Source organism: Diadema antillarum, unplaced genomic scaffold (assembly GCF_040938485.1).
Source record: "Diadema antillarum isolate AM-2024a unplaced genomic scaffold, OU_Dant_1.0 scf00000197, whole genome shotgun sequence".
Taxonomy (NCBI): Eukaryota; Metazoa; Echinodermata; class Echinoidea; order Diadematoida; family Diadematidae; genus Diadema; species Diadema antillarum.
In genome coordinates, this window is record NW_027271086.1 from 3,354,898 (window position 1) to 3,426,986 (window position 72,089).

General features: G+C 38.1%; 1 protein-coding gene across 1 annotated transcript; it reads right to left on the reverse strand.

The window, feature by feature from the left end:
* Positions 1-447: 447 nt before the first annotated feature.
* On the reverse strand, positions 448-29,375 carry LOC139723705 (high affinity choline transporter 1-like). Its single transcript, XM_071634927.1, has 8 exons — positions 29,210-29,375; positions 16,981-17,094; positions 15,992-16,147; positions 14,328-14,476; positions 13,277-13,402; positions 12,246-12,399; positions 2,158-2,375; positions 448-984 (listed from the first exon to the last, which is right to left on the reverse strand). The coding sequence occupies exons 1-8, from the start codon at positions 29,373-29,375 to the stop codon at positions 448-450; spliced, it is 1,620 nt and encodes a 539-aa protein (XP_071491028.1).
* Positions 29,376-72,089: the final 42,714 nt, after the last annotated feature.

A 72,089-nucleotide genomic window follows, 5' to 3' on the forward strand; every position in this document is an offset into this window, starting at 1 on the left:
TCAAGTGGCTTCTTCCGCGTTTACGTACTATATTTCATGTCGATGGATTGACACCAGCATCATAATTATCCGATGTCCATGATGTCTGTCTAGCGGAAATTTCGTCTGGTACAAAATTCTTAAAGAGCAGTATACATTGCACTCGTCTAATCTAGTTTTCAGGACTACACGAGATCCTAGCACTAAAAGGATCAAAGAAAAGATGTTCTTTCACATGAAACTCACACAGAAACTTCGACAACGTTGCCATCAGCGCTATTAAAGAAAGTATTTTTCTTTTCAACAAAGAAGACCGGCGTTTTCCTTTCTTTGAGTCTTGTTTTTATGAAAGACTTTAACACGCCGATCAACGTAACGATGCAACTTAAACCTACAGGCTTAACTTCCGCCAAATATATTCGTAGCATTGTACTATTTCATTAGGATCCTTCTGAGAACAGAACAGAATCACAGGGTCGTTTCCTTGTACGTGATAATCTCCGTCTTGAATCCATTGAGTGGTTCAAAGTGAGCGGTATGACTCTTCACATCCAATCCCCGCCGCCGCTTGCCGTCAACGAAGCATTTGAAGACGTCCCACTTTTTGTCGAGGTAACCCCTGGTGAAGACGGCGTCTGTGATGTACGAGACGGCGACGAGAACCAAGAAGGTCAAGATGGACGCTAATGTGCGGAACGGAAAGAGCTGTCCGTCGACAGGGTGGTAGTATGGATAGAGGACACAGGGAGGGATATGTAGCGCTGGCTCTCCGCCCGTGAGTCGCAGCAGGAGACCGGTGACGAAGGCAACCGCAGAGCCGTACGTGTTGGCCTTGTCCACGTGGATGACGGCGACGAATTGCGGGAAGAGGATGACGAAGACGAAATCCGAACAGAGCACGAAGAGGATGTAGATTGACTCGACGGTGAGGGCCATGACGGTTGCTATGGTGGCAACGACCACGATGGACGCGCGCAGCACCCATCCCATCTCCCTCTCGGAGGCCTATTGTGTGTTTGGGGGTGGGGAGGGAGAAATAAGGGTCAGGCACACTAATAAAAATAATAGCTATAATAATAATGATGATGATGATGATGATAATAATAATGGTAATAATAATAATGATATAATAATAATAATAATAATAATAAATAATAACAATAATGATAATAATAATTATAATTATAATAATAATAACAACAATAGTATGGTCTTATTTATCCATTGTAGGCTGTTCAGTGATGACACAGTTCTATCAGAGGGCTTTACTTTTATTATTACCCAAGCGTTGCCGGGTACCCATTTGCACGCCCGGGTCGGGAGGGACATGGTGGGTAGAAACATCTTGTTCAAGAACGTAAGCACTGGACTAGATTCGAACTCGGGTCCTCCGCTTATAGGAGTCAGGAGTCTTATCCACTGTGCATGCCACCATGCCGTCAGTTGGAGGGGATGAAGAATACTCCACTGCAGATACGTTTACATCAACGTATACATTTACAATCACTCATATGTTTCATACTTTTTGTATTTTGTCAATACAGAGCAGGCCAAAGTTCGAAATGTGGGGGAGAAAAAAAAAACCCCACTGAACTGGAAGATATTCAGGCCGATTTAAGTCAGTGTACAATTTATTGCAATTCAAGTGGGTCCACTATTACCAATAGATTGGCTTGTCTTATGCGAAAGGCGGCAATCGTGCTGTGGAATCCTGGATTAGAAAGCAGCTGGTTTGAAATTGGCTCGACAACTTTTAAGTTTCCCTACAAACAGTAAGTAAAAAGCATCAGTTTGAAATCACAAGCTGTGCATCACGCTAATAAAAAGCAGATGTTCGTTATTCCGAAGGTTCGTTATTCCTGAATATACAAATTCCCTATACTTAAAGGTTCGTTGATCCGAGCATTTGTGGCGTTATTCCGAAGGTTCTTTATTCCGAAGGTTCATTATTCCGTAGATTCCTTAATCCAAAAATGAAAAAAGGTTTGTTGTTCCGAAGGTTCTTAATTCGAAAATGAAATAAGGTTTGTCAGTCTGAAAATGAAATAAGTTTCGTACAAACCTTATTCCATTTTCGGATTGACGAACCTTCGGAATAACGAACCTTCGGAATAACGAACTGTAACCGAAAGGCATGAGTTTGCTCAGCTCAGTCTGCTCAGACAAGAGTTCGATCACCTGTGGGCGGATGATGTTCTTGTAGATGTTTCGAACGAACATGGAGCTTGAGGCCAGCACGGAGGAGTCCGTGGACGACATGACGGCGGCTGAGATGGCGCCAAGGCCAAGGAAAGCGATGAAGGGCGGGGTCAGGTACTGGACCACGGCTGGAAGGATAATTCCTGGTGTCTTGTACGGATCCGTCTTGTTCAGGTTCATAGACGTCATATTCCAATCTGGCAACCAGGCAACGGATTCATATCAATGTCAACTCAGTTGTGCTTTATTTCCATTCAAGAAAAGTCAATGCAGAACAAAGTAGATATATCAGATTGTTCATTAACAATATGTAAGAAATACAAATTATAAAAGCCATTTTTTGTACTCTGTTCCTGTATGTTCCTGAATCATGCCATGTGACTGTTAAGATGCACGGACTTGAACAATCTTCAGGTGAACCATGTGCCCGTGTGGATATGATATAGATAAAAATGAAAAGAAATGAAATAAATGAAATGAAACGAAACTTTGAAACACAATATATGAATGCATGAATAGAAACAATGCATACTAGTACTTTGCAATAGTGACAAGAAGTAATCGTAGCGATGGAAAAGAGTGATCTACTGAAAAGCAGCTCTGGTAAAACGTGGGTCAATCGAAAACAGTATGCCAGTATCAAATACATTACATCCAAATTGTCAATTTACAATTAGAACATTTTTTAATTGGTAAACATGTTCCAGGTAATATCAAAAGGAAATGTTTTGCTCAGTACTTTTTTTCAAGGAAAGAGGACATACAAAGCTAAGATAAGATAAATGTTACGGCACAGGCACTATTCGTTGAACCGTGTATACCAGAGTTCAAAGGTCAGCTATGTCTAGAAGACGTAGTTTATTTGGGTGCACGTCACGAGACCGACACCCACGAGTCATAGAGCCCACGAGTCATACAGCTCACAAGTCATACAACCCATGAGTTATACAGCTCACGAGTCATACAACCCACGAGTTCGACACTAAGCTGACAAAGCCCACGAGACCGACACATTAAGCCCCGTGTTGTATCTGTCGAATTCGTGAGCTGTTTTGACCTGGTGTCGAACTCATGGGCTTTATTTGCCTAGTGTCGAACTCATGGGCTGTATGACTCGTGGACCTGTTTTCATAGTCGAACTCGTGGGATGTATGACTCGTGGGTATCGATCTAGTGGGATGACCCCGTTTATTCTTGTAAAATGTTTACTACAACACGAAGTTACTCATCAGCTTTAATTTGACACCTTGATTACGTCAACATTGTTATGGATCAGAGAGTGTAACCCCTTCGAAGGTGAAGGGCACAAAACCTACCTTTTCAAAGTTTTGGTTTGTAAAGTACGAAACAACCTTTCTGTAAGTTTTTTTTTTATTTCATCGTTTGTTTTTCCCACCAAGTTTTAATGAAATGCTATTCCCTCTGTTAACTCTTTTTTTTTGCAAGTAAATGTAATGTTACGTAACCAGTGTCTAGTTGCTATCTCTGTTGAGCACATCCTTTCCTACATTCATTTCATTGAATAAAAATGAAAGAGATGAATGGCACTTAGTAGGCGTTTTCACATCAGCCCGATAAAAATCCAAGCTCGAGATATTTTTCGCGATTGCAAATTAGAGCGCTATTTCATTTCTTATTCACATCAGCCCGAAGAGAATTAGCCCGCATTTTTTCGAGCTAATTCGACAGCTGAGTATGTGCAAACAGCATCAGTAATGTGTGTGTGCCCTCTCAAATACTTCTCATGATTTGTGTGCAGTTTGCCTCGATCGATCGGGTCACACACGCTAGGCATGATGGGATGGATCGCGCTAATTTCTCGAGTCGTTTTCACATTATCAAATAGCGCGCTACTATCCCGCTATTTCAGAAATTTCCCGAGTTGGACTCGAGAAATTTTCTCGATCAGAGCGATACAATTAGCGCGCTAATTTGTGTTCACATTATCAAATAGCGCGCTATTTCATGATTGGGTTAATTTCCCAAGTCAGAAAATAGCGCGCTATTTCGAAACATCGGGCTGATATGAAAACGCCTACTGCAACATTTTCATCCAGCAGGGTAATTGACCTGCTGCAATATCAGGTATGCATAACCCACGCATTTTTCTTGCAATGTCAGGTATCCATAAGCCTCGCATTCTTCTTGCAATGTCACGTATGCATTAAACCACCGCATTCTTCTGAATAATTGACATTGTTTCATCTAACCGGGTAAATTTCCATCTGCAATGTCAGGAGACCACTGGCCGTACATTGTGATGTAACAGCCTATTGCTCTGACACCAAGGTCAGGTAAGTATGCCCTACACATCACTTCGTTGTAAGTATTCAATTGAGAAAAGTGCAGTTTTAAATATGATAGGAGACAGCAAATTATATCTGATCATGGCGCAATTTACTGTTGAGCAAGGGACACTTGTGGTGACAACATTTCACCGTACCGGTAGCATATGGATACAAGGGAAACATTTCGTTTGCGATTCCCATACAGAGATCCTCCATCCAGAAAGACTTATCTGGGCGAATGTGTGCAAATACCAATAAATTAATGATGCACATCAAGCCTTAACAGAACCAAGGGCAATTCTGGCAGGCCGAGGAGTGGGAGATGCCCCGAAAACATTGAGGCTGTCAGGAGACAACTGGAGGCTCATCCTAGAACCACAACTGCACGCCGTAATGTTTTAGGGATAGGGCCAAAAACTTTCCATCGTATTGCACGATTGGATCTTAACATGTTTCCGTACAGAGTGCATGAGCGTCATCAACTGCTGGAGAGGGATTTCCAGAGGAGGCTAAACTTTTCGAGGTGGCTCCTGGGCAGGATTGAGGGTCATGCCAATTTTCTAGAAAACCATGTTGTTGGCGACGAAGCCGCATTTAGCATGGACGGAAAGTAAACATCCACAATGTCGTGGAGTACGCGGCTGCAGGACATCCACCAGACATAAACATGAACAGACAAAAATGGAGTGTGTGGGCTTGCCTGAGTTGAAGTGGCTAAGTAACTCGGTCATTCTTCTTCAACAGAAACATGTATGGTGACATGGACTTAGACTTGATCAGCAAATGATATCTGATCATGGCGAGCGAAGGGCATTTGTGGTGACAATATTTCATCGTACCGGTAGCACAATGTATAAGGGAAGCATTCTGTTTGCGGTTCCCAGACAGAGATCCTCCATCCAGAAAGAAATGCCAACGATACAGATCAAGCCTTAACAGAAACAAGGGTTATTCTGGAAAGCGGAGGAGTGGGAGATGCCCTGAAAACATTGAGGCTGTCAGGAGAGAACTGGAGGCTCATCCTAGAACCACAACTGCACGCCGTAATGGGTTAGGGATAAGGCCAACAACTTTCCGTCGTATTGCACGATTGGATCTTAACATATTTCCGTACAAAGTGCATGAGCGTCATCAACTGCTGGAGAGGGATTTCCAGAGGAGGCTAAACTTTTCGAGGTGGCTCTGGGCAGGATTGAGGGTCATGCCAATTTTCTAGAAAACCATGTTGTTGGCGACGAAGCCGCATGTAGCATGGACGGGAGAGTAAACATCCACAATGTCGTGGATTACGCGGCTGCGGGACATCCACCAGACATAAACATGAGCAGACAAAAATGGAGTGTGTGGGCTTGCCTGAGTTGAAGTGGCTTAGTAACTCGGTCATTCTTCTTTAACAGAACATGAATGGTGACATGGACTTAGACTTGATCAATGAGGACATTGTCTCACAGCTGGAAGAAAACTTTGAAAGACAGGATCGAGGATGGTCAGCCATCCTACGCGAACGCTGGGAGAAACAGCGCTGCCTCCCCACCTTCCAACATAGTGAAGTTCACTTCCTACAAGGCCAAGTTTGAGATGATGAGGAACCGTAGGAAGCTGTAAGGTTCCGGCATAGTGATTGTGAAAGATCTGACAAAGAAGAACGCTGAACTGCTTTCCCAGACATCCCGTCAAAGTGTAACAACGTCATGGACATCAGATGGACGTGTCTTTGCAATGGCAAAACAAGACAACGGTCGTATGGTAAAGAAACCAATCAGAACACAGAGAGTACTCTGACTGGATTGAATGTATATTTATCGAAATGGATATTAAGCCAGTAAATACTATATTAGCTACTATTTATGGACCTCCAAATGCCCTCTTGCTTCAATTTCTATTTTCATTGAATGCAATATTAGATAATATCATTAAGGAAATACGTTATCGTATATTTCAGGGGATTTCAACCTTAATTTATTAGATATTGATTCTTGCCCACAAATTAATGAATTTCTTGATATGTTTATGACCAAAGCTTCTTATCCAATTATTCATGTCCCTACACGTGTTACAAATCACTCAGCTACCCTAATCGACAATATATTCGCAAATGATATGAATCATTTAGTACCTGATGTTATCTTGGCAGATGTATCAGTTTCCAGTTTATTTGTTGTTGTTTTCTTGTTTAAAAAGTCGTTATAAAATGAGTGTAGTTAATGATTTTGAAGGTTCTGATAAACGATTGATAAATGAGAAAAATGTACAATATTTTTCTTGTGAATTAATGAGAGTTAATAGGCGTGTGGATAATTGTGATGCTAATATTGCATACGAAATTTTTTATTTTCAGTTCATGCCCTTATGTATGATAAATGTTTTACTGAAATAAAGTGCAGAGGCAAATGATGATTTACGAAAATTGTGTAATAAGAAATATGTTTTATGTCCAAAACATACGTTAAAAAATCCAACAATTTTCTGTAGCCATAATGTTGTTAAAGTGTGTTTACATTGACTTTTAGTTGCATGCCATTTCAGTACTCGTGGTGACTTTAAGATAAAAACTGCTAATCATGTTCCATTTCTATTCTATTTTAAGCTACAAATAATATTTCAGGTAATCCTCAGATCTATTGACCTTGACATTGTTCTGAAAATAGCTGTAAATTCCTTGAAATTAGCATATTCCCAACACACAAGATTTAACCATATTTCAAAATTGATTTTTCTCTCAGACAGAATGCCTGATCATATTCATATTTACAGTACTTGTAGTCTGTGACAAGTATTTAGAAGATCTGGGATTGATTGATGTGTCTAACATGACAATGGCCTTGAAAATACAGCTGAAAAACATAAGATCAATAATTGTTCAAATTTCCAATATATAGGGTGCTTGCACCAACTTTGAATTGTGTGTCATTATAACATTAATGATGAGTTATAGCTGATAATTTTAAATCATTTTCCACTTTTTTCCATTTTGAGCAACAAATAGTATCAAAAGTCATCCATATCATTTGACCTTGACATTATTCTAAAGATAGCCATACAGTAAATGCCTGAAAATGAGCATATTCAAGACACTAATTGAGCTTTACAGCACATTTCAAAATTGATTTTCTCACAGACAGAATGCCTAGTGTGTGTGAAATTTAGAACCAGAAAATCTAAGTCAGTGACATTAATAGGATGGAAGTAGTCTTGAAATTTGTTAGCATTTTGATCATTGTAGGTTTCTGCCTAAAATGTTAATGGTGATAATAATGTGCATCCATTGTAGAGAAAAGGTAACATAGGCCATTTCGAAATAAAGACATTAATGAAATTAAGCTTGTCAAGAATGAGGTTTTTTTAAGAATAGGCTTCTGGAGATTAATTTTTGATATAAAAAAAATGGAAACTTATAGATAAGGCCTTGGGTTAAACAAATGTACAACCTAGTATTCTTTTTTTTTTGTAGATAATAGAAAATTTTAAAAGGTAAAGAAATCGGTCAAATTTTTAATGATCATTTTTTAGTGTAGGTTTGCATATAAATGTAGAGTTCAGTTCAAGTTTGTAACAATGATGATTATACTCAGTTTGCTAATTATTTTGAAGGTTTTGATAAACTATTGATAAATGAGAGAAATGTACAATGTTTTCTTTGTGAATTAATGAGAGTTAATAGGCGTGTGGATAATTGTGATGCTAATATTGCATACGAAAATTTTTATTTTCAATTCATGCCCTTATGTATGATAAATGTTTTACTAAAATTAAGTACAGAGGCAAATGTCGCAAAAATAAGCCATGGTCTAATAATGATTTACGAAAATTGTGTGAATAATCATGTTCTATGTACAAAATACATTTTTTTTAAAAAAATAAAGACAATAATGAACTTAGTTTTTTTTAAGAATAGGCTATGGGAGATTAATTTTGATATAGAAATGGAAACTTATAGATAAGGCTTTGGGTAAAACAAATGGACAACCTAGTATTTTTGGTAGATAATAGAAAACTTTAAAAGGTGAAGAAATTGCTCAAATTTTTAATGATCATTTTGTTAGTGTAGGTATGCATATAAATGAAGAATTCAGTTCAAGTTTGTAACAATGATAATTATACTCAGTTTGTGAATAAAGATAGAAATAAAGTTTTTTTTAAGCCCATTTACCCCAGGAAAAATTGTAAGAATGGTATGTAATTGTGATAATGGTTCAATTTCTGGTTATGATGAAATTGTTGTAACTGTACTAAAAAAAGAAAGAAATGTAATTCGTGTGATACGTTATCCTTTAAGTGATATTCTTAATTGTGCAATATCCAGTGGTATCTTTCCAAATAAACTTAAGATTGCTAAAGTTATACCAGATTTTAAAGGTGGATCAATTAATGATGTTATTTATTATAGACCAATATCTTCTGTGTTACATGTTTGTTTTTTGATTCCTGAGAAATGTATGTATGATAGATTATTGATATTTTTAGACAAATATGATGTACAGTAATAACAGCATGTAAATACGGATTTCGTTCTGGACACTCATCTTCCCATGCTTTGATTAAGCTTGTTTTTAAAGTACCTAATGCACTAAATTCTCATCAGGCAGTTATTGGTTTGTTATTAGATTTGAGAGAGGCTTTTGTTTCATCAAATCATTCCATTTTATTAGATAAGTGTTATACATAATTATATATATATATATATATATATATATATACACACACACACATACATAATATATATATATATATATATATATATATATATATATGGTATCCGAGGTAATTTGTTAAAATCGTATTTTGATTATTTGGATAATCGTATACAGTTTGTATTAGTTAATAGTTGGAAATCTGAGCCTGGGATGTGGAGAGTCTCGGGGTTTAATTCTTGGTGCACTTTTCTTTTTATTTGTATTAACGATATTTGCAATGTCACAGATAAAATACAGTTCATTTTGTACACTTGTGATATGAGTATGTTTATGTCTGAAGATAATATTGATATTTTACTGCTACGTTTTGAATGTGAAGAAAACTCAGTGTATGATTTTTACCAATAAGAAAATCATTATATAGAGAATTCAGCAGAAAATATGAATAACAATTTCTTTTTTTTAATAATGTACAATTGTATCCGTTGTGTTTTTCTTAATAATGTGCCTTAGGTTAGTTTGGTATTTCTTCTTATGTATTCGTTCGACTTAAATCTGACTTTATTATATACCCTTTTGTTTTGGTGGCAACTTTATTATCAAACTTACTTTTTCTTGCTGTCTTCACATTTTATTACATTTTTGTTGTCAATTTGAATTATATTATCTGTACCTTTGTCAGAATGTTTTTTATCCGTTGGAATGCAATAAATACGAATTGAATTGAGTTGCGGCACCATTGGTGGATACAGGATGGTGCTCAAGCTCGAGCTGTCAGTGAGAGGCTGGTAGAGATATTTGGCCAACGCATAATAGCCCTCAATCATGAGTTGGAATGGCCTCCAAGATCTTCTGACTTGACACCCTGTGACCTTTTCCTCTGGGGATACCTAAAGAGCAGGGTATACGCATCCCCACCACGTGATCTGGGTGACTAGGCGCGTAAACTGTATTCGACATTATGAGATCAATGTTCTTCCTCATGATCCCGCAATGGTTAGAAGAGCAGTTGCAAGACATGCAGCGTCGTTCACAGCTTTGTGTCGACAAGGGAGGTGGACACGTTGAAGGTGTTGGTGCATAAAATGTATGGGCTGAATGATGCACTCACCAGAGACTGTAAATTACATTCACTTGCAAAACGTTAACAGAGGGGATACCATTTCATTAAAACTAGGTGTGAAAAACAAACAAACGATGAAACCAAAAACTTACAGAAAAGTTCACACATTACAAACTAAAACTTGGAAAATGTAGGTTTTGTACCCTTCACCTTCGAAGGACCCTAAACCTGTGATCCGTGACAATGGTTACGCAAGCAAGGTGTCAAATTAAGCTGATGAGCCACTTTGTTTTTATTAAACATTTCACAAGAATGAACTTCTTGTTCTTGACATAGCTGACCTTTGAACTTCGGTTACTTTTTTCAGGAACACACTGTATAATACGGTTACAAAAACAACGACATACAAACACAGAATCAGCAAAGCATCAAAGTTATCTTGTTTGGACTTGTTTTTCGTTTGTTTCGTGTTCAGGTGGGCTGTTTTGTTTTTGTATTTGCGATGTGATGCGATACCAGTTTACTCCGGGTGACACTGTTATAATTATGAAAAATGAGTATGGATTAACAAAAGATTAGCAGACAACTAGATAAAAAAAAAAGATGGAGAATTTAACAATTTAAAAGAACATGGGAAACATGTATTCCGTTTCACAGGCGTAACGAAAAGAATGTTGAATGATTGATGATTGATCACAGTTGTAGACGTATAGGCAAATAGTGCATTTCATAATGTGTGGCTTTTATAATTGCTGTAAACGAATCACATTTTTGTACAGTTCTGCTTGTTTGCTCTGTTTGGAGATGTATACTCCAGTAAGCAACTTCCGTCGGTGTTGTTCGACTTGAAAACAAGTCAATGAAGTCCACTCCTCTTTCGCGATACTATATTGATTCTGTTATTAAAAAATTAAGCTAAATAGTGAAAATATTGAAAGGAATCACTTCGCAATCAAACTATGTTGTCACAATCTAATCCCCACTAAGACACAGTCAATAAAGAGGCGAATACACGGAGAATTGAAAGCGGGACTTGATGTGACAGCAAGTTTGAATTTAAGGTTCAAGCTGCAGTCCTACTTTACTTTTATGTGGAACATAAACATGTAATAGCTAGAAGTTATTGCAACATTTCCGCGTTTTACGTGTCACATAGCAATACCATGTTCGTCATAGTGCACTTAACTACCAATACAGTCAAGTTAAAGTTCATCTTTTTCCTGTTGTATAGGCCTTCTTTGCGTGACAGAACCTTGCGTACTTCCGTACCCTTTCCTAAAATTTTCACTGAAAGGCAATGCAAAGAGTTTATGATTGTAAACTTGATAGCTCATGGAACAAAAGAACAATCATATCTGGATAGCAGTGTTCTCAGTAACTTGGTCCGGGGGAAACCCCCTCATTCCTAGCTATAGCTACCTATTATTGAGATCAGGAGAGGTTGGTTGCTGGTGAGTTTTCTCTACATTTTACCCTGCTAGAATGCAATGTAGGAGAGTTTGATGTGTCCATCATACTCGCCCCATAGGGCAGCAAGCAAACCCCTTCCCCATTAGGGTATCTTACGTCATTTCACGGGTCTGTCTTTTTCAATAACACAATGATTTTATTCAAACAGTTTGATATAGCTTCTGCCCTTGCTTATTTTCTATTTTTCTCTTTTAAATGCATGATTAATACTTATTGACGACTGGCGATTATTGTCATTGCAAGACTTGATGCGATATTGAAAACAAAGTCTGAATCGTATTGAAATTTATCATTAATGACATCCTTCACATGTTGACTTTTGTTGATGTGAATAGGTCTACAAATCACAACTTCTGCAATGAAAATAAATTGTTTAATAACTTTGTTTGATTTTCAATCATTTGTCTTTTATTGTTTCTGCACCCACTCTGCCCTGAAATAACAACTCCGCCTTGAAATAACAACAGCAACAAAAAGGGGTAACAAAAAAACCTTAACCCCAAGAACCCAAGAGTAATATAAACCACCTACCCCCCCCCCCCCCCCCCCATCCGCCACTGGTGAGGATGAGTATATAGGTCCAACGATTAACGATGATGTTTTCTAACTTACCAGTGCTAGCGCCCACGGCCCCCATCACATAGGCGGGAATGCTCATTAGGAAGCAGCCGAAAGCGGCAACCAGGGAGAGGTTGCGGGCGTGGTCGGGCGTTTTGGCCGAAAGGGCTCGTTGGTAGTAGGCCTGCCATGGTACTCCTCCGAAGATCTTGTGGAATCGAACATTATGACAGCGAATTTTTAAAACTTGCAACGTTGATTGCATATAGGCCAACATTATAACATGACATATCCTGGAAGCAAGATTGTGCATTACTGTTACTCTTTTTCTTGTTCTTCTTTTTATTTCAGTAGAACATCATGATGGTATAGAGGAGTATAGGAATGAAGGTTTCATAAAAGATTCTTTCGAGGGAAACCTGGATTTGTGTCATCGAGACTTATCAAAACCGAATCTGCGCACAACATATCTATGATATGTGAATTGCTAGCTCAAATTAGGATGGGATCATGACGGTGACTTTTGATATTATTCTTATTACTTTGCCTAATTTCTGGTTAGTACCACTTTGATCTATCTATCCCAGGTTTGCACATCTATATATCCATTGCTTTTGGTATACAAAATGTCACCATCCTAGTTGGTCAAGTTTTGAATGCAATGGTAGTATTGAGCATTTTTGCTTTAACTTTTGTTTTGTTCCATGTTGGTGATACGCAAAGAAGGCGTCGTGATTTATTAATAATATATGGAGCGACGAAGTCGCTCGATGCAGGTTATTCGTTTGTTATATCTTTTCAAGTTTTTCCAGAACAAAATACAGGGATAAAAACAAACGAGAAATCAAATTGTTGAAATTTAAGAAGGTGTTCAATGAATACTTCATAGTCTCTATTTCTGAATTTATATTCTGTATCGACTTATGTGTAGAGGATGCCCCTTATGTTGTCGTTGTTTTATAGCTGTGATGTCATTTAGCTGAATGTAGTTATTCTTTATAATATGTTGGTCTTCTTTTCGCTCTTTCTGATATGTTTTGCAAACCCAAGTGTGCGAGTGCGACCATATTATTATTTTGGCTTACCATGAGAAAAGCACTGTCGAGCCACTGACCGACCAGTCGGGTTTCCCACGTTCCGACCCATTGGCTAGCGGTCGAAGACAGCGGCGCCACCGCGTCATTGGTCAACGAGAAAGGGACACAAATCCACTGCGTGTCAGGAAGAATGTTATACGAGTTCATTCTGTGGAGGCTTACTGGCTTAAATAATCATTATAACCCAACAAAAGTGCACTTCATGCAGAGCACGCATTGCCATGCGTCATCAGTATAGCATAACGCGAAAATGTTTTGTGTGGATGTTGTGGCTGGTGAATAGGCATTAGCGTGAAGGAAAACAAGTGGGCGCGAGGGAGGGGGTCGGTGGACAAGACTACGTAAACCTCAAGTCTCTCTGTATGTGATGATTTGAGTAGTTCTTATCATACATTATGTCCCCCCTCCCCCCCCCCCCCGAAAAAAAAATGCAAACGAATATTCGCATTGATAACTTCCAATATGATTAAACTGCCTGAATGCTATTTCAGGGTCTTAAAATGTAACATCTTAGCTTTATTTTGCAGAAAACCCCATTCAATTTGGTTAAGCGGTTACAGAGAAATGTGGATCGCTGTAAAGCATGCCATGGGTCTGATACTTCCAAGTTTAGCACTTGGATGCTCTTTGAAATGCATATTAATATGTGAACACAATGGACAGAACTTGGAGGGAAGGGATTCCTGACATGCTCTACACACACGCACACACACACAAAATCCTAATTTCTCTCTGACCACTGAAGCAAGTCAAATGGGGTTTCTGTAAGATGTGGGTAATAAATCATTTGTTTCATACCCTGAAATTGTATTTGGATTGATGCACTATTTCAAAAGTTATCGTTGCGGATGGTCCCATTGTATTTTTTCAAGGACATAAGGTACAGTCGTGGAACGTTAAAATGTTTCAGCAATTCAAATAAAGTCATGCGATGAATTACAAATGGACGTGGATACACGTACAGTATACGTGCTGATCAGTGTCTTGCTGATGGGTACTTTATTTATGCTATCAATGATTATTGAATCCGTTAACTCACCAGACCAACAAATATACACACAAGTTGTACTATATCCGTGTATGCAACAGAGTATAGGCCTCCAAAGAAAGTGTAGAATGCAGCGATACAAGCAGATAAGATCACAGACATATTTTGATCCAGATCCAAGATCACGCTGATTGTCGATCCTGCGGGGGAAAATGTATCCTTTTCCAGAAAACTACTTAATCCAGTCTTCAATATCTTTCTTCTTGAGTTGTTTCTTGATTTTCCTGTTTCAGTATTTGAGTGCTGGCTTCATATTCGGTCATTATTTTCACTATGAGGAGTAAGTTTGTTCATCACAAATCCAGTTATTCCAGCTTAGAATAGATAGCACCCTGGAATCCTTGCTAGCAAAATTGCCTTGAAGGATCTTTTTCACTTGAAATGCAAGAAGTGGTTAAACGTATTTAATAGAGACCTGGGCTGATGAATCAATTACTAGTACTCCAATCCGCAGACTGTTGAGATCCAAGGTAACTTCATGAATGTCGATTTGAATAATTACAGGTGTATCTACGTTAGATCTAGAAGTATCACATGATCTCTCATCTGTTTTAATACGTCATCGGTTACAATGAGGTGCGTTTGAACGCAGTCAAAAGTTTATCACGATGCATATATGTTTCGAGGAAACTCGTATAACCGAGTTATATATTTCTTTATATACATTTGATTTGTTATCAATTTAGTATGAACGGTGCTGCTGCGCAATAAATATACATTCTTTAACTCATTCCCGTACAGCTCAAGGTAGCACGATTTAGATTACAACGACAAATCTTCCATGACAGAAGCATAATAATTCTCCAAGAAGTTCCAAATACTTGTATGAACTGATATCAGTGAAAGGGGGGGGGGGGGTAACCTGAGATGTCATCCTTGGCGAAGACAGTATTTTCTGGCAAATGATATATATCATTGATACACAAAAATAAAAATAAAAGATGAAAGAACCGCCGGGCAACGACTTCCACAAGTTTCGTCCTTCCCACGCTATAAAACAGTTTAATGAAACCAGTAGCTCTTGGACAAAGAGTTCTACAGGTGGCTGACTTTTAAAAAGGACAAGTTCAGTTTCATACACTTTATTGAGACAATGAAGCAATAGTTATAGAAATCATCAGTGAAAGTTTGAGGAAAATCGGACAATCCCTTCAGTTAAAAATTTTCGAAGTTTCCGTGATGCTACCTCTACTACAGTTGGTGACGTCACATGTATAGAACGATACGAATAAAATATATAGGAAAAACTTAACATATTTTTACTTTTCTTGCATAACTAAAGAACACTTGACTTGCCCCTTTCAGAAGGCAGGGGGAATTATGCCCTTAACACTGTCGGTGAATGCCTACTTTGTTTTTTTTTTAAATGAAGTTTTGTGAAATTCTCTTTATATTGTTCTAATATTGTTCTACGCATGTGACATCATAAACTTTGGCAGTCTTCCCAACTGTGACTGCGCGGAAATCTAAAAATGCATAACTTCTGAACAGATTGCCCGATTCAAATTCATGAAATTCTTGCGTCGAGATGCTTTCAAAGATTGCCCGATTTTCCTCAAATCTTCACCGATGTGTTCTATCAACATTGCTGCACTCTCTCAGTTCACATGTATATGAAGGTGAACTTGCCTGTGAACTTGTCTTTTAAAACTTACCAAGGGCTGCTAAGATAGCTGCACACCAAAGAAGCTCCCCCGTGAGGGCCGAGAGGAACAACACTCCCCCCATTCGATCCCCGAATTTAAACTGGAATGGGTCCAGCATTGTTACGTAATTCTTTTCTCGCATCTGCTTGGCAAAGAACAATCCATCTGTAGGCGGAAAGATGCTACATTGTTTAATGACAGGAATGCATAATTGTTTGAGTATGTGTGTGTACAAAGTGTATGTGAGCGCTTTAATGCATACTAGCATGTATCATCATAAGTACATTATGCACAGTGGTCTATTAAAGTGAATGTCAGACGTATTATGCACATTGAATATTATGCAATGTATGTTAGAAATGTGACAAGGTGTGAGTGAATGATCTCGTTAAAAAAAGTATTTTTGATAAAGAAGCTGCACTGAGTTTTAATGAAAAACTAGATAGGAAAGGATAGGATGTGATTTTCAAGCTGACAACTGCGTTTGTACATTGTACAATACAATACATATATGTTTTCTTCATTTTGTTACGCATTATCACATGTATTTTGTTACGTTTGTGCAATTATTACAAATATGTTCTACTTATACGTTGTATATAATTTTCTCTGTTTATTTGTTTGAAATTAATATAACATTGAATTTGAATTTGAATTGCATTTTTGCAAAAAACAAAAACAAATAAAAGTGGCAGAAATACATGAAGATTTTAATCGCAAAACGGTTTAAGAGACATTTCTTAACATTTTTAAATAAGTCCATCATCAGATAGAGCAAAATATAACCTTTCCGACAATGCCTCACTTGTTACATAAAAGGTAAGTTCTTGAAGTTATGACTTAAAATTTCCTATATTTTCTTAACATTTTCGGGTTTTTTTAGCAGTTCTAATTTTAAATATCTGAAATTATCACGAATCAATCTAACTCCTTTTGCGATCAAACCCCTCAAATTGAATTTGAAATTGGAACTGGCTTCATGCAGATCTCGAACTTACTGATCATGAAGCTGATGCTGTACCCCCATGGCGCCTGGGCCCAGACGAGGCCCCATCCCGGAGTGAACACTACTTCCGCGGTTCCGTTGATATAACCTCCACCAACCCATGTGGCTGTTCAGGGGAGAAGAGGGAATACGGGAATGGCGAACACCACCATGTTGAGAATGCATCTCATTATGAAGGGGTCAAATATTTGAAAAAGAAATTAAAAGAAATTAACGTGGGAAATTAATGATTGGAAATAGATTATATGAATATATTCTTCATTTTGTTATTCCACATTCCCATCCAGGAGGACAAACTTAATTTTCTTGTAGATAACGTTTGCAGATGGACACTTTTTTCAAAAATCGAAATCATGCAATGTAGCTTATCGCATTAGCTAATGAGAGTACATATTTTCATTCTTTATTTTTCAAATAATTGCAATATCACGATAAAGGACGATGGACCGTTTACGTCACGTTGTTAAAGAATTTCGACATGCTTGACATGTTTGCTTCTCTCACGACAACCTCATTTTGAATTCTCTGTCTTACGCTTTCTGGTTTCCTACAGCCCGTTTTCATTGAAAAACAAACAAACAAACAGACACACAAACAAACTTGCAAGATGTATATTGGAGGTAAAATATACCTGAAATAACTTTGTTTATAAGAATTACAATATAGCGACAATCAAAACCATTCTGGCGAAACGTGTAAACTCATACTTCACGTAGCTACGTACTTTCCGTGAGTGCGTGTATGTGCCTACATTTGTACAGCAAATAAACTGTTTCCTGGGTGATTTTATTATAAACCCACTGAAGGTGACTATGAATAATTACCAAAGTTTCATGCTTTACATCAAGCTTAACATTTTCCATCCACTCTTTCCTAGTCATTTGTCTTGACATTTGTCTATCTATGCGTGCCCTTGTGTGTGTGTGTGTGTGTGTGTGTGTGTGTGTGTGTATTTTGTGCATATTTGTCTTTTTCGCCATTTACTCGTGTATATAAAGCATGGCATATCAAACAATAAATAAGTAGACATACATTACACGTTTGATGGCATTAATGATGACAATGACAATGACAATCATAATGAATATTTCCAACCATTACAATTATCCCAGAACATTTAGGATATGGTCTACTTACCAACAAACTCTACCACGTGATTGAAAAAAAACGCATAAAAATTGAACAAAATGAAAAAAAAAAACAAAATTTAACAGAAATCTAACAAGATTAAGACCAACACAGAATGGGCTAAACGTCTTCATGTGGGTGGGAGTCACGACAATAGCAGATGATCAACATTTTAATCCTTTTGTCAAATTCTATGATAATTTCATGAATTAGGCGAAGTTGATGAATCAAAAATACAAGCTCTTCCGCTGGGTTAGACGCATCAATCCGTTAGATGAGTCAAGGTGAACTAAAATCAAACTCAACACTATTTTTGCTTCTTTTCTCGCAAAATTTATTTTTCTTGCTTGTGTTATTTGTATACTATAATTAGAAATGATGTATGTTTGTATGCCAATAGTTGAAATCAATAAATCATATGAATAAATAAAAATGTCCTGAATGGCGAGCACTCACAATGATGTGCCGTATCGGTCCTACCAGAGGGTGATTGAGTTCTAGACATAGCAAAACAAAGCAGTCGAAGTAAGTTGTAGAAATCTACTTAGACCACGTGACCCCTTCCCTACACCTTTGCAAAGAATTATAAAATCGAGTTATCAGATTGCGAGTTCGGTCACAAACAAAAAGGAAATTATATAAGCAATAGTATACATAGCACCAAAAAAAAAAGGGGGGAACACGATTAATTGTGTTGTAAGGTTCAAGTACGTTTTAGAATTTATTAGCCTTGTCGCTGAAGCTTTCGTTAGTTATGTCCGGTTGGTTTTGAACCAGAATTTGATTAATGGCAATGTTATAACGATTATCATGAGGGAAAAAAATACGTTTCGTCTTTCGTGACAATCATACTTGTTTGTTTGTTTGTTTGTTTTTCTCAATTAATTTGTTTATTGCTGACAGACAACTACGATTAATATCTAAGCAGTCGTAGCTGGAATCAGTTTCAAAATTACCAGTTTATTATTCCACACTGCCAGTACAATCCGGCATTTTTTAATTAGGTGACTTTTCGCTTGACATTGTTATCGCGAGATATTGATGTTCTACGACGTGTACACCTGATCTCTGTACCTCAAAAAAAAAAAATACATTGTACTTCGGACCAAGCGTTCCAGAACTTTGGCTTTTAGACACCCGAGAGAGCACTTGCCGCGGAGATATCAAAATCAACTGCAGACAGGCCTTCATTGTTATTATCCCCTATTCTGGTGTTTTATGCGCCTCTTCGTTCTTTTGAAGTTCAGTTGTCTCTTGATCATATTCGCGATAACAAGGTACCGCACCGGTCATTCACAGACCGTACTACCAATACTAATCCACCGTTATCTTTATTGAACAGCTATAACTGTGAATGGGATACATGCCACGACTTTTTCCTTCTTTTTTTTTTTCTTTTTTTTTTAGCACACGCATGTCTCTTGTACGTTATTCCGAGTTGAGATCAAAGAGAGCCATAGGCGAATGTATGAGAGGGAAAAAAGCAGAAGAGAGCTATGTATATTTATTTTGAACATTATGGATGGCATTCCAGTATTGTTGTCTTAAGCATTAAATTTTATTGTTGATCTGAACTGGAAAGGGCAAAGATTCACCAAGATCATACAATCAAAATGTACATATCGACCTACTTCTAATCAGCGAGGTAGTCCTCAAATTAAAACTTTAATTCTCACATTTGAGCAAGAACGTATAATCGTAATGACCTGAGTGCAACATCTAAGAGACGAAGACATTTCTAAATATCAAGTAAGAGGAAATACAGTCGACTGTTGTTCTGTCATTAGGCAACATGTCGTCTTATGTACATGACATTGAAATAAACGTGGCAGTTCTTGCGAATAACATTTATCTGCACATGTTCTGGAAAAAAAAGCCCCTTCTTAACAGGCCACAAAACGCATGCAGGGTACCCTCGGGGTAGCCTCCGTCGAAGATTGTTCTCCATAGAAGATTGTGTCTGTTAAGACGAAACACAGTGGACAGCCTCGAGAGAGCCTCCAGAGAAATCTTACCCTGCGATCGACCAGGGTAATGGCGGGGGAACCTCCGGCGATTCGCCGGAGGCTGTCACGTGTTTGTTAAGACGCCTGTTAGGTGTTAAGGTGTCTGTTAAGACGCTTGCGGGATGAATCTTCCCCGTAATCGCCATGCGATCCAGTCAGGTGACCAGCGCTGCGCCACACAAATCCTATGAACTCTCCCTATATATTAAGCCCCAGTCACAAAATAAGCACGGGTCCTCAAGGATCTACATGACGATCCTCAGATCAGGCTAGTTTTTGCCCCGGATGGAGCGTCAACGAGAGTTTATGATTGTACACACAGTATCAACACGGCAGCCACACGGATGAGGCCGTACCAGCACGGCATCCACACGGCATCCACAAGGCGCTTACACGGACCTCCACGGACCATGCCGTACCTACCCGGCAACTACGCGGTCCATGCCGGCAAAGCAAGGCGTCTACACGGCCATCAAGGCGTCTACATGGACCAACATGGCAGCTACACGGACCAACAAGGCAGCGACACGTACCACGCCGGCAGACGAAAATTTTGATGTGAAAAAAAATACGTCACGGATAGCCAATGATACTCACGGCGCCAGGTAGCCACACGGACCTTCATGGCATCTAAACGGCAGCCACATGGACCATCCCGGATTGCTTTGCCAACACGGCAGTCCCCGGATGACTCCGTATGTTTTGAACTCCAAAAGCTGCCATGTAGGCCTCCCGGACGTCCCCGGACCTACACGGACCTCCAAGGATGCCCAAGGCGTCAACACGGATCTCTCCCCGGATCACCCCGGATCTGATCCGGGTGATCCGGGGAGAGATCCGTCTTGACGCCTTGAACATCCTTGGACATCCGGGAGGCCAACACGGCAACTTTTGGAGGTCAAAAACATCCGGCATCATGCCGTGATGGCAGAGCAATCCCGGATGGTCCGTGTGGCCGCTGCGTAGCTGCCGTATTGGTCCGTGTAAGCGCCGTGTAGATGCCGTGCTGTTCCGGCCTTATCCGTGTAGCTGCCGTTATGATACCGAGTGTACAGTCATCTACGCTCGTTGACGCTCCATTCAGGGCGGAACTATCCCGGAACTCCCCGGATCATCGTGTAGATCCTTGAGGACCCGTGTTAATATGTGACTGGAGCTTTTAAGCCCGACCAGACGCCGTGCTTCTCACGGCGACTTCTGCGCAGCGTGTACAGGGCTGTGTAGAGTTTGTATTAACAGTCGTCACACTCATCGAGCTTTGGGTTGAACGGTATCACAATAGGCGTGCTCTGATTGTAAAATATGTGGCTGATTTCATGACTTATACGTCCTTTATTTCTTCTTCAACGATCCTTAAGAAAAGAGAAATAAAATAATTTTAAGGGAAAACTGCAGCCCTAACTCAAACGCCTTTAAAGGTAATTGGGCCCACATGCCTATATCATTACACACGTGCACATTCAACGCAATCACATGCTACTGCTATGACAATGATGTGAAATGCTTCCATTTTCAGCGTATCTGTAAATGTGATTGGCCAAGGAGAGGAATGTAAGCACGGGTGAAGAACGCCCTGAGACGGGGCTCATGCATTTATTGCGTCTCAGGGCAATTACCCCCCCCCCCCCCGGACAATTACTCCCCCCACCCCCACCAGCCGCCTTAATACCGCTTAGGGAAAGGTTAGAGTAAAGATTAGGGGTAGGGGTAGGTTTAGGATTAAGTTTGGGTTACGGTTGGGATTAGGTTCAGGATTAGGATTACGGTTAGGGTCAGGGGAACTAAGTCTGGGGTAATTGCCCAAGGGGTAATTGCCCTATACCCACTGAAGTCGTTCGAAGACACTAACTCTTGTTTGTTTGTCTGTTTGTTTGTTTGTTTGTGTTTTTTTTTCTGTAAGGAATTGGGGCAAAACGTCCAATTCATAAGGAGGCCTGGTTTGGGCCGGGAAGTCCCTGTTGGATTTGTGGTTTCTATACGCTGTGTTCTTCTCACACGTCATGTTTTGAGTCCCAAAAATGTCCGACCGTCCAAAGTTAAGTTATGTTATCCTGACAGGCTGAAGAAAAACAAAATTACACCCATTGCCACTTGCATTACCATAACCTTCAGAGTGAGGGGACCGACTTTCTGGGAGCATGGACTTGGGGATGATGGGGGGGGGACATCTTGCTGCCATATTTTCTGATGCCACTTCCGGCGTTAATCGATTGGAATTTGGAATTTTGGACTTTTTTTTTTTTTTTGCATTTTGGGGTGACACTTCTGTAGTGACATGGCCAGAAAAGCAGCAACCCCCTACCCCTCCCCCCTAAAAAAAAAAAAAAAAGTGGGAGGGAGGGGCCGGCACCCCGGATGCTTCGGCCCTATGATGTTTCCTTTGCTGACTTGCTGCCTACTCTTATGTGGCTTCTCTAAGTTTTATGATAATGATAAAATAAAGCTAATGTTTTATGCATTTACAATACCACTGTAAACTGACCATTAAATACCTGTACAAAAAAATCATATCGGGATAGTTTTCATATATTGAGATGAATGTTTCACCTAATTTGTATTTTGCCATTTATGGATTTATATATTAGCATTTTCCTCATATTGTATGTGTTCGAATTCTTTCAAGATAAATATAAAGAACGTTCTTTTTAGTAGACACAAAAGAAAAAAAAATCACCCGAGTCTGATCATCAAAGCTATCGTTTTATCTATTTACATTATGAAACTGGACATACCTTGCTGACGCGTTAAAGGCATGATTTACCATTTGCAGATGAAACAAAAGTTCTAGAAAATTCTAGAATGTGAGTTTGGGATAGAAACAACCAATATAAAAAAATTTGAACCAGTATAATCGATGTTAAGTATTGTTAAATATACAAAATGTGAATAGTTATAAAATAGAAATGTTTCCAGACTAAACCGACTACAGTTATGGTTTAATGAGAAAAATAGTGATATCTCCTTATATTTTAGCCTTTATTGCAAAAGTTTTATATGGTAAGATGTTTTGTGATATCACTGACCTACACATGATATGCATCAAAAGTGATATCTTGAACATTTTTTTTAATCACTGCTCCCAAAGACAAACAGGACCTTTAATGGTTACAAAAGGACCGGAACACCAAATTTTCAATTTTCTTTTAACATCTCAGCGGCTCCGACCAACCATTACTTCTTGTCTAGCCATCGACCATGAATGTAATTTTTTCACCATGTTACTTGTTTCATTTGTCTCCCTTTTCATCTTTCTCTTTTCTGCCTAACAGCAAAATAGTGATTTGTCTGAGGTGTGTGCTTAAAGCTTGCTATAGGTTTCTATTCTTCATTGATAAGTGTAATTGAGCTATTCTATTGAGGTTTTTTTTTTTTTTTGATCCCGCTTTAACGTTCAATAAAAGTAGCAAATGAAATCAATTCATCTGGACTTACTGTCGTAATTCTGAGAACGGTTTAACGTCCGATCCTGGACGATTAATCAGTTCGTCTGATTTGATGGTGGGAAGGCGTCGCGTCGTTGTCAATCGGCGCAGATGCACTACCAATGTTCGGAGAGAAAGTCTCCAGATGACAGAGATGTAGGCCCTACACCCGGGAGAGGTTGAAGTCACAACTTCAATGACAAAGATGTGCGCATGTTAGACAAGGAGCCTCGGTGGTTCGAGAGGGGGGTCCGGGAAGCCGTCTACGTCAACTCCGAAAACCTCTCCCTTGATAGGGGTGGGGGACTGCGACACAACCTCTCCCGGGTGTACAGCTCTGTCATCCGGAGAATTCCTCTACGACTGATTCCGAACAATAAAGTCGGTAGTGCATCTGCGCCGATTGGCAACGACGTCTTCCCGCCATCAAATCAGACGAGCTGATGAAGTGTCCAGGGTCAGACGTGAAACCGTTCTCGGAATTAAAACAGTAAGTCCAGATGAGTTGATTTAATTTTGTACCTTTATCATTGTGGGTATTTTTAGGGGGGGGGGATCGAATGCACCATACAGGCATTGCATCCCCCTTTTTCCCCCACCATTTTCGTGTACTCAAAATACTGTGGAAACTTATAGATTTGTAGTTATAAGAATGCACCTATTTTCTGTAAGAATTCGTGTTCATATGTTTCTGTCGGAGATGGAAAAATGAGTGAACGAATGTGATTTTCCGGAGAAATAAGAAGTCAAAGTTACTATTGAAAATATGTTCCGCATTCCACGGAGGGAGAGTTGGCACTGAATGTTAGGCAAGGGCGCCGGAAAGGGGGGGGGGGGGGGGGGGGCCACAGGGGTGGCACTTGACCCCCCCCCCCCCCAGCCCCCTGTAACAAATAATTAACCAAATATTTACAGACCAAAATGAACAATAAAGGCACTTTTCTTGTCCAAAATTTGTCAATTTCATAAATGAAAATGCAAAATTTTCGCCCCTATAATTCATTATCAATATACATTATGATAAATTATAATATCTATACATTAATCTATACACTAATATTTACTAAAAATGTTTTACTAAAATTTAGTGTATAGATGGCAGCCTCGCGTCCTCGAGTGTGCCCCCTGAAACATACCTTTAGTAAACCTTACATTTTCCTTTTCTTCTATGCTTTTTGGCAATATAAGAATTATTTCTATTACTCGAACAATACGATCACGTTTAAGCTTTTAATGAATACATTTCAGACGAATGGCAAAGTGAAAGTGGCTCGCTCGCTCTGCCCGCACATAGTAAAATGAACACTTTTCATGAGTTATGATGATAGTCCTTCGCAGTGATGTTTGTTTTACTACGTTTAATTCCCTAGAAATTTGAATTAAAATGTTCTGTACACGCAACTTTTACACTCTGTTTTTACAAAAAGTCCTTACCGTGATACCCCGTCCAACACCCTCGCCGAGGATCTCACACCGTCACATGATGTACCCCCTTATGTTATAATCGTAGTCCGTCACACTATTTTTTCGCCATGTTTAATTCCCTAGAAATTTGCTATTAAATGCTCTATAAACGCGACTTTTGTACTCTGTTTTTACAAAAAGTCCCTACCGTGGGAGTGGGGTATCCCCCTCCCATACCATCCCCCTGCTCGGTCGCTTCGCTCCCTCGCCGAGGATCTCACACCGTCACATAGATGTACCCCAGTATGTTATACAGTATGTTATAATCATAGTCCTTCGCACTGTTTTTTTTTTCACTATGTTTAATTTCCTAGAAATGTGCCTTTAAATGCTCTATAAGCGCGACTTTTGCACTCTGTTTTTTGATAAAAGTCCCTACCGTGGGTGGGGGGTATCCCCCCCCCCCCTTAAACCCTCCCCCTGCTCGGTCGCTTCGCTCCCTCGCCGAGGATCTCACACCGTCACATAGATGTACTCCAGTATGTTATAATCATAGTCCTTCGCACTATTTTTTTCCCACTATGTGTAATTTCCTTGAAGTTTGCCCTTAAATGCTCTATAAATGTACTTTTGTACTCTGTTTTTACAAATAGTCCCTACCGTGGGAGGGGGATATCCCCCTCTCATGTACCGCCCCCCTGCTCGGTCGCTTCGCTCCCTCGCCGAGGATCTCATACCGTCACATAGAAATGTACCCCTGTATGTTATAATCATAGTCCTTCGCACCAATTTTTTTTCACTATGTTTAATTTCCTAGAAATTTGCTTTTAAATGCTCTATAAGCGCGACTTTTGTACTCTGTTTTTATAAAAAGTCCCTACCATGGGAGGGAGGTATCCCCCTCCCATACCCTCCACCTGCTCGGTCGCTTCGCTCCCTCGCCGAGGATCTCACACCGTCACATAGATGTACCCCCGTATGTTATGATCATAGTCCTTCGCACTAAATTTTTTCCACTATGTGTAATTTCCTAGAAATTTGCCCTTAAATGCTCTATAAATGCGCTTTGTGTACTCTGTTTTTACAAAAAGTCCCTACCGCCGTACCCCCGCTCGGTCGCTTCGCTCTCTTGCTGAGGATTTCACACCGTCACATAATGTGCCCCCGTCGAGATTTTGCCCCCCCCCCTCAAAAAACAAACAAACAAACAAACAACAACAACACAACAACAACAACAACAAAAACAAAAGCGTTCCGGCGCGCTTTATGTTAGGGGTCATATTTACCACTCTCTTGACAAAGATTTGATTAAGGACAATCTGCATGGTAATTAGTCACCTGCATGCAGGGTTCGGCCTCAAATGTTTGTTGTTGCTGTATAACAAATGACGCTGAGTAGATCCCTACGAAATCACAAGCGGCAACAAAGCAAGCGCTCCAAACTACACAGCAGCCCGGCAGGTCGGGGACGTGAACCATTGTGCCATCTTATTCCTAGAAATTTAAATACATCAATTCATTCGACAGGGCTATTTTGATTTATGCCATCATTATGGTAAAGGTATATCTCGTTCCAAATTATGGACAGGAAACCATAAAATAGTTACAACTGGCTTCAAGCAGCCAAAGGACTATTGCAGTGCAATGCACAAACCTTAAAGGACAATAATTATCATTCTTGATGAGTTATAAGTTGTCAGAAAAATAACATTTGATAAGCCCAACAGTGTAAATTAATTGATTAGCGTCGAATGAAAAGAAGGGAAATTGTGAGCTTCGCTGATTTTCACAAGTCTATATAATTGGTAATATCATCACTTGACAACTTGCCATATTATTGTTACTTCGTAAAACCTTGCCATTTCCATGGGGGGGGGGGGGGTGTTTGTTCAACATCAATAACCCCCCCCCCCCCTCCCAATCTGTAAATCTAACACCTCTGCCTGATCATTAATTTAAAGTTATTCAGCCAGGTTCACACTCTGCTATAGGGCAGAAAGTGAATTGTGCATGGTCAATGGATAACTGGTGGAAAGCAAATGGAAACATAATCATGATGGATTGTCAAGAGTGTCCGACAAGGTCCGTAGGAGGAAGATGATTAGCGGGACACTGTGCGCGGCAAACTGAACTGTACAAGTTCAAGTTCAATTTATTTTAATGTCAAGTTTCAGGCCTTGTGTGTACAAAGTGGGATGGACGTGAGACAACGCGGTGAGACGGGATAGGCAAAATGTGAGAAATCATGACTGCCGTGGATGCCGTGTCAGATCTTTTAACTATCAAAAAATTTACCGCGGCATGCGGTCCCGATGCTAATGAAGAACCTTGCCTTAAAGTCCCTATAATAACCCAACAAACACAAATTGTGGACGTACTCCTTGCGAGCAGCTTACGAACGTCTCATGAAGGTTATGTGTCGTTTGTATGAACGCCGAATTTTCGTTCGAGGCTTTCTTCCGAACGCCATAAAAGTCTTCTGTGAACAACTTGAGGCGTTCTTACGATCATCTCAAGAATTTGAGGCTTCTAAAATTGTCTCGCGACCCCACGAAGTCTATCAAAAATCTTGCGTGCTTCTTACGTTGTTCTTACGACGTTCGTAGGGCCACCTAACGAAACGACGGTTTCGTACGATGTGGAAAGATATCTTGGAGAAGGCCATCGACCAGGCTGTGAACTTAACGAACGGTTTAAGAAAGGTCTTCGAACGCTGGTTTCGTACGGCCTTCTTAAGAAGATCTTACGAAATGGCCTGAAAATCGTTCTTATGCCGTTCGTAGCAGTTCGTAAAGGCATTTGTGACCGAACCATAAGCAAGATATAGACCGATTTGGAGGTGCAGCTATGTTTATGGAACCGGAGGTAGCATTATTGGCCTATCAAAAGCTAATAGATGCCCTCGAATTAGTAGTATAGTAGGAGTAATTATAATACTGCTGTACGTATCGAGTACAATATGTCTAGTAATGCACTCTCTGTGGTATGAGCAGAATTGGTTTGATTCAGCGGGCGAACTCGATGACATCATCGTAAGATCGTGTCTTCAATCTTCTTATTCTGTCTATTAGATTTAAAGATATGTCGATGACAGGAGTTTGGAAAGAAATCAAATCTCAGTGCCTGAGCTGCACCTCTATTGAAACGTTGGGATATGATGACAAGTTTGCGATCAAAGCTGATTGATTGATTGATTATTATTATTATTATTTATCTTTTTATTTATTTATTCTTTTTTTAGGGGGGGGGGAGGGGCAATATCTCTTTCCCCGTGTAAAGTATAATACATGTACCTACGTCACTTCAACCTACAACCCTTTCCTTGTTCCATAGGCTTCACCTCATGAATCCCTTCTATTCTCTTAACACCTGTCACTTACGAAGGGTTAAGTTAAAAAGAGAAACAAAGAAGTGTGTATCGTCGCTTTCACGATAATAATCATTTACGCAATTAGACACAAGTATATGATTCATGTGAAGTCGTAAATGGAATCTACATTGTCTGACAATAAACAAAGGTTAACACAGAATTCTTGACAATTATATCAACAAAGATGCTACAAGACGTTGGCGATGCTGACATCGGATTAAGAATCCCAATCGGCAATAGTGCATCGATTGTATTGGTCTGGCAATTAGTCTTCGAGCAAATTAGTAATGTAACTTCTTTCATTTATACCATTATATACAAACTAAGAAATAAATGATGCAGCATGGGTTATACTCCGGGGTTGTTGTATTGCTAATACCATCATTTTTCATATCAGTGCATAATTTCTTACGATCAAATTAGAGGGGCAAAATATCATAGAACCTAACATTAGCGATATGTTACCAAATGTAACACACACTTAGGCCTGTTTGGAAGTGTGAAAATTCCTGCCTCCTCCTCCCCCCCCCCCGCCCTGCTGCGCATGGCCGTGTACTTACAATTAATTTATGAAGTCAACAACGAGCATGGACTTCAACGCCGAACTGATTGTTCGCTCACTAACATCTCACTTCACATCTTCTCATTCTATCAGTACGCTCCCACATCAACATCCCTGCATGTTATTCTAGCAGCGCATGTTAACTCTTAAAACAATATCTCAGCGCAGAAGGGGTATCCTGGCCATGTTTTATGAAGAATTATGATTGGTTATAATAGCTAACTTCCATGGTAAGTCTATGGTAGCCTATGTGGCAAGGAAATCTATAATCGATTATATCTTTTGATAAAACGGGGCCCTGGTAATATGAACAGTTAGGGAGAACCTACCTATGAGCGTAAAGAGACCCACGACCCAGCCGAAGTTACGGTCTGCAACCATCGTCCGCTCCGAGTTACTGCTACCCCTGGTCTTCCGCGAGGCCCACAGACCGATGCCGAGGATGAGTAGATAGAACACCACCATACCGGCGATTCCGCCCCAATTAACAGCCATTCTGATAACTCTGTCAGTATTCAACGAATATGCGAGTTTGGGGTGTCTTTTCCTGTGAGAAAACACACAGACAGACAGACAGAGGGAAGGGTACGGTATGGTCGAGAACAAAATAGAGTTTCAGTCAACAGAGAGAAAAAAAAACCCAGAAAGAGATAGAGAGGGGAAGAGATCAGAAGATAAATTAATCTATTAGTTGTAAAACTCTTCCTTATAAGATAAAGACATTTTCAAACTAATCCTAATCCTGAACCTAATCCTAGTCCTAACCCTAACCCAAACTTGTTTTGTTTGTTTTTTATTGTTCCATATTTCACATTTCAACAAATACATAAAACATAAACATCACAATACAAAAGCCTGGATGAATTGTCAAGTACAGCTTATAAGACAATAAAACATGTGAAATATGAGGAATCTACATAGAAGCATTGCTTGTAGGGTGTAGATTCCCAGATGCGGATGTGAGATCATTTCTTACTTGGTTATGTAATTAAAGGAATGACAATTTGTGAATTGGAGAAATATAAACGCCAAAAAGTAAAAAGAAAAAGAAAAAAAACAAAGAAAACAATGTCCGCGGCACAGACTTCTTGAGAGTTGCGTGATCACCCGAGCGAGGTACAAGTCAGATGCAGTGTACAATAGCAGAGATACCAAATGTGTACAAAGGAAGTTCAGGAGATAATACAGAAATCACGAGCGAGGCACATGTTACATAATCGATAATGTCAGTAATGTGAAATATGAACAGAGAATATCGAGGAGGATTGAAGAATAGCTATAGATATGAATTCAGAAAAACTAGTTTAAGTTTATGTTTAAATGAATAAAGAGACTGAGATTGGATTATTTCTCTATCCAACTCATTCCAAAATTTAGGTCCTGTAGTGGTTATTGTTTTTAAAGCAGATACGGTTCGTACAGGAGAAAGATGAAAAGAATATTTTTGTCTAGTAGGGTAAGAATGAACTTCAGTATTTTTGACAAACATCGAAGAAAACACATCAGGGAGACCACCTGAGTTTAATTGATACATAAATGACCCGATATTAAAATGATATAAATCCTGGATCTTAAGTGTTCTACTGGAAAAGAATAAGACATTAGTGCCGGTGTTCGAAAAATGTGGCGAAGTTAATTATCCGTATAGCTCTCTTCTGTATCAATAATAAAGAATTAAGTCTAGTTGTACAGCAGTTTCCCCATGCCAGGATTCCATAACCTATATAACCTATATAAGGCAAACATAGAGTAGAATACAATGAATGCAGAACATGTTTAGGAAAGCACTGTTTTAACTTATACATAACACCTAAATTTTTTGATAATAATTTACGCAAAGAATCAACATGAACTTTCCATGTCAACTTACAATCAATATAAAGACCAAGGAATTTTATATATTCCATCTGGTTCAATTCTATGTCGTTTACAACCAACTTACCCGGTAAAATATTGATTATATTGCTAAAAATCATAAATTTTGTCTTGGTCAAATTCAATGACAATTTATTAGCCTGAATCCACTTAGATACTGATTTTAATTCAGTATTTATGGTATTCAGTAAAACATGAGGGTTTCGATTTGAATAAAAAATACTGGTGTCATCGGCAAAAAGTAGAAAATAGAGCAGAGAGGACGAACTGCGAAAGTCATTCATATAAAGAATAAACAATAAAGGACCTAAAAGGGATCCTTGCGGTACCCCACAAGTTATAGGCTGCGAACTGGACACATGGCCATTCAAACTAACAAATTGAGTTCTTCCAGTAACGTAACTTCTAAACCACTCCAAGGCCCTCCCACGAATCCCATAGTGTTGTAATTTGTATAATAATATTTCATGGTTCATTGTGTCAAAGGCCTTGGAGTAGTCAAGAAAGATACCTACTGTATGACACTTGGTATCGATCGCTTTGATAATTTTCTCTATCATGAGTAAAATAGCAATTGTGGAATGCTTTTTACGAAATCCAAATTGATTTTCATCTATTACATTACAGTCATTTAAGAATCGGAATACACGTGTGTACACAATCTTTTCAAGTAATTTAGAAAAAGAAGTTAAAACTCTTAACACTATACCTAGTTTTAACCCTAATCTTTACTCTAACCTTACCACTAACCAGTATTTAGCCGGGGGTAATTGCCTTCTTGGGGTAATTGCCCTGTTACGATTTGAACAGGTCGTACTCATGTCCATTGTTCAGCGTCGCTGTAATAAGCACACACTCACATACACATAATTGGATCCTGTGTAAAGTTCAAGTTTTGTACGGGGGGGGGGGATTACACTTTGACCAAAGTCTGAAACCTAACTTTAAGTTTAATCATGGATTAACTGAAACCGATCTATGCTTTCATATGCAAATCATCTCCACAAAAAAGTACATTATTCAGCTATTACTCATATCAACGACAGTGTTACCTGATTTATAATTATGTACACATGTATTTTTGAAACACCTAGTATAATTTAGCAAATGTCATGCTGTGTTCATACTTCGTTGGAAATGAAATAAATGAAAGGAATGAGAGAGGGGGAGACAGAGGGGAGGGAGGGGTGAAGGAAGGAGGACAAGACCCAAAGATTACTATTATATAGAATTTAAAGAACATATAAGAGAAATGGAGTTTCAGTGATACCTATCCAGGGCCCTGTTGCATAAAACCCTTACCGCTGGACTTACCGCTCCTTTCTAGCGGTAAGTCTTCAAATTAGCGGTACATTTTATAATCCTTGATGCTTATTGGCTGTGACGCCTAATTTTGATGGTAGTTACCATTGAAATTCAACGGTAAGTTTTATGCAACGGGCCCCAGGCCAGGAAAACGGAGTAGTATCATGTTCAGGCATAATGAGACGCTGCAAACGGTACAGTGAGAATGTCAGGGTTATGAAGGAGCAGGTCCTTATAATAGCCATTTCTTTAAAATTCAATTTCAATCTAATTCCATATTTTCACATAACGTATACGTAATAACAGCACGCGGTGTACAAAAAATAACAATGAATGATAATGAAAATTTCATCTTAATGTAATCGGTGATCAGAATAAATGAACCATACGTATATTCAACGTCATTAAAATGTGATAAGCATCTGAAGTAGTAGATAGTGCATGCAGCAGAAAGCTTTGTTGGAGCTTCTGTGATTCAAAATTCCTGTCAAAATTATGTACTCCTGTAATGGAAATAAAATTATTTGCATTTGCATTTGAATTTGAATCTATTTGCATGTATGAATCAAACTTATATGATGATTCCAAAGCGTAATAGATAACAAACATTGATCGCGTCAATTCTTTCTTTTGTTCTTTATTTCGACGACTATATATATACTAAACGAAGTAAAGATATGGAGGATCCTAATAAAAAGTGAACTTGTATAGTTTATAGGTCCCTAATAAAATGTGGGAAAATAGTCTAACAATTTTAGGACTTGGTAAATATCAACAGTATCTACAGTATAATGTAAAGTATAAACTTGTATAGTAAGTACTAGTACAAAGTATAGAATAGATAAATGTTACAGGCAAATTCAGATGGATAGGAAAACAATGGATCATGCAGTTTTCCAGAAACAAACCGGCAGACGACTAGATGGGATAGGCATAGAGGGGCAGCTAAATGCAAGCAAATCATTAAGTCACAGTATTCATCTTAATGTTCTTCAATAGAATAGTTACAGGTACCGAAAGCCCAGAGCTGCAAACACAAATACCAGCTGATGCAAATATGCTACGTGGTATATGTGACTTGAGAAAAAACAAAACAAGAGGAGACCGTCTAAAGGCGAAAGAAAAATGAAAATGAATCAGGGTCGAAGAAGAGACCTCAATGGTATAATACATTAGGAATACACACACGTATGTATCACATGAAAGCGGATGTTGAGATCTCAGGGCAAATGTTCTTGAAAATGTGAAGTGAGGAAAAAATATTTGCCTGAGGTAAAGTACCTTTCCTGCCAATCTTACATTTTTTCTTTTCATCTAAATGATCATTGTCAAACGGAATTTTAGTTATTTCTTGTCGCTTTCGTGTTCTGTGCATGTGTCCATTTCAATCGGTGGAACTCGGTCCATTTCGAACTGTTTCACGTCCATTTTGTTCACTCACATTTAGATTTGGTATATACAACTTTTCCTGTAAAGTTGTTGTTACTTATGGTTGATGGATATTACAATTCCAAAGTTATCGTTTACACTTTTTAAAATCTTAATGAAAAGTAGAGTAAATTGCTATTAGTACTGCTACTATTTCTCCAATACTCCCTGTAAAAAAAAAAAAAAATTCTTCTACAAAAATGTCCGTTTGTTGCTGAAGTCAACATGGTAGTATCCCATTTCAGGAGGAATGCTCGGAAACGGGTAGTAAAAAAGTGAGCATTTTACTGTTGCAACCAAAAGCTGTAATGGAAAGTTACTCTTATATAGTATCAATCATTGCCACAAATACCGTGAAGTTTAAGTTTAAGTTTATTTTATTTCACCACGGGTCACTCACTTCAGCCAATGGCTGTTCTTCTGTGAGTCCGTGAAGTAAACACCATACAATTACAAAATACAACACTTTATACATAGTATAGGAAACGTAGAAAACAAACAAAAGCAAACAAAGAAACACTCAAAAACAAAACATACAAAATCGTGCATATTACATAAAGAAAATGGGAATTAAGATACTGAAAAAAAACCCAAAAGAAAATGATTGATGCACAATCTTCCAGTTCAATGCAAACAATTACTACGTATATAATTTATCTATCTTATTTATAAATACAATAACGGATACACTTTGCTTTACATCATCTGATAAATAATAGTTTGGAGCCTCAATATGTTACACTGCGTTTCTTGAAATAAGTTCTCGGGTGAGGTACATCTAGTTTCATTATTCCTTTTCTCAATGTGACTGGCAACGACTACAATGAGTCTACTTCTACGTTGAACTTACCCGCACTGCTCCCGTTGTGAGGATTGTAAGGATAAACGTGACTTTGAACAGCGATACAAATTACTCGTTTTATAACGACAGGGCAATGGTTAAAGACTTGCTCACAGACGACCAATCGGAGCCATTTACCCGAAGGACCTAGCAATTACTCCAGGAGACTACCGTAGTTTGAGGACCACCATGCAACCTGAAATGCAATATAAACCTGTTTACAGAAGTTTTGTAATCTTTTTATGCCAGGAAAGGAGATGGTTATTATTTACCAAAGTGAAGTACACAAGAGGTGAGAAAGGCAATTCGCCCATTTGAAGAAATCTATGGAGACAACAGACAGGCTTATTTGTCCCAATAGAAAAAAAAATGCATCTTATGTTTCACAATGAAAACGCTGAAATGTTTACGCGAAGTGTATTTTTTAAGACTGAATATTTCTCTTCAACAATAATTCATCGGGGATATTCTTTTTTTTTAAGGGAGAGGACAGACTTGAGTTCCAAAAAGGTTGTGACTGTCTTAGAACGAATCAGATAGATTTCTATACAACGTTAACACCATCGTGGTATTAGAGTATATCTTGACTACTTGGACGAAAGAGGACATGTGAGTGGAAAGTTAGGGCAGAAGTTCATTCTCTTGCTTAGAGTGCCAAAGGAGATGGAGAGAGAGAGAGAGAGAGAGGGGGGGAGGGGGGAGGGGGGAGGGGGGAGGGGGGAGGGGGGAGGGGGAGGGGGGAGGGGGGAGGGAGAGAGAGAGAGAGAGAGAGAGAGAGTATTGCACGTGATGCTTTTGAAGATAACTTACGAAGAGGCTAGGACTAAGAGAGTAGATGAGGGGAAAGCAGAGAAAATTGGGGTTTCTCTTTCCGAACAGATGTTACATATACTCTCTAGTCTTACATAATCAAGGAGGAGGGGAAGAGAGAGGATGTGTATATAGTAGCAACGAATTATGAAAATAGCTGAGAAGAGGTGGCAAGTGAAAAAAAAGGATAAATGAACAGAACCTTGAGGGGAAACAAGTTTTCTTTGCTTTTAATCAGTCGCAATAACTAACATACTGAAAGAGCGAGGCGGAGAAGAATGACAAGACTGTTGATTGAATGATAGTTATCTGCGTTGGCTATATAGGGCTGTTTACAACACGCCACCTAATTGCAACATTCTTATGTGCTCTTTTTCGTAACCTGCACGCTTAATTCCGAGTTCAATACGTGATGATTATAAGAGTTATCAGATCATCATTCATTAAATCAATGTCTTGTGAAAGACTATAGTGAAGTCTTGTTTGGGAGTATATACGATATATTTCATTGTTTTTATAGTGGAATTGCTCTACGTGTTGGAATGAAAAGGTAACATCCCGTGCTTCCTCGTTAATCATTCGTTTCAATGGCTCCCATAAAATGTAACACAGCGAACTTGTGTAAATTTGACGAATGATCGTAAGATTATACGACTGTTTAAGGATGATAAGACTTGCACTGCAAACATGCAAAATCTACCCGTTCTGAGCGAAATTTGGCAGTGAATCTATGTTTCAGACAGCAGGAATTCAAGCTGGACTTTGAATTTGAGAAAAGGTCAAAGATCTTGGGTATAATGTGGTGTTTGATCGTCTCGTATTTGTACTGTTGAAATCTCTCGAAAATCAACCTTCAGTAATAGATTTCGTCTGGTTTCCCTATGTATTGATGTTTTTTCAGCGATGAATATAAGGAAACTCTATCCATTACGTAGTTTGAAGCAGTGTTGCAATGAAATAATCAAAATACGCAAAGCTCGTATCTATAGCAGATTAACAAATATCCAACGACAAAATAGATAATCATATAACGATGCACAATTGACCAGAAGTTAATGTACCCAAATACTTACTTCATGAAATACTTAATTTTTGCAATTATTATCATCATCATTTTCACGGTTTGACAGTATGGTACGTTTTGAAAAATGACAGCAAAGATGCTTAACATTAGACATAGACGTTTATTTTTACAAGTGATCAATAGACAACGGTATTTGCTTTTGATTGCTGAGGCACTGGGTAAAGGATCTGCATGACTCCTTAATGTATAATATCATGGCGTCTCACGGAATGTTGAACTGTACAACGAAATTTGGGTTTGATTAATCAAAAATATCTTATTGATAAAGATACGGAAAAAGTCGACACAGCAAAGAAAGCAATTATGACCTTGTTTGTAAAAACGTATCTTAATTCAAAAATTGTTATTTGTTCGTCTGCGAAGATCATTTGGAGGAAAGATGTTTAAAGGAAGATAAGTACGTGCCAAGGTGATGAAAATCTTCAAACGAGGTCATACATATCTCTTCTGTGGGGTCAGTATGATGCTATGATACTGTAAATGATTGGTGTGCAGGTATTAAAGGGGACCTCCGGGTAATTTTTAGACTTTTACATTTGAACAACTATAAATTAAAGAAAGATATTATTCAGAGGGGTGAAGGCTCAGGTTTGAGTTTCTTCAGTTTGTCGCCCTCTACAAATGAAAATTTGTTAAGATCGCAACTGCTGATCTGTAAATTAACAAACATGTCGGAAAATTGACTGATCCACTGACTCTCTATACGCGTGCGCATTCGCAGCCACGAGAATTCATACTCACTTCGTTTGGGTGTTCGAACTTGCAGGGTCTAGTAATCATAGGGTAAAATTCATATTGATTAGATGATCCACTTTGATTGAGAAAGTAGTAGCACTTAGATTTCATTATCTGAGAAGTGTGAATATTGAAGACGTGAATGTAATGAATAGATCTGGATTGTGTGCACGCGAAGTCAAAATCACATCATACGTACAGGTACACACAGCGCTGACATCTGGCAGCGACAGCAGTACAGTATAGTATGCATGTGTACTTCCTTTATGTTGGCGGCATAAAAGTGTTTAGTATTACTTAATTTTCATTTTACATGTACATTTTACTGTACATGTGTTATACTTTGTATTATTATTGTTAGCATTTGTATCAGTGCTTCATGACACTTCACCGTCTTGTACAAATCGATTATGCTACTTTGCAATTATTTTGTATTATTTGGATATGGAAACAAATTAATGAAATTCAGTGACATGAAATTTGTCAATCAGTTGCAACTGTAGATAATGTAGGTGAATTTGAATTTCTAAGTATATTATTCAGTGGGGTGTTTTGCGATTCATTTTCCTCAACAGGAAGTGATGTAGCAACATCTGTAAAGTGGTAATTTAACTCCCCAAGCTGTCCTATTTTCTCATTATAACCAAAAAAAAAACAACTAGAAAGTCGATTAATGAGAATAAACCTAATCCATATACGCAGTTCGAAAATATATAGTAGCTGTTGAGTTTACGCATACTCTTGAGAGACCACAATATAGTGAGGTTCTGGATATCATTATCATTACACTTTGTCCATCGGATTGACGGTTTGAACTACGTATGAGCAAAATATCGCCCATTGCATGTACGATGAGTCTATCCAGCAAAGTGTGCCAGGGGCTTAAGGTTCTATCTTCACATTTTCGGAATATCGACCATACGGAATAACGCACGCACTGATATCTACTAACTACCGGGTTCGGGTAGAGATCAGTGGAATAACACCACAAATCTTCAGACAAACGAGCCCTTTTTTGGATGAACGAACGACTTGGTTGTTCCAGAATCATGCCGGGAAGTGAAACTCACCTTCCTGGAGTAACTAACCTTCGGAATAACAAACATCACCTGTTAAGGACCTTTATTATGGTGTCTCTCCTGCACTGATTGCTTCATCACATCATACAATTTAAATGTGTGCATTATGTATTCAATATATAAAAGAAGGTAATCATTTGCAAGTTACGAAATTGGAAAAAGACACGTATGGGATATATTCAGGTAAAGGCAGGGCACTTTAACAGTGAGAGGATGCAATAGCATCAACATTTTCTATTTAAAATACCACGGGGAAAGGGAACGTATAGATACAGTCGGAGATATGATAATTATCTATAATTCATTTTGCGGAAGAGAGGAATAGAATTTGTAGGCCAGTATATACCGAAAGATCAGCTTGTTAGAGAAAAATATAATGTAGAATGTCTTAATGGCTCAATCTGTAGGCCTATATCAAAACGCTAAGTGTTTGTCTGAAAGTATTGGAGTATTGATATATAAATACAATTGCGGCTACAATTTTGCTCACGTAAACTTAAACATAATAATACATAAAATCCATTTAGATTTACTTGATGTAAATCTATAAAGTTTATAGCTTATAGAACTGCAAGTAAAGTAATGGATCTTATTTTCATTTTCAAGCGACATCTTTCTTTCCTGCAATACGGACGAACAAGCATATACGATGTTTACTGTAAGCATACGAACACACACACACACACACACACACACACACACACACACACACACACACACACACACACACAAATCGGCCATGATGAGGAACTCAAGAAAGGAAACTCAAGTATCATGGAACAGTAATATCAATTGTCGAATCAAAGGAACGGGAAACATACACGAGGAAGAAACATCTGGACCCTTTCAATAATGTTTTATTTCCACTGTAAACCTGACTGATTGTTTTGATTGACATTTAAAAAAATGGTCACTTACAATCATGACGCACAAATGTTCCGAGGGTCTTATGGAAAATATTTGAAAGTCTTTTGATTATTAAAGCAATTTGTCATGGTCGATTGGTGAGCATTTTTTGTTTAATCTGCTGGAAAGTAAGTGGCATAGCAATCCGATTTTCCATTCTTTAAATCTTTTTACTTCAATTCGTCTTTACCTAATTAGTCACACGAGATTTAATATCACGACTAACTGGGTGTAAAGCACAAATAAGAGCACATTTTAGTCAGAAGCTTTGCCTGCATGCAAAAACAAATGGTTGTCTCGCATGGAAGCTCCCGTAGGTCCCAAACAGTTGTCAATACATGCACGATACTGATGACAAGGGTGCGTTGTTATTATGTTTCTTCTTTGGCCCTTTTCCAAAGATGACTGGGGGGATTACGCAGGTTGCTTCTCTCATATATAAAGAGCTTCCATCCGCATCCACAGCTCGCCTCCGTTACAACCCGGTAGAATTTCTGGAAAGCTCTCTAAAATCATTTCCAGCTGAATGTGTATTAGATAAAAGAAAATTCAGTGTCTCAGCTTCATAACATCCATCAGTATGCAAATTACCGTTCCTATAACTGTAGTCATCAGCACAGAATCCTTATTTCCAGCCAAGTTTGTGATTTTTAGACAGAAAATTTAAAACACAATGTAATTTTGACTGTTGTTTTCGACTCTTTGAAGAAAATAAGTGATCCTCTTTCGATGAAAATCATCAGTCTTTTTTACGTAAAAAACAAATCAGATGGTGCTTATTCAGTTTTATGCGAATAATCCTTCTGCAGTAATTTTGCGTAATATTAAAATAAGTGATTTTATTCTGAAAGTTTCGTATTTCAGTTGTGTATACATATGAGGATGTGGGTGTGAGTGGGTGGATGGTATTGGATGTTTTAATGGGGAGGGGGTATTCACAACCATTCCCTGAAACTTTTTGGATGTATATTGCTTTAATTGGTTGCAGTTCGTTATTCCGAAAATGAAATAAGGTTCGTTATTCCGAAGGTTCATTAATCCGAAAACGAAAAATGTTTCGTGATGCCGAAGGTTCGTTTGTAAGCAACGTCTGCACAGGTTCGGTATAACAAAACTTCGGAATAACGGACTATATCTCATTACAGAATAAAATAACCTTCAGAATAGCGAACCTTATATCATTTTCGAACATTACCCACTGCCTCACGTTTAAGCTGCATTTCAACATAACTCTGATACCCCTTAACACACAAACACAAATACAACACGCACACGTTCAAACGCGCGCGCGCACACACACACACACACACACACACACACACACACAAACTTATTGACGGACTATAACACAAACAGACAGTGCTATCATAATTTCCAGCTTTCGAATATTCCTTCTCTTTCTCTTGCCGAGAGAGGATGATAATGACATGTGAGCACTAACGATTTGCTTCTACGGAAACACACAATGATGTCCTAACACTGATAAGATGAATAAGAAAAGGGGATCCTTATCCTTAACAGATAGCCTTTCGACGAGATTGAAGGCCCTATTATGCAGTAGGCTTCGCTTCAGCATTCAACCCGTTACTGCTGAGATATGGGAATGTCTCCACATTTTTGACACAATGCGCTCCAGGTGCAGCTTTGCAACGGGTTAAGTTTTGCTTGATTTGCTTGATTTTATTACCCACAACACAATTTCAAACATAAATCAATTTTTTTAAAGTAATATAACAGAAAACGTCAATATACGGATTACAGTATACTTGATTCAAAGAAAGGAAATAAATGTATAAACTGATTACATGAAAATGATCTATGTTATTATGACCAAATTAGCAAATGGTTAACTTAAAAAAATATATGCAGAAGAAAGGACTGTCACTTAAACGATTGCTTTAACTCGTGGCAGCCTAGAAAACCTACTGAAGGGTAGGGGGAGAAAAGGGTTGGAAAGAAGCATAGTATGATACATCTTATTCAGCAAAATGGCCAAAGAGAACTGAACGTGTATGATGCATTAGGTTTTATATTCTAGCCCATAAAAGCTAGCCAAGATATGGTTAATTATGATTATGACGATGGTAGGGTGATTGATGAGAAAAAAAAAATATAATGAAGATGATAGTGATCTTGGTGGTGATGATGAATGTGCTATAGTGTGCTAAGCGTCCTAATGTCCCAATGTCATCGGTATGTCAGGGAGCCAGGATAACTCTCACACGAGAGAGAGTTCTGGAAATGACATTAATTCCCTCAGTAGATATGCAGTGCAAATGTTTGGGGGCATTCAAGGGTATATGACATACGGCAAACATGGCGTCTCCCCCCCCCCCCCCCCCCTCTCTCTCTATTTTTAGAACAGAATATATTAAAGGTCAGAACATCATTGTATTCAAATTCTCAATCTCTCCCTCTCTCTCTCTCTCTCTCTCTCTCTCTCTCTCTCTTTCTAATCGTTTCAATCAATGTTTCTCTCTTTGACACAGTTTTCGCCCTCACTTAAGCACAAAACAAAACAAAACAAAACATACAAACAAACAAACACGTCGATACAACGTTGAAGGGGGAAAAAAGCAAAACTTTTTGTACAACAGACGGAAGGTAGATAAAGATTATGTTGATAACATCCCTACAAACAAAGAGGGTCAAAGGGGAATTCCGGACCAATTACTGGTACCAGTTAGTCTGAAAAGAAAGAGTACAATTCTACAGGTGCTGTAGTGAAAATGTATTCATAATGTTATGATAATTGGGAGATTATGCCCCGGTCCTAAGTCCTAACATATCCGACGGATCGTTATTTGGTAAGTCATTCAGGTAGGAATATGATTATCTTTTCCCCTTTTACGGCAGAAGAAAAAAAGTTTAATCTTTGCTCTTTTTTTTTGGGGGGGGGGGGGGTAACATGATCATGGGAAAATTGCAATGAAATGACATCATCAGCTCACTCATTTGCATATTCATTCTAACTGTTCAAGAACTGGTTTTGAGAAATTTACAAAATTATCACAATTTTATTATTTCCTCTTTTTTTATCCCCGGAATTCCCCTTCAAGATGGATTTCTTTACATTTTTTCTCAAAATATTTTCATGGTTTTCCGAAATGACATAAGAAATTAAAATTTGTGTTCGTAGCTGCTGAGCACAAGGATGTTCTTTTCGAACTTAGAACTAAGACAAAGGGACGGTGCCCAGGAGGACGATTGTTTCTCTTCAGCGGTAGGCATGTAATTTGTCATCAAAATATCTAGCGACACGCCAGAACGATTTTCATGGTTAAATTTGTTTGGGTGAGATATAGATATCAGTGGAGAGCAATAAATTAGAGAGCTGAGTTTTAAGTATAAACATTGATGAAATTCTTAAATTTTGCTGATTGTGACAGTAATTCTTTTATCCGCTTTGTTTTATTTGAGCAAGGAGTAATACCAGGCTAGTACCTCGATTCGCATCCGGCTTTGCTGATTCGCATCCGGCTTTGCATCACTACCTCTTGCATGACCAACAAATAATTGCATTTTTTTTAGTAGACAGTGCTGGGCAAAGTTGGTTCTCTCTTCCTTTCCTCTCCCTCCCCTTTTTCGACATCTGAAAGCAAACCATAAGGTTGTTGACTGATCATTTCAGACGTTGAACGAAATTACGAACTTTGTTGCGAACTTGAGGGATGGTATAACTTTGGTTGAGATGGGGGAATTCAGATTTTTGTGAGATAATTAGAAGCCACATATTATGTAATAACATAATACGGATATGCGGATATTTTTATAAGCATGTGCCCAAATCACAGAACTTCAAAGCAGGAGAAAAAAAAATCCTCAGTGCATGAAATACAACCATGTATACCATTGCTATATTTACAGCTGGATGTCCGGCCTTAGAATTAATCCACCAAAGTGTGGTAGTGGTAGGAATCACCATACTAGTATATCTAAAGGCTAATGATTAGGGGATACTCAGAGCTCGGAGCCCACTGACTTATATGCCTTGTGAAATACATGTTATAATCATAAATATTCATGAATCTACACAAACTAAGTACGCAAAAATATTCAGCGATGATAGTTCAACAAACACTTCTTAGAGAGAGAGAGAGAGAGAGAAAGAGGGAGAGAGATATTCAATTCAATTCAATTCAAAATGATTTTATTTCCATATAAAGTAATACAAAGTAATATACATAACGCTTACATGAGTACATAATATCTAAAGGGACTTTGAATCACGTAAGTTTCAACAAAGCATGAATACAATTATTATAATGATATCAACTCTGGTTTGGATAAATAAACAAATAAGCAATACAATCTAAATTTATAACTCTACATGGAAAAGAGAAATTCACAAGAAAAGAATAGTTTGTAAAATTTGTGAATTACTCTAGAAGGTGGGGGCATTTCAAGATCCGTCAAGGACTCCATGTATATGAACATGTTGATATCCTGATGTCAGGCGATAGAGAGAAAGGAAGAGGGAGCCTTACCATTATATCTGATTATAAACTTTCCAAATTGTTGTATTTATACTTTTAGACTTGCAAGAGAGCAAAGCGAGTAATAACGCACAAAAATTTGATATTCTATAACCTGGATGAGGATATTCGGGGCCCTTTATTACATGGAGACGATATCAGCTCCTGAAAATTGCTTCGGTCTTATTTTCTCCAAGGACTTAAGGTTAGGGTTAGGGCTGTGATAGGGCTCTAGGTTTAGTTTGATATGAGGGGTTATGGATGTAGAATTTATGCAGACATTTCACGGGTACAATCCAATTGTCGGAGGGGCATATACCTATGTCATGGAACCAGTGGTTCACATGGGGGGGGGGGGGGGGGGGGGAAGGAGGGAGGGGTGCTGCAGCCCCAAGCAATTTAGCACCCTTCCAGTTTTTCCTGTGAAGAATATTTGCTTGAATAGTTAATTGTATTTCCTGGACCGTATTTTTAGTCCAAATTCCTGTATCAACTTTTTATACCGGAAAGAACGTTAAATGTTGTACGTGAGAAAAATTAATAAATGTCTGAATGAATGATAACATTAATAATGATGATAATAATAATAATAATAACAATAACAATACTACTACTACTACTACTAATAATAATAATAATAATAATAAAATTCACCACTTTTGTATCTGACATTTCATCTGGCACCGAAAAACCAGCTAAGCAGTTTCAACTTTAGACATAAATATGACATATTTCATTATGTGCAAAGCATAATTTCTCTCTGTTTCGTTGTCTTTCAAGTATCTTACGTCATTTTTTTTTCCTTCTGAGAAAAAGTAGTAAGAGAAATATCTACATGATTCATGCGACTACACACAATTGATTCAGGAATCATGTGAGAGTTGCTTTAATTATTTCGTTTCAAGAAATTTCACTTTAAAATACATTTTGTTCTGGACGGAGTAGAGATGCAATAAAGAAAATGTGCAAGTACTAAATCCTATCATAATTCTTGTGAAATACATTCAGCAAAAAAAGAAAGTAAACACTTTTTCAAATTTATATTTCTCATAGAATTTGGACTAAATGTTAATGTAATATTTACCTTATAAAAGGTAATTTAATTGGCTATCAACATGGTAAGTAAATAAAAAGTGAAACTTTACGCATGAGTGAACCTCTTTGTTTTTCCCTTCCAAGGCACAAAAGTAAAAATTGCAAAAATGAGCAAGTTGTCATTCATGCGTAAATGCTCTTCCATGTAACGATAAGAATAAAAGACAAATTTAAACACAATAAAAACATGAATCCAGTTCCAAAAATATACCTATGATCTTTATAATAACTTGATAAGTCCCAAAAGATCAACAAAGGCTAAAAACAATAAAGGAAAATGAGAAATTATCTGTCAAATCCAAATTCAAATGAAATGAGAGAAGAAGCAATATTAACAAAAATGTTAGGATTTTGAATTGATTTCTCAAATTAGAAAAATTGTAAATTATACTTGGTTCTTGAATTTATAATGAATTCTTAACGCTAGCTAGGCCGGGGGGGGGGGGGGGCGGGGGGGGGGGGGGGGGCTCGGAGGCCTCTTCTTCTTCTTCTTCTTCTTTCTTTCTGTTCTTAACCTCAAAGACTAAAAGCGCCATGAGCATCTTTTTGATGTATTGTTGCACTATAGAGGTTTACACTATTATTATTATTATTATTATTATTATTATTATTATTATTATATCATCGTCATCATTATCATCATCATTATTATTAACATAAAACCCCTAATATAATGAAATAAACAAAAATCCTACAGAAAATAGATTAACAAGAAATGTGCATAGATGAGGGGAACAGCTCCTATAGTAAACTGGAAAATCTTGAAGGAACAATATAGTCCAGCGGATATAGAAAAAATCATGCACTTTATGGTAAAAGCACCATACTTGGTACACGTGTACATGATACCAATATAAGTCATTTCTGATATGGAAGCCACTCTGATTCTCCCTTTGGCAGCCGTGGCGGCCATTTTTCAAAATGGCCACCATGTGATATAGCAATGCTGTGTATTTTGGAAACTATAAGTCCGATTGTCGTGATTCTTGTACCAAAGTATAGGTTTTGAGGGTCAAGGATTCCAATAAAATAATTTTTGAGTGGATAAAACCATGGCAACCTACTTCTTGGCGGCCATTTTGAAAAAGATATGGCCACCATGTTAGATAAAAACATATCCTTAAAGCGTATGGACAAAGGGTCATGACTCTGGTACCAACTTAAATGTTTTTGGGTCAAGGATTCCCATAAATTCAACTGTAAGTGAATATGAATCGCTTCATCCTACGTTTGGCGGCCATTTTAATGAATATGGCTGCCATACAACAGAAAATGAACATTGTATATCTTCGAACTCAAAAGATATATAATCACGATTCAAGTGTAAAAGTATAGTTTTGGGGTGAAGGTTTTCAATTTAATGATGTTTTAGCAAAGTGAATAGGTTCATCACATCCTTTGTTTTGGCGGCTATTTGATAAATATGGCCTCCCTCCAGTTATATAGTGTACGATTGTTATGAAAGCGGGATACCCATTGTGGATTGATTCTGGTGTAAACGTTTGTTTTAGAGTTCAACAATTACTTGTTCACTCATTTCCACTATTCTAATGTGGAACATCTGGGCATAGTTGACTTTGGAAGCATTTTGGAAAATAAGCTCAACTTCCTTTATAGGGTTTCTGTGTGTACAGTATGTGAAAAACATGATCTTCACAATTTCATGTCTGAAGTACATATTTCTCAAGATTATACAGTTTCTAGAAATATAGACTCTCGCTTTCTCTGGTCCCTGGACCATGGAATGAAAATCATAGTTTCCAACCAATAATATAGTACATCTGTTTTCTTTGGAAATATGACACTAAGTGTGAGAAAACTTCTAAAACTTATCGGGTCACTTTCATACATCAAATGTAAACACACTACAGTTATATATGTCTGTAAAATCCATGATTGACCAGGCTGTTCTGATACTTACAACTACACTGAATGTTATACATCAAATGATAAAGTAAATATAATAGGTATCATACGATACATCTTTATAGGTTGACATCTAATTGTAATTTGCAGCGTAGTGGGTAAAGAATTGGCCTCATGAAAACAAATCAGATCTTCTGCCAAAAGTTTTGTATCCTATACCAACATCATTTCTTATAGACAAAGCTGGACATGATAGTTTTTTTGTGTGTCATCATCTTGACATATGAATATGATGTACTTGGTCCAATCTGTTTCTTTCCTGGGAGCTGGTTTCTCGGTTGAAATGAGCTTTGCTTTTGAAGCCATGTTATCTTACAAATAAACCCAATTACCAATTACTTAAAAAGATAACATTTTATGTAAATGTGCTTCACAGAGGTAAAGCAAAAAACTTATGTGTACATTTTTTTTTCTAGAAATGTGACAAACATTTTTGTTAAATGGATTTGTGCTTGTGAATTTGACCTGTTGATGACTGGTATTTGTAAAGAACAAGAACAAGGAAATATCAAATTAACTGTTTCTGTGTGTAGTTCTACTCTGAATACATTACTTGTTATAGTTGATTTATGCATTAATTTTCATCAATGATTTTAGCCTCTTGAACTGAATTTTACCCTACCCTAACCCCAAATAAATTATACAAATATATATTTGATGCATTTGCCATTCTCATATGGAATAAGGATTAAGGTTTCATAATTCGAAAGCAACTTCTACAGGTAAATGGACGGTGGGCATTTCAACGCAATTTTATAACGTAACAGCGCCCATCCAAAATATAAACTACAAGAAAAATTATGCTAATATTTATGAATTTAAGGAAAACCTCAAAGAAATACAAATTTTGGGGTTCATAATTATTGGAAGATAAACTGCAGAATAAAATATTCAGTATATCGATCTTTCTACTTACCGGCACCAGTAGAAATACTGAAGACGTTCTCTAAAACGCACCTGCATCTACATTATGCATTAACGTTCATCACCGCTCATCAATGGATGATCAGGAACAACAATTGTTTTGGATTGTCAGAGCTCATTTGATTCCTTTATAATCAGATTCCTTATAATTTTGTGTAACAGTTTTGACAAATAATGAACAAGAACTGAGAACTTTAGAAATCAATAGGTCTTATAAGACTGCAATAATCATGTTTTTGTGGCTGAAAACTATGACAGTACACTTATTGTACCCTCCTGTCTATGCATCCATAATTGGGGGGAAGGTCTTCTATTCCATTCTCACCATTTACTCTACCTAACTGATATTCAACATAATTATCTTTATAGTATTCCAGGCATGCAACAATTGTACTTATTTGATGTTCAATACCTATACTTGAATAGTAAATGTGATAGAGGTATGGTCAATCAACAACATTCAATGAACAATAAAGAACTAAACGCTGCACCAACAAAGGAGGTTCATTTACCAATAATAGGTGAACGATTCTTGTCAATGGGACAATACATATGGCAAGTGAGGGTGTATGATTATATATATATATATATGGTGGCCCCTCAGAAAACAGATACGAATATTTTTTTTTTCAAAACCAAAACGAAATTGTCCAATTTGGTTGAGTACTTTTCTTTCTAGACATGTTTTTGTTGATCATTAATTTCTTACTTTATTTCATCAAAGCTCAAAAACGGAGACTACCCAACAATTGAAGGTGAATTTTCGACAATAATCCTATTCAAGCATTCCACATTGTGATATGCGGCCTCAATTCTTTGTTAGTCTCCCAAGGCAGTGGCTTTTGTTCGATGCTTAAATTTGTTGAATTGAGCTAAGAAATTTACGCTCGACCCGTCTTTACAAAAACATCTGTAGAATAAAAAATACTCAACCAAATAGGATGATTTTGGTGTCATTCTCCTCTAGATAGATTCTCTATAACTTTATGTCATTCATTTTTGCATAAAGTAATGCAAATGTGCAAATTATTTGCAAAAATTCGCGTTTCCATTAATTCTAGGCCACGCTGTATATAATGTGTATGTGTGTGCGTGTGTGTGTGTGTGTGTGTGTGTGTATGCATACTCTATGTAGTGCGGCAGTCATATTTATCGAAATGGACCTGAAAACGAGATGTGTTAGTTCTATTCATCAGCAAATGCTTGTTTAAAATCATCGACCCCCATTAGTTTCAAAGACGTACAGTATAGTATATATTGCGGTGGCCATGTTTTAAAATGGCAGCCAAAATATAAAATATGATGGTTGTACACGATAAGATGTATCCATTTAAATAATTGAACCTCAAAAACATATTTTTGTACCAGAATCATAAAGATGCATCCATTGGTTTTAAAGATATATGAATAGAATGTAGAGCGGCAGTCATAGTTTTTTTCAAAATGGCCGTAGGTTGTCATGGTTTTATCCTCTCAAAAATTATTTTATTGGAATCCTTGACCCTCAAAACCTATACTTTGGTACAAGAATCACGACAATCGGACTTGTAGTTTCCAAAATACACAGCATTGCTATATCACATGGCGGCCATTTTGAAAAATGGCCGCCACGGCCGCAACAGGCAGAATCAGAGTGGCTTCCATATCAGAAATGACTTGTATTGGCATCATGTACACGTGTGCCAAGTATGGTGCTTTTACCATAATGTGCATGATTCACCCTATATGTGCTCTATATCCGCTGGACTAATAAGTCCAGAAACAAAAGTCCCGGAAAGGGGGGGGGGGGGGGGGGGAGGGGTGAGAGAGAAGAGGGGAGAGTATAGAGTTAACGGTAGGAATCAGAGGTTACAGCTCGTTATTCCGAAGGTTCGTTATTCCGAAGGCTCTTTATTCCTAAGATTGATCAGACACATCGTACAAATTTACCGATAGATTATTACTGTATCGAAATTTATAGCACTGTACTGCGTACGTCACGGGTCGTCCTATCAGTGAAAAAGAGATGTGGGCAACACATCTCATGCCAAAATTATTTACAGTTAGTTGCTCATTTTTCTTTCTTTCTTTCTTTCTTTCTTTCTTTTTTTTTGCGTCGTATATATACGTAATTACTGTGCGTTTGAATTTTCTCCATAAACCTAGAAATTAATCAGCTTATTCCCCCCCAAAAAACAACAACAAACAAACAAACAACAAAACAACAAAACAAAACAAAAAGAAAAAGACAACCCGGTTTGAATGAGAAAATATTCCCAGGGAAAATATTCGATTGGATATCGTGACTTCACGCTTGAGTTCACAGTTGATGTTTCTTTTCCCTTTCAGTCCTACTTAAAACGCAATGTTGTTTGTTGCGCTGTCCACATGAATGGTTGCCAAAAACAAAACGAAACAAAACAAAGATCTTGATTGTTAGTTAAATAGTTGAAGCTGGAGGTCTTGGGAATACGAATGTGTATTCTGACTGGGTATTTGAGTTGGTGTAGTATTCGATCTCATGTGCCTGCTGCTTTTTATACTTCGCATTTTCCCATGCCCACTCCCTCGTCTTCCGAAGACACCACGGCAAAATGGGGGAAAAGTCATGAAAACTTAGAAACGCTTTATATAGAAAAATAACAACAACAAAAACGGAGTACATGAAATTCTTTTTTTCATTGTAACTGATTGATTACGTCGATGCAAGGCAATTTGTCAATCAGTTGCAATAAAAACGGAGTAGTTCTGTAGTTTTTTTAAATATGGTTATAGGCCTGGACTTTAAAAGCTTGATGATTATCACATTTATAGGCACCTATTCTAATCAAAAATAAATCTAATTATTGAGTGGTAAAAGCGTTGTTCATCTTTAAATAAACGTTGTCTCTGAAATGATGAGCCGGAGGGAAAACCTCCAGCTCAAGGATCTCTTGCGGTCTCCTGGATCACGAAACCAGTAAGAGAGAATTTTTACTGGTGTAAGACGACTTGACAAAAGCTATGCATGAATAAGAGCATGTCGTTTGCGGATCGATTTTTTTCAAAACAATGTAGTCTGTTGAAAGATAGTCAAGTTGATCAATTATCTCATGATGCGCGTTAAACGCCTCACTGTAGCGAAACAACAGCGAACCTCTGAGTGATATAATAATGATCCTTTGCAAGCGCTACATTAAGCTCGGAGCAGCGCTCAGTCCACATTGCCAGACGATCGATCGAAGGCTAGCAGACCGTTGTAATTCTTTCTTCTACCCACTGTTCTCTCTCAGTGCCTCTACCACGTACTGTGAGACATTATTGATCAACATGACTTTCCCTTATCTATACTCACGACGATAAAATTGCTTTTCCGCACTATTGACTCAGTTTGTTCCTTCTTTCTGTGCCAGTGAATCAGAAAATAATCCCCTACTGAAAAAAAGGAGAAAAGAAACGGAGAAGTTCTATTCAAAAGCTTTTTTATGTGAAATGTAGCAGAGATTTAATGGGTTTTACGTCGGGTCTCTAACTTTGGTGTCGCCTCATTCCATGACAAATTCAAAGAAGTAAAGGTGTGCCTAGGAACGTCCGTCAACATCGCACGAATTTCGTACATCTGCATAAAAATAATGAGTTTTGTCGCTAAGAATGTAAATGGAGAGCCTGGCTAACCTCCGTATGGAATGGATCTTATGATAAAGGGAACAAAAACCCTCATACAACACTCGACGTCAGCCAAACAACTCTAAGTAATGTTGCGTATTTACAGGGCCCGCAAGTGACTATACCTCTTGAAAGTGTGCGAGAACTGAACGTCAATGCACTAAAACTTTGACAAATTGTCTAGAGTATGTGTCTAGAGATGACGTATGTCCTTCTCAGTCGATTGTCTGGAATTCTCCGTGGTCCTAGGAGCATTAAAATACACACGGCATGATTAGAGCATATCTAGCACGAAACATCAGCACTACGTCGATTATTGATAGTACATTTCAGTTCATGGCCATCTGAAACTACTGACCTTAGTGATTGATTACTAAGCTAGATGTGCTTCCTTTCCCTATCGTAAGGGGGTATCTCACTGAGCGGCGAACGTTTGCGAACGTAGCGAATTTGGGAATTCGCCAGGGTTCGTAAACGGTTGCAAAAGGTTCGTTAACATTCGCAAGAAAGTTCGCAAACGGTTTTTATTATCGCAAACAGTTTTTCTTGTCGCAAAGAAATTTTGAACATGTTCAAAATTTCTTTGCGAACCTTTGCGAATTTGTATTTTCGCTAACAGTTGCAAACATTCGCAAACATTCGCAAAACACTCGTAAGAATTCGCAAACGGTCGTAATACGGTGTCGCTAACGTTTTTATAGGATTCGCCACTGCTAGCGAACAAGTAACCACATGGTTCCTATATAAAAGCTTCTGAAACAGACAAGGTTCCTCTCTAAGAAAGTTCTTCAAGCTCTTGACATCTCCATTATGATTGTAATTGCTTCAAAAGCTTTTCATATTGACTAAAGTCTGTCCTCTGCAACAAGCACTCTCTGACTCTCTTTCTTTTCTTCTTCCTTTCTTGTTTTTCTTTATTTTATTTCTCTTATGCTGCACAACTCTCTAAAAAAGAAAGAGTGAAAATGTTCACTCTTGAAGGAGTGAATTACAGAAAAGAGTGAGTTTTGAGTGAAATTGGAGTGAATTTTGAGTGAAAATATCTATTTTCACTCATTTTGGAGTGACCTCAGGGATCACTCGAAAATCTTGGAGTGATCCCTGAAGTCACTCCAAAATGAGTGAAAATGAACATTTTCAGTCCAAAATCACTCTAATTTCACTTGAAACTCACTCTTTTCTGTTATTCACTTCTTCAAGAGTGAACATTTTCACTCTTTCTTTTTTAGAGAGAATAGCTGTAGCAGCAGCCTGACAAAGCAGCTCTTCAAGGATAGCAACACCTTGAGCCTCTTCTTGGCAGAAATTTATTTCCATATCCTGGAAATCCATCTTGAACGGTTGTCACAAGGGATCTGAATTCAGTGGAAGGTTTTATGTCGTTTTATGGGTCTTACTATACACAATCGCCTGGTTCTTTTCTAGGTCCAAGAACATTCGCAAAATTGTCGCAAAGGATTTGCAAACAGTTGCTAATATTTGCAAAACTGTCGCTAACATTTGCAAAATTGTCGCTAACGTTTGCAAAATTGTCGCTAACATTTGCTAACATTCGCTAATAGTCGCCACCTGTGTTCGCAAACACTTTCGCAAACATTCGCTAAAGTGTTGCTAATTGTCGCTAAACATCGCTAAAAGTCGCTAACTGTCGCTAATGGCAGAAGCGAACTTTGATTTTTCGCAAACATTCGTCAGAAAAGTTGGCGAATCTCAAATTCGCTACGTTTGCAAACGTTCGCCGCTCAGTGAGATACCAGCTTAACCGATCAAAAAGAACACTAGCAATAAACAATTACTACAGTGGTCACATTCCGGAAAGAAGCTTCTATGCGCTTCAAGGACGACAATTCAGTAAAGAAATGAAAAAGACAGAAGAACAGAATATGAGTGAAAAAACAATAACACATTTGTAGAGTAAGAGCTAAACAGGTACTTAAAGGGGAACAAATTTTACTCTTCAAAGTAAAGATTTATCAATGTTCTGACCATTGCTCTCAAAGAGTTAACTATTTTTGCAGCATTTCATATTGTGGAGGCGATCCACAGTTCTGCCGCTGTCACTGCAAATATCTCGAGCTCCATCAAAAAAATGTTGCGATAGTCAGGGTGTAAGAGAGATTTGGACTTGGAACAAAGATTTCTCAATTTTGGATATCTTCGCGGAGACAATATTGATGTTAGACCAAACCGTGAAAGCGTATAGGAGAGAGTTCATAAAAGACTTTGAATCTAACCGGATATCGTATTGTCAGCCGTTGTAATTCACGCAACATTGGGGTGATGTGATCATGTTTAAAAGCATCGGTTAGTAATGTTGCAGCTGAGTTTCCAAGGAGTATTGGAGTATATCAGTATATTATATGAGGGGTCCGTATAAAATGCTATGAATCAATGCACTACATTTTGCTACGCACGTACAAAATACCTAAACAAGAATCATAAACATTGGATTCAGTGGCAATGCTCATGAGGGTAATCTTAACAGCAAGCAGGTATTTATTCGGGCTTTGTTTGCCTGCTGTTGGACTCATGGGCCACATTATTTTCCTAGAGTCATGGGGTATATGACCCCTAAGCTTTTTTTTCCATTGTCAAACTCATGGACCGTTTGATTCGTGGGTATCGACCTCTTGGGATGACCCTAATTATTCAGGCTAATTACAGGGTCTGTTCTTTATTTTGTCGTGTTTTCCAATGGAAGAGAACCTTAGCGTGTTCCCATTAGCAGTTCCGCTTGCCGATCTTCTCTCTCATTATCTTTATCAAACTCGCATTCAAATTCACATTGACGGGAAGGGTGTTGTAACGGTGAAGGTTTACTTATACAACTATAGGAATTTAAAAAAAAGTTCATATCACACGAGATTGGGGAATCTAATGAGATATTTCATGCTCTATCGGAGAAAACATACGGCATACAATCCTTTAGATCCACCTTGAATCCATCCTTTTAAGATCACTTTACTAAGTCGACAAAATACCATTACTGTATTCGCCGGCGATAAGGCTGCAACGCCGGATAAGCCGCATCCCGACTTAGGTGACGAAAAACAGAAAAAAAATCCAAGTGGTTATATTCTGATCAAAACTTCATTAGTTCTCTACATTATGTTCCTGAAATTATTTTTTTAATTTCTCCATCTTTCCATGTCTTTTACAACAATAATTTATTTTTATTTTGTAATATCAAGTTTTTCCGGCTGATGCAAACTTCGTGTCAGGATTTGAATGGTATTTCTGTGTGTAGGACTGTGATGTGAAGAATGAGCGTGTGTACACTCTCACACACTATTCTTCTTCTTCTTCTGTAGAAGTGCATCCTTCATAGTTGAAGATCAGCGCACTGCAGAGTGGTGTGCATGCCGTCATGGTAATTTGAGAGACGTGCCCTCAAGGACCAATCGATATTTACATACAGTGAACAATACATTGTGTAATAATGTACCAGTGAAGTGCTGCTAAAAATATTCGGCATGACTGGATGCTAGATGAGGCCTTCCCTCAATGCCTTGTTAAAGACATCGAGTGATGGGAAGATTACAGGATCCTTCTTTAGGTTGTTCCATTCTCTGCTGGTGCTGGGAAAGAAGGATGAAGAGATAACTTGTGAGCTGGAGTGTGGGATCCAGAATCGGCTAGCATAGCCTCTGGTATTTGACGTCAATGGCGTGAGATGGTCCTTCCAATCAATATCAACAAGGTTAAACATTATCTTGTAGAGCATTGTTAGCCGACTGTGCCGGCGTCTGAGTGTGCAGGAGGAGATCCTGGCATAGCATCAGCGTCTAGGCTTGATGTCAAGTCAGGACTGCTCAGACTACCGGGACAGCTAATATCACTTCTGTCACTTGAGGAGCACCAAAGAGACTTGTTGAAGAGTTAGCGATACCACACTTTGCATATTCCCATGGTAAGTCTGATCTCATTGCAAGACTGGAAAAAGTCTCATCTGACATGTTGATACAATCTGCATGGAACCATGTATTGCATTCATCACACAGGGTGCTTACTTTTGCTCCCCTGTTTATAGTCTGTACAAGCTTTCTGGCATTCACCACAAGGGTATTTAGGTAACCTGGAACCTGGATTTCTTTCAACATCCCCTGCCTGCTATGATATCAACAAGAAGACCCAGAATGATGGGTAACTTACAGTTACATGTAGACTTTTGGCATTGTACAGCCATCCTGAAATTAGACATTGCACTTACAGGAGGTTGAAACTTGATACACGTGTGGTGACATACGTAAATGCACATACATTAGAAATAATTATACATGCACTAGGACAGAACGCACATGCAGCATAACAAATCAAAAGAAGCATAACATTAAATCAGCGGATTTACAGTGCCATACATACAAGAAATATGGTTACAGAAAACAAACATGCAACTGTACATACCCCCAAAACAAGAACAAAAGCAAAACCTCAATACATTCTACTTTGATGATATCAAATCACCTTACAGTAATATCATTACTATAATATTATCATTGCATTGCAATGTGATTGCACCTCAAAAGGAAACAAAATGCACACGTGGTGATTATACATACAATGTAAACTTACTGTACACATACACACGACAGTGATAAGGCAATAATCATTTCTCATACAGCACAATGTGCCATTTTGATACCGTTTGCTGTCTATTGCTTGTCACGTGGAACGATCCGTGGGAGGTAATGCGTGCTTGTTTGTTTGTTTCAAAACAAATTTTTCATCTGAAAAGATGGCTGGATAACGGTGCTTCAATTTTCTTTCCATATGGTGCTTCAATTATCTTTCCATGGATGTTTTTTTTTTCTAGAGGGGCCCACATTCTACAAGCTCTGTCTTTTTAGTGGGTCCCTCCATTTTTCGCACTTACTCAAGGTTATACATGTACTTTATTTAGACCACTTCTGTTTCTTGAATACTAGTACTATAATGTATAATCATTATAAGGTTCCTCAATTATTGGATTGTCTTTTCGTTCTACAATGTTCATTTTACCTTATTCTCTGTTATCACAGAAAGTGAAATATATACGTTTTGTTGAAAAATGAAATAAACTTTGAAATTGAAATTGAATTGAAACCGAATAATATTCAGCTGCAGTGGCATGATAGCTGGTCTTCGGACATATCATGAGGCGGGACCACTTCACAGGGTTATGCACCCTGCTCTTTGTGATGAATGAATATAGTGGGATCAGGTTATACTTTCATGAGCTGTGGCTCTCACACACAGGACATCCGTTCTATGTCCTATATATCTTGCCTCTTCTAGAGAGGACAATACAATTATTTGACAACACACAACATTACTTAGCTAGACCATGGTTTAACCAGGGAGGTCTATTTAGCACCTCCCTGGTTTAACTCCAGGATCCAGGCCGGGTCGGTATTATTCGCCAAATTTTCTGGTGTGGGTAGGTTGGTGGACCACTTCACTAACTTGTCAACCTTCTCTTTGCGATGAATAAATGAATATTGTATACTGTAATTATTTTGAATATTAATGAGAACTCATTAAGGAAAAACTGAGAGAAATTTGCATTAACGAATTCCCATCAGATTCAATTATTTGTTTGTTTTGTTTATTTGTTTGTTTTTTGTTCTCATAGGCTAAGTGCATGCAATGTCTATAGTGTAATATAGTTCCAAAAGAAGGAAATACCCATGAAAGTTGCAGCATGCTACTCTTTTCACGTCTTTTTAAGGGAATGTAATGCCTGCATATTACAAGGCAGTTTTTTGGTGTCATTTGAAATGTCTTTTAGGAATTACTGAAGTCAAAGAACTTTACAACGTTAAAGTAGTGAATCCAGTAATGTTGCTATACGGGTGTATATAAACAAACATGTACGTTAACGTTCTTTACAGCTTATTTCACAGCGTAATTATTACGTCTTCCTTCAGGATTCAAAGTTTTAAAGACAACGCGTACAAGCATGGAAGATGAGAACGCAATAGCGAATACATGTAATGACGAAAACATAAATCATGGAAAGTGAATACGACAAAAGCACACAAAGGAATACAAAACTAATAGCTTGTGATGTATAGAGGGATTGAAGGAACCTTATACCATGGTTGTTGGAGGCACGGTGATCTTAATTGTTGGATTGAGAGGAAGATTATAATCAAGGGTCTTATAGGGCGTGGGTGGGGGAGGTTGAAAACAAAGAAACAACGATTTTTTTTTTCACCAATAATGATATGTAGTGGCAATGATATGCCATTCTGCATGTTAAGAGTAATAAAATTTCCTATCCATTCCCGTTTGAATTATGAAAATCGGTAAAATGCTTTTTGAGATATATCAAAAAATGCTAGGGGGAAACTTACTTTTTTGCTTCAGTGTATAATAACGAGAGTAAGGAGGCGGTAGACGTTGCTTAATTGAATCCTCACAAGTGATTTTACTTCAAGCTTTCGGGCTTTCTGCCCTTTGTCAAGACTGAGGACAAATCGGACAAAATACAAAACATGGATATCATATACAAAAAAATAATGATGATCAAAACAATAGTGAAAATAATAACGACAGTGAAAGAGGCAGAGACGGCAGAGAATAATTACACGGATGGGAGTGTTTAATATGCATCAATCTTACATAATATAACTTGCATACATACAATCACAAACAAGCATACATTACTAGCATTTACAAATACGTATGACTAAACATCTGCGCACACACAATGGATACGGATGTGTACGCACATCCGTCTCTGCCTCCTTCACTGTCGTTATTATTTTCACTATTGTTTTGATCATCATTATTTTTTTGTATATGATATCCATGTTTTGTATTTTGTCCGATTTGTCCTCAGTCTTGACAAAGGGCAGAAAGCCCGAAAGCTTGAAGTAAAATCACTTGTGAGGATTCGATTAAGCAACGTCTACCGCCTCCTTACTCTCGTTATACACACTCCAAAAAGATGCGACGACCCAGGGGTTCAGTAGCTGAAGACGCACGACTCACACACACACACACACACACACACACACACACACACACACTCTCTCTCTCTCTCTCTCTCTCTCTCTATATATATATATATATATATATATATATATATATATATATATATATATATATATATATACATATATATATATATATACATTATGACGTCTCCGTGGCCGAGCGGTTTAAGGCGTTGGCGTTCCATGCCAAAGACCCGGGTTCGATTCCCGGTGGAGATCAATTTTTCAACTCTTGCGCTTTTCTGAAAAGGAGGAACAGTAAGAGGAATAATGATGTCAAAGCTACGCACCGATTTCTCCTTCTTTCTCATATCTCACATATGCAAAATTAATTCAGGAGAAGCCAAAAAGCTGTTGTAGCGGTGATTTCTTTCGCAAAACATTATCCCAATTCACCGGTACGTGAATCTCATTAGAAGATCCAGCTGAGGCACGCGGCTGGTTGTTATTCATAACTCTCTACCCCAAAAAGGAACATGCGCATAAAGGGTTGAAGGGTTGGTCCGTCGGGTACTCGAGCCTGGGTCTGCCTGGACCGTTTTGACGTCTTCGAGGCCGAGCGGTTTAAGGAGTTGGCGTTCCATGCCAAAGACCCGGGTTCGATTCCCGGCGGAGACCAATTTTTCAACTCTTGCGCTTTTCCAAAAAGGAGGAATAGTGATGTCAAGCTACGCACCGATTTCTCCTTCTTTCTCATATCTCATATATATATGTATATATATATATTTTTTTTAAGTTGTTCCGCGTATTGGCAGTACTAGAAATAGCAATAATAATGTCACAACAGAGGAATGCATGAAATGCCAATCTCGATTTTAATTAAAATCCGAATTTTCGGGGGTCCTCCCCCTTCGTCAGGGATGACAGTGCGAATGAATTTTCAGTCAAAATTCATTCGCACTGTCATCCCTGACGAAGGAGGAGGACCCCCGAAAATTCGGATTTTTAATCAAAATCAAGATTGGCATTTAATGCATTCCTCTGTTGTGACATTATATATATATATATATATATATATATATATATATATATATATATATATATATATATAATGTCACAACAGAGGAATGCAGTAATATATATATATATATATATATATATATATATGATGTCACAACAGAGGAATGCATTAATATATATATATATATATATATATATATATATATATATATAGCGCAGCCTTTAGGTTTCAACTAAGGATTTGATACACACATTTCATGGAATATTTGCAAATTTTTCACTCAAAGAAGTGAGAATATTTCAATAAGTAGAAACAATTCCGTTAATCATTAGTTAAAAGAAAAAACAGACCCGACCAACTGCAATCTGTAATTGCTGCGTGATTAATTTTCTTGTGTACAAATCAACATACTTGAAAAACCTGTAAATCAAATATCTAATCGCAGCAACCAACTGGCGTAGGAGGAGATGGGAAAGGGCGTATCTCCCCTACCACACGAGTGATCTGTTGCATTGGTAGTATTGAAGTTCAATGATCTGATCCACACTTTAGGAGGAATATTTGGAAAATTTTCAGTCAAAAGAGTAAAACAATAACTTGGCAGATTTAATTCATTCAAATCAAATTTTTATTTCATTTTTCGACAAAAACATTAAGACATCACTTTTTTAGTAACAGATTTCATTTGCAAGATAAAAATATTCAGCCAAATATAGTTTGTAAGTATATTGCATGATTTCTCATGTAAGTAATAGAATTATTTGAAACTCCATTATCAGAGCACAGCCACGAACAGGGGGAAGGGTGTGACGGGCGGGTATCTCTCCTTCCACAGGAGAGAGCTATCGCATTTTAAGAAATAAGATTTGAAAATCCGGTATTCCTACGGTGTTCCAGCACCCCCTGCTTTTGTTTGTTTCATAGGGGGTGCTACGCACGCATCTCCACTCCAAAAGGTCAGTGGAACTGCAACACCCTCAGTGCCCCTCGGATCCCAGGGGCCTGTCGCTATCGAGCTTTTTTGTTTTTGGAAGTGAAAACCTGAAATCGGCTGCCATATCTTTCCTAGTTCCCAGAGGGATTGGTGATGTCAAGATGCATCCTGGGATAGCATTTCGATCTTTTTTTTTACGGATTGTGTGTGTGACCACTGCGCATTCCCTCTGCTCAATGCTTATTGTACGTGTGCGACGAAGCAATGAACTTAGTTCGTATTAAACGATTTGGAATGAGTCGAGGTTTCCATATGAAACGTGACTGTTGTGTCATCAGCATCGTGAGGAGCGTAAGGCGTCATCTTTTGCACTCGAAGAGGGACAGCGAGCTTAATTGGAAACATTTCAAAACAAGAGAATCGTAAGCATTTGAAATACTTTCATATAAATGTATACACCACACTCCGCCAGGACAGCCAGATATATTGCTGTCAATATCATCATGTATCTATCATTGAATTTCATTCTTCGCTGCCGATGCACATCATTCATTTGTCCATCATTCATTATTTTACGCGGTGTTTAATTACAAAAGAAAATGAAATTCATCATGACTAATCACACTTCATAGGTTACTGTGGGGGCGCTGTGGCATAGTGGACAAGACTCCCAACTCCTGATCGGAGGAACCGAGTTCGAATCCCGCCCAGTGCTTGCGTCCTTGGACAAGATGTTTTTATACCCATATGTCCTTCTCGACCCAAGTGTATAAATGGGTGCCTGGCAACGCTAGGTTGATAATAATGACAGGGCCCTCTGGTAGAGCAGTGGTAACAAAGAAGAAATACAGTCCAAATATAAGTTAGTCTTTAAAAAAGAGTAAAGTCTTACGAGTTCAACGGTAACAATTTTACTGTAATCGGATAAAAAAAGGAAGTTATGACATTTTGAAGTTTTGCTAATTTCGGCTAAATAGTTCTTGTACAGTAGATATGAATATGCAAATGAGTGAGCTAACCATTCATACCTCCACAATTTTCCATTGATCGTGTACAAAAAAAAAAATGACGAAAATTCAATGTTTCTGTCATTGAAGCCTGAGACATGACGTTATTCCTGGTTGAATAATTTAAGAGTAGTGATCAGTTAGATATACGAGGATTTGAGCCTCAGGCATAATTGCGTTTGAATGAATAATTGGTAATTTCAAAATTTTATGTACAAACTATATGGTAAGTTGTGAGGAAATGACATGCTCACTTTTCCATTTGCATATTCATATTGACTGTTCAAGAACTGTCCCCCACCCCAAAAAAAAAAAAAAAATAGCGAAACTTCAAAATGTCATAACTTCCTTATTTTTCATCCGATTTCGATCAAATTTATACCGTTGAACTGGTAATATTTTACTTTTTCTTGTCAGACTAACTTATATATTTGGACTGGATTTCCCCTTTAAGAGGCTACCCTGTGTAAATAAGACCTCGTAGTCATTATTGTTATTATCATTATTATTATTTTCATCTTTATTATTCTTATTATTATTATTAGTAGTAGTATTACTACTACTACTACTACTACGACTACCGTTTTAAACAGTAAACCCAGAGTCACCGTCAGTGGTTTGTAACAAGGGGAACTGCCGGTCAGCGGTCGAATGCTTTGCAACTGGGACCACCTTGACGTGACATGCACATGATATCATTTAAACTTACTGCGTTAAGTTAATAATATCATGCATTTACCATCGTATATCATCCACAGTCGGGAGGATGACATTGTTGCAACCTAGTAATTTTTAATATGATCTCATAGATGCAGATCTCAATTCAGTGGGGTTTTTTCTGTATAGAGGAGGGCAAAAGAGAATTCTTGGTACAAATTCTTCCAAATGCACTGATGAAGGTCTTAAGAAGTTAATGACCAAAAGCTTGGATATAAACTACGTCTGTGAATGCCCCACCTTCTCGCACTGATTAAATAATGAGGGAGCTATACCCTTGTTCTGTACACGGTCGGGACCCCATGTGTACAAAACAAGAGAGTAATCACAAAAGGGGAATGACTTTAATTTACGTTTGAAGACACTTGAAGAGATGTCTGATTTGTTAGGGGGCAAATCATTCTGCTGCATGATTTTACAGTCTTGTAAACATACTTGTATCATTAGTGAAAACTGTTCATGTACGTGGAACGCTGATAAGTATAAATCACTCTGCCGAGTAAATCGTGTATGAACCAACATGTACTGTGATGAAAAGTTGTTGGTAATTCATTCGCAGGCAACATTCGACCGTTGAAAGCGTGTGATTGGACGATGTAAACGGTATGTGCCAATGCTTGTATGCTGGCCTGCTAAATTTGTCAGTGGGGAAGAGAAAAGAAAGGGGAAAAGTCTCGCTATCCAGCTATACACCACAACGCCTACGGATGACTGAAGGTGGAGGCGGGTTGGAATAGCGCACTAACCATACGTGCAGATTAATTGACACGGTATCTTTTAAAAAGATTAATGCTTTGTTTCACACGAGATGATAGCAGGAAAAAAAAACCCACCAAACTGATAATCCGCTTATGTGGGATCAAGTAGAGGCTTTCCAAAATATTCCAAAGAGGCATCTCGGTGAGTTACAGTCTGTTGAATATCTCAATATAATGTGAAAAACAGATTGAAGGTCGCTTTGAATACAGCCTCACATTTTCCAACATCTGACCAACTTTGAGCAACACATGCCATATTTACTCGTGGTGGCATGGGAGAGGAACAAATATGAAACAACACTACAAGATTGATGCATTTCTGCCAAGACAATTAACAGACGGGAACTGATTGCATGTAAAATGCATGAACATGTATTTTGATTTTTTTTTCAAATATCATTACACACAAAGTAGTGTCATGCAGTGCAAAATGTGGGAAATGCTGAAAATTACCCTGTTATAAACTGTCAATCTCTTGTAGTATATTGGGATTGAAGAAAGTATGGAAATTAACTAATACAGATTTTAATTGTTGTTGTTATTGTTGTTTTTGTTATTGAACTCATCTGTTTTGAATTTTTTTCAGTTTTGTTCTATATGTTTTCAAAAAAGAAGGATGTAAATTCGAAAGTATAATCTAGGGATCACTTTTGAATACAGTTGAATCTGTCATTAGAATGTTAAAGAGAATTCCTTATTGTAAATCATGTCTTTATTACTTTGTTGTTATTTTCCAACTCGCGTATGAAATCGTTATTCAAAATATCATTAAAGGGTATACTATTGTACTTGGTACAATCCCACTGACGCAAAATGAGGATGTTTTACAGGCAGGGCCTATACCGTCAAATGCGTATGCCGTAATACGTCATTCTTGACAACATTCAGGGTTTATTAACATTCTTGTGTGGTGCTTGGGCAAGGATGGGTATAATGTAGTATATTTGCCTGTAGAGCCAACGCTGTAGGACATACAGGTCCTACAGCGGGGCACTCCACGTATGATGTGGTGCTCACCTCCCTGTGTGGAAACTGAGCACAACCGGATAATTCAGAATCTCTTCCTGAAAAAAGGACTGTTGCCACTTTGAGTCACCACAAAGAAGCTTTACCATCTCATGCATCCTGTCCTCGATGTGCAATGCACCCATGGAGATTCTGTAGTAGCTCCACGATGTACCCATCATGGCGACCAGCTCATCTTCACCTAAACCATGGAGCTACAATAGCAGCTCCAAACTGTTATAAATATTGCCAATGGAGGACTTAAAATTCTCTAACGCCCAAACCCCTCCTCAATGGAAATATTTCTGATAGAAGCCCTTTCAGTTTCACCGTTGACCTTTAACCTGGATGGCGGCCATATTGGATTTAACCAATATGACCGCCCGAGGAGGCGCAAGTCTTGGCGCCCATCACAAATTGAGAAAGTATCGTAAAATTATAAGTGACCTGTGGGCCAAATTTGTTGCTTTTGGAAGAATTTGATCAAATACCCTGTATACCCTCAAGCCCCGGACTATTATGAAGTGACTTTCGTTCAGGTACTTGAACTAGTATAGGAGCCTCTCACCTATTATGCACCTCCTTTTCTTTTCGTGTTGCGTTTATGTGCACCTGATAGTATGGCTTGCCTCTGTTTATTTCATTATTGCATACATATTCACAGAGAATAAAACAAACGGCAACTTACAAAAGATCTACATTAATGTTCAACTAACAATAGGCCTACTGCTAGCTCTTCCGCTGGTTTTCGTCCAGTTCAAGATCAATTCTATTTCATACTAGTAGTGGATCTTTTCAATTTCTTGATTGCAGATGAATACAAATTTGTTAATCTCTATCTAAAAACAGCCTGAAGTGGTCCGATAAGTACTAGCCTTATGATCAAACGAGTAACTCATTGACAATATTAGAAATCATCTCTCTGACCTTAGGCCTACTGTCAGAAGAGCACCCCCCCCCCAAAAAAAAAAAAAGAGAGAGAGAGAGAGAGAGAGAGAGAGAGTAGAGAGAGAGAGAGAGAGAGCCATTACCCTGCGCGATCGTTGGCCAAAAATATCGGTAAACTTAGTCTGCCTTTGCAAGATGCTATCTCCACCTTTTATTTATTTTTTATTTATTCAGTTTTATTTCAAAAAAGAACAGGGTAGTCACGTTCAGGGCCCAAGGGCCTGCTTTTCAAGTAAGCCCTGTTACAAATAATACATATTGCGAGTAAAAATCACATAATACAACAGCAACAAAAAAGAAAGTAAATGAACACGTAGAAACAAACAAGATGTGATATCTACATAAGTAAAAAAGATACAAAATTAACAAACTAAAAGTAAAAACAGCAGGAGATTACCATAATCAAAAACAAAATAAATCATGTTACCAGAAAGAACAAAAATAATGACCAAAAAGTGATATGGCAACGGGTGAAAAGTACACTTTCACACTTTGTTTAGAATATTGAAATATTGCAGGTAGGTTTACACAGTGCAACGCAAACAAAAAGAAAAGAAAAAAAAGTAGTCGAAACAAACATATGAAAAGTAAAAGAAAAATGTGAGAAAATGGAGATGCGTTATCATACACAGATAAAGATGCAAGGATAAAAAGAATTGTAGCGCATATAAAAATAGTTAAAGGCAAAGGTCGAAAATCATAATATCAATAATGTATACTAAAAAACAATGAGCATTGAGAAACATAATGATACAGAAACAAATGAATACTAATGTGTATAAACTCTTAATTGCTCATGATTTTAACATATCAAAAAGCTGAGTTTATATTTGCTGATCGAATTTGTCTTTTAAATCTTTCGAGACAGTTTGACGATTGAATAAAACTGGGAAGATTGTTGAAAAGAGAGCAAGCGAAGAAGGAAAATGTACGTTTTTTGTATTCTGTTTTAGGCATGGGGATGAACAATGGGCAAGATAAGGCATATCGAGGCATATTGGGTTTTGTACGTGACTTGACGCCTTGTAGCCATAGGACATAAGTATGATGGGGCTAATCCGTTCAAGACTTTATAATACAGCTACGCAGTACTGATACTCAATGCGTTCTTGTACACTTTTCCACCTCAATCTGTTCAACAAGTTGTGAACGGGAGAATAATAGTCTGCCTGCATTACGAGTCGGGCAGCTTTGTTTTGGACCCTTTGTAATTTGACCAAGTTAGTCTTGGTGCATGTGCCCCAAACAGTACAACAGTAGTCGATGTTTGGCAATACCAGTGAAAAGTATAGTTGCGCAGCCATTTTCATGGTAATAGAAGACCGAATGCGCCGAATACAAGCTAATGTGCAGGCTGACTTTTTTTATGATATGTTCAATGTGTAGTGACCAATCTAGACTGTCTGTATTAACTCCAAGATATTTGATATCATTGACAATATCCAGATACTGACCATCAAATCTTAAACTCATAACTAAACCATTTCTTTTCCTTTTCGAAGCAAATGTCATAACTTTTGTTTTTTCACCATTAACCCTCATTCCGTTGTTCTGAAACTAAGAAGAAAGAGTGTTTAAATCTTTTTGCAGCGAGGCCTGAATTGTACGAACATCCTTAGAAGAGTTGAAAATGGCTGTGTCATCGGCATACAGAGAAATTTTCGTCTTATCATGAAATTGCAATGTACATATGTCGTTGATATATACACAAAAAAAGAAGCGGCCCAAGGATAGAGCCTTGAGGTACACCGGATAACATTGGAAGGAGCCCACTCATTACACCTCTGTATAACACACATTGTTGTCTATTTTTATGTATGAGGCAAACCACTTAAGTTCGTTGCCCTGAACACCATAATACGGTAGTTTTTCTAGCAGACCTTCATGCGGTATTATGTCGAATGCTTTTTTAAGATCTAGAAATACAGCGCCGGTGATTAACCCTTTGTCTAAACAGTCCAAAATGGAGTCGCAAATTTCTGTCAGACAGGTAGTTGTAGAATGTCCTGGAAGAAGTCGAGATTATCTCTCAGATAACAGGTGTTGCCTGCGTAAATAATTATAATTGCTTATGAACAGCTTTTTCAAGGATTTTTGAAACGATGGGCAGAATTGATATAGGTCTGAAAGTCGACATCTCAGTTGAGTTTTGGGACTTTGGAATAGGAATGATTTTCGCACGTTTAAAATCATTGGGTACGTCACCAGTTTGGAATGAACAGTTAAACAAAAGAGCCAAAGGATTTACTAGAAAATGAAATCCACATTTGAGAAGTCTTGGGTGAATATCATCAAGTTCTATACTCTTCTTACAATTTATTTCATCCAGTTCTTTCTGTACAAAATTTGTTGTTATCTCATCAAAAGTGAACCTTGAATCTACGGCTGCTAGTATACACATCCTATTCACATCAATCGGGGGCAAGTTGTTATTCGTGCTCCCTATACGACAAAAGAGAGCATTAAAGTCGTTTGCCAGCTTTACACGGTCAGTGACAATTTCTCCATCTATAGTGATGCTATTATCTTGAACCTGTTTTTTTGTCAGGTAGAAGGTTGTTTAATACTTTCCAGGACTTATTGGGGTTATTACAGGTTTCAGACAGTCTGCTTAGAAAGTATCTCTTGCGTAACTTCTTATTGAGGTTGTTAGCCTTGTTGCGAGCTACCCGGTATCGTTCCCAGTAGTAGTTTTCTTTTGTTCTTTTTTGTTTTCTTTCTTTTTTGTTTTCTTTTGTTTCCTTTTAACTGTGTGCTCAGTTTCAGTTGTTAGGAAGTCAATGATACTAACTATTTGTAATTGCCTCATAAAATGTTAACTATGCTGTTGTTGGAAACTGCATGGTAATTGACCCTCCCCAAATTCACACCTTCTGCTTCCTTCGATTCCAGCGGTACGGGCAGGCGAGGGCAATTTTTCGTTCTCACGGTGAATAGCTCCAAGTCTGGCGGTAACAGGCGTGACCGATTGTTGGCGTAATTCCACCACCCATCCATTAATGGCCCCCGTTTCCTCCTGAAAGGCCTGGCAAAACAATTGGGAGATAGCGTCGAAGAGGTAGTCTACCTTTTAGTACATTCGAGATGTAATACATGATTGAACAGGGTCGATATAGAACTTTCGATCGAAAAGAAGTCAGCTATTCCGACCGTATAAATTGCTTCTTGTTCCGAAAACTAAGAAATCATGGGGGGGGGGGGGGGGGATATCAGTGGTTTGCACGTTATACTTGTGGAAACAGTTGCCTCAAGCTATCTATTACATACAGACTCATTTGTTTAAAACTGCTTTCCAGCAGATTTCACTATCATCACCACTTACATCCATGTGCATGTGCTTGTAAATAAATTTTGTATTTCATAATTCATTCTTTCTCACTGCGCCTTAATTGAGCAGGTTAGTCATTGGAAATTGGGCATTATAAGTACCCTGTATTATTATTATCATCATCATGATTATTATTATTATTATTATTATTGTTATTATTATTATTATTATTATTATCATCATTATCATTATTATTATTATCATCCGTCTTTTATGAGGTCACAGACACATTTTAACGATAGTAGCCACCAAAAAAGAAGCCAAAATGATCCCATATCATTTTAGTTTTGTTCTGAGAAACTCTCATCAAGGTAAGTCTGATAGTGTTTGAAAACATGAAAAATACGTCACAATTGCTGTTTGAAAAGTGTGAATATTGTCAATTTCATTCCATTTTTTTTTCAGTTCATAAGACAATGCATAGATGGGAGATATGCAGTGGGAGTTCGTGCACAACCACATGACTAGTTCCCTTCAAAGTAATGTAGAGTTTGTTTTGGTTGAACCACAATTTCCCCACGATGTTTCAGTAGTTATTGTTAGAATAGTCAAGGACTTCATTTTATATCTCCTTATGTTTTAGGCTTTAATGCGTTTTTTTTTATATGGTAGGATGTTTAGTGATAAAACTGACCTATACATATGCATCAAATGTGACAACTCGAAAAAAAAATTTAATCACTGCTCCCTATGGTAAACAATACCTTTAACATTTGGTAAATCATGAAATCTAAATATGATTAAGTTTGTCTTAGATGTAGTTATTAATTTATATGCTATGAAGTTTTATTTAAAAAGTGAACAGGGTTGCCACATGCAGGGTCCAAGGGCCTGCTTTTCAAGTGAGCCCTGTTAGAAATATTTATTGCAAATAAAAATCACGTAGTAAAACAACGAAAAGAAAAAGTAAATGAACATGTAGAAACGTATATAGATGCGATATCTACTCAGATTAAAAAGTGACGCAGAGATTAAAGATAAGAGCGGTGAGAAATCATCAAACACAATGTCGAATTAATCACGTTACCAAAATGTAGAAAAACAGTAATATGAACCAAAGTGATTCAGTAACGAGCAGAAAGAATGTAGAGTGTATAAACTATCAGTTGCTTGTCGACACGACATAATATTATGAAAATACTGAGTTTAAATAAGGTGGTCAAATTTGTCTTTTAAACCTTTCGAGGTAGACGTTTAGTTGAAACTGGAAGGTTGTTCAAAAAGGAATAAGCAAAATATGATAATGTACATTTAAATGTACATCGAAATCTGAATGAATTTGTCTTAAATATAGTTAATGATAATTAATTACAAACAAACGAATGCAATCTTATTTGATAATTCATGATTGAATTCAATTCATATTCTCTTTCCATCATCGATAAAGGAAATACGCATAAAAGTGTCAGATTTATTAGTTTAACTGTTAAAGGATTTGAAAGGACACATCGTTAAGTTAAATACAAAATATACGTTCGAATGATATTTTTGTTAACGAAGAAAGAACAGTGTGCACTATGCAATGAATTGTAACAAGTACAAATATTCTTAAGTTAAGTGTGGTAATGAGAGATTCAAAACTTAAATTGGCATAAATTAAAATCTTCCGCAAAAGTATAAAACTATAAATAGCGAAGATTAAATTACAATATTGTTAATATGAACTAGAAAAAAGAATGACCTTAATGAAGATCCTTGGTGAACACCACATGTAGTGTTCGACTTAAAAGATTCTGAGGAACGAAAAAATAATATTCCTCGTTAGATAAATAATCGATGATCCTGATAAGCCAATACCACGGGCTGATAAGGCAATACCACGGATGCCATACCCAATTAATTTGTATATCAAAGTGTTATGATTGACAGTATCAAATGCCTTTATAAATCCATGAAAAGTCCACTTTCTTGTTGGGAAAATATCCCGTCACCTTGTCTAATAATTGAACAATATTGCATAGTCAGTAGAATATACTTTTTTTCCCTAAAACCGAATTGATTGGGAATAATCAATAATTATAATAATAATCAATAAGCAATCACTGTGAGTACCATGTGGCTGGTCCGTTGTGAAATAAGAATCCATGACCAATTGTAACCGCACAGTCTGCGAGGTATTGTGATGAGAATGCTCGGGTTCATCATCCGCAATGCACACCCTGCCTCTTTTACGAAACTTTACCTTCAGTTGGTATTTTATTCGGTAGCAAGTTGGTCTATTCCAAGTCTAACTTCCATAGTCTTCTTAGAAGCGCATAGAACAAAGCAGTCTCACTAGTTGACCGAAAGATCGGTCTGTATCTGGTCGTCGGGGATATGTTCCGCGGAGACTGCATCTGGCTTCACGGAATCCCCTCCTATACAGAGCGAAAGCTATCCCACTGCATGGCTCCTGTATTAATGCTCTGTCAGCGGTCGCGCACAGACCAAACGTTACCATAAACCCAATTTCATACAGCTTTTCTACATTCAAAAACAAGTTTGACATGACATGACACATTATGCAGCAATATTTGGGGTAACTTTCTCTCATTGCCCAATCGAAATACTCACAGTAACTAGGTTAGATCGCAGAAATTTGTATCTATATCGCAACATCGCCGTTTGCGAGCTGTAAGCCGCCATCTAAACACGTAGGGCCTACATCGCATGTGATTGGTTAACGGATTCATATGTTAAAGAGCTGTTACAACCGCATCGACGGGCTGGTAGTTGTGTCTTTTTCCATGACAGATGAAAATTTCACCCAACATCGCCGTTTGCTAGCTGCAAGTCGCCATTTAAAACACGTAGGGCCTACATCGCATGTGATTAGCTAACGGATTCATAATGATTATGTTAAAGAGCTGTTACAACCGTATCGACGGGCTAGTAGTTGTGTCTTTTCCATGAAAATTTCACCCAAATCTTGGATATTTCAAACACCTGGTGAGTGCAATGCATTCTTGAAACATTAATTTTGCTATACAAATTTAAATTTGCCGATATAGGGCTGTGAATTAGACGCAATCGAGAAGGGTAAGGTACCTCACCCAATGCTCCGTAGAGACAGTGGTCAAGAGTTTCACTGCAGCGAGGTATGGGACTCAATTCCATCTGTCTACGGAGGAGAGCGATAACGTAAAAAAGAAAGAAAAAAAAAAAAGACTCCTCCGGACAGACGGATCTTTCTGTCTATCTCACTAGTAAAGAGCCTGTCACACCTTTCCGAGCAAATCCTGCGTGTGTCTTGCGGGGAACAATTTTTGCTACCCGGTGGTCCCCGCAGATGACCCGCACATGACAGTACCTATCTCGCTCGCAGATGCCCGGAGGAAGTCCTAATTACCCGCAGCCAAATTAGCATGCTCAAAACTTGTTCCGGTTGAGTCGCGGGGCATTGCCCGCAGAGGTCCACGCAGAACACCAGTAGAAGGCCCGTAGCTGCCGCAACTCGCAGGCAATGCAGGTAACACGCAGTTGTAACGCAGATACTTAACAGCACCCGCGTGTCGCCCGTAAATAGATTGTATGTAGAACGTAAGAAGCACGCGTCCAGCAGGTAAGACGCCAGCGAAACTCGCCGAAGTCCTTGTCCGCCCGCAGAAAATAATCCTGCCTCCCGGAAAGTTCCTACATGCAACAAGCCCGCGAAGCATGCCCGGAAAGGTGTGACAGGGCCTTTATATAGGGACATGTTCCCTTGTGTTCTTACGCTTTGTAAAACCGTTACTGAATAAAGAAACCACCCAACAAAACTGTACTACCCAGTAAAGGAGATCCGTACGACAGACTTAGCATAGCACTCTGCAAATATCAACTGACGGGTCATCACAAACGCAGTCAGCCATCTTGACTTTCGATATGTCCGCCAATCATGGTTGTCGGTCAGTTTTGAAGCTGTGAAGTAGGGCCTACCCCCTGTGTATCGAGGCTATCACTGTACTGTCTCTTTGGCAGCTTCATCGCGTTTTTCTTTCACATCTTTTGTTTGTGTTCCAAAACAGGAGCTACCTTAAAGTGAACATTCAAAGTCAGTTCCCATTGGTCACAAATCATATGCTGTGTTTATGCAAGAATCTTGGAAAGGACGAATGTAGGACTGTTGCTCATTCTACAACGAGGAGTGCAACAGGAGCAAAGAGAAAATTCATACGATGTCTGCGGTAATGCAAGCATTTCTGATGAATTCTGGAAGATTCGACGAAGGTTTTGCTGTCCTCATAAAATGGACCAATCTATAAACAGCAGCAGACGATGTGTCAAAGCTGAAACGCAAATCATAAGTGCATTCATTGCTACTGAAGAAAATGTTACATTACTTCGAATTAGATTCACTTTGCACTGGTATGGCATTTATCCTGGCTAAATACCAATAAAACGCTCACTGAGTCATTATTTGTCGAACAATTCCACGTTTGAACCTGTGCATTGTCTATAGGACGTATAGTCTGCTTTTACTTGCTGATTCCATTCAGTGACGTC

Coding starts and splice junctions, on each gene's coding strand:
- LOC139723705 (XM_071634927.1), bottom strand. CDS start 29,375: ATGGCTGTTAATTGGGGCGGAATCGCCGGTATGGTGGTGTTCTATCTA. Junction 16,148..16,980: donor CAGCATCAGCTTCATGATCA/GTAAGTTCGAGA, acceptor TTCCGCCTACAG/ATGGATTGTTCTTTGCCAAG. Junction 12,400..13,276: donor TCGACAGTGCTTTTCTCATG/GTAAGCCAAAAT, acceptor CGATTCCACAAG/ATCTTCGGAGGAGTACCATG.